At 38.2% G+C, this 72,089-nt stretch overlaps 1 protein-coding gene across 1 annotated transcript; it reads right to left on the bottom strand.

Annotated features, from left to right (window-relative positions):
* Positions 1–18,527: 18,527 nt before the first annotated feature.
* Positions 18,528–52,072, bottom strand: LOC132276627 (uncharacterized). Its single transcript, XM_059778145.1, has 3 exons — positions 50,690–52,072; positions 39,286–39,972; positions 18,528–19,532 (listed from the first exon to the last, which is right to left on the bottom strand). The coding sequence occupies exons 1-3, from the start codon at positions 51,893–51,895 to the stop codon at positions 18,948–18,950; spliced, it is 2,478 nt and encodes an 825-aa protein (XP_059634128.1). The 5' UTR covers positions 51,896–52,072; the 3' UTR covers positions 18,528–18,947.
* Positions 52,073–72,089: the final 20,017 nt, after the last annotated feature.

The raw sequence follows: 72,089 nt of genomic DNA, 5'->3' as shown, positions 1-72,089 counted from the left end.
AGCCACACAAAACTCTATCCTCTCCTTCTTTCTCTCTCCTCTAATCTTGCAAAAATATTATGAGATCCCTTTTTTATGGATCCCCCTTCCTTTTTGTAGACATGATGTCTACCAAACACACCCCCCCCCCCCCCCCCCAAAAAAACAAGGCTCAACTTTCTCCAAAAGAACAACTCCAACGAACTCATAAAAGAGGGAAATCAGAAATTGAGGGAATCAAGGCACAAGTATGTCTGCAATGTTCCTTCGAGCGCTCAAAGATTGCAGTATGAGCACTCGAAGATGCCTTGGAACAAAAACTTGTTGGCTTGAGAACATGGACGAGCGCTCGAAGAAGGGTCTTCGAGTGCTTGAAGAAGCCTTAAGTCCTTCTGCCTTCGTTTGGAGCACTCGAAGCTGAAGTAGGAGCACTCGAAGCTTCCTTGGACCATTTTGTTCTGATTTGGAGCGCTCAAAGCTTCTCCAAGCGCTCGTATGACATGGAATAGCTCACTTGGATTTCTCATATGTGTCACATGAGCGCTCGAAGGTGGTGTTTCGAGCGCTCGAAGAAGGGTCTTCGAGCGCTCAAAGAAGCCTTAAGTCCTTCTGCCTTGGTTTAGAGCACTCGAAGCTGAAGTAGGAGCACTCGAAGCTTCCTTGGACCATTCTGTTCTGATTTGGAGTGCTCAAAGCTTCTCCAAGCGCTCGTATAATATGGAATAGCTCACGTGGATTTCTCATATGTGTCGCACGAGCGCTCGAAGGTGGTGTTTCGAGCGCTCGAAGATGCCTCAGAATTCATTTTCTTCTTCTTTTGTTATGGACATCTTTTACTTGGATTTAGCATTGGCCTATTGAGAATCATTTACCCCTTTTTCATTGTAGAAGGACTTCATGGACCTATTTTAGTAGATTACTCTTGGAGATCTCCAGATGCAAACGCCTGGAATGATTTGCTCTTCAACAAGCCTTCGAAAACTTCCATTTAATTTCCTTTTTTGCAGACAAACCTGAAAATTACACAGAACAAAGAACTGGAGAAAATATATACAATTGAACTACAAATGGACTTAACTAATATAATTAAGGGCGCTTGAATATGCAATATTTGGCGCTTATCACACCCCCAAACTTACATTTTGCTAGTCCCATAGCAAAAATCAAAATGAAAAACACAACGAATGACAACCATTGGATTGCTTCCCAAAAATATCAACCATAGCAAAATGAAATACATGCATAGCTCAAATACAACTTGAAACAGATAAAGAACTGGAGACGGGGTCATTGTGTAGACTATCTTGCATATATGAAGCCTTTGATACAAAAATTGGCTAAACATGTTTCAACATGCATGCATCAACATCATAGTCTATATAAATAATTCAATTGTCATCTCTTGAATAGAAATCAACTCTAACTTCAGTGGAAGTGAACCGAATTCCCAACATGTGGCTTTTACTTTCTTTTTCCAATTTCAAGACACAAGTCTTCAAATCATTGAATTTCCCTTTTAAAATGAAGTCACTAAGGCATGAATTTATTCAAACTACAACTGTCTGTTTTCTACATAACATGGTTGTGCAATGTTGAAGTCCCTTAAGCGTTCTAACCAACCCATGTAGCAAGCGTTAGGCCAACAACTCCCAAACCAGATGGCTCTAGGGTGTTGAGTGTAGAGACACTCCTAGGGCTTAATAGCTCAAATTGGCAAGGCTACGAACTCCAACGGATCATGTTTATTATAAATTTTTTTTTTTTTTTTTTTGAATGACCGTGCAATGTCTAAGTCTTTTAAGCTTTCTAACTAACCCATGTAGCAAGCGTTAAGTCAACAACTCCCAAACCAGATGGGTCTAGGGTGTTAAGTGTAGAGACACTTCTTGGGCTTAATAACTCAAGTTGGAAAGGCTACAAACTCAAACTGGCCATTATCTTTTTTTTCTTTTTCTTTTTCTTTTTTTTCTTTATTTTTTTTTTTTACCATGCCAAAGGTGTCCATCTATTAGTTTCATCAAATTAGATTAACTAGGTCAAGATCAAGGTCAATCAAGTTGCATACCTCACAGTTAAGTTTCCGGTGTGCATCTGTGCATTATGAAGCATAAAAGAGTATAAAATCCAACGAGAATCTAATTGAAACATTTATACAGACTAAATTGCATCCACATGATCATTTCAAATTTTCTTTATTTCCAAAACTCAACAATTGCTTCTATACACAAGGTAGTAAACATATGCTTCATCTCTGATAAGTTTCAAATTACAATATCATTGTTTTTCAAAAATGTAATACCAAAAATGCTACCAAAAATGCAATATTGCACCCTTAAACTTGAATGGCACATTGTCCTCAATGTGGGACAACAACTAACATCTACTAAAAAGTAGAGAGGATAACAAGAACAAAAAATACCAAGAAAAGGAGGATAGTGCATGGCGAGGTGACAAAAAGCTCCCATGTGAAGTCCAACAAAAACAGGCCCCCAAACTTGAAATGTGCAACCTGTAAGGGAACACTGAGAGAAACAGCGGGGGAAAGATATAAAAGATAGAATTAACAATGAAACATTAAAAGAAAAGAATTAACAGACAATAAAAGAAAAAAAGGGAATTTTCATTCAAAAGTAGGTGGACATGATTACAAAAGGAACTGAAATTCTATCATGACTAACCAAATCAACTATTACATAAACAAATTCCCAAGTTCAAAAACTAAAACAGCAACAGAAAATAGAAACATAAACATGTGAAACAAAAGACGGGTCACGAACGGGCCACTAGCTAAGGGCCAGGGGGAAAACGGGTAAGGATTGCATTGAGGAGGGATTGAGTTTCACGCCTTTCATCCTGTGCCACACGACAGTCCTCAACTGTAACATGACAGTCCTCCTCCGCACGCAAGTAGTCCTTTCGGACTGTCCTATTGTAGTCCTCTAAGGTATACTCAAAATGATCCATCCGAGCATGGATACCTGCGATGCTAGCTCACAGAAAAGCATGGTCCTGTTGAGAGTCAATAGGGGGCTCCTCCCATTCAGCATCCTCAGCCATGGGATCATCCTCAGAAAAAGGAAGAGATGGATCCCGAGGGGAAGGAGGAGCAGCGGGCTGAACGGGCCTAGAATGGCCAAGAACATTATTCCAACGGCGGATGGTAAATGCCTGAACCTTTTTGACTTTTTCTTCACGAGGCGGGATGATGAAACCTTTGTGTTTTAGGAGCTTGGTAATGAAGAAGGGTAACGGTAAAGCCCAAGCTTGGGCTCGTTGATGCTAGGAGTTAAGGCAGTCGTCCCAAAACCGCATAAATTGGCTCCAAATGAGCTCCGGAATAGAGATCCATTGGCCTTGGTCCAGGGCATACAAAGCCTGTAACATCAGACCTTGGCGCTCGGTGCTGTGCACCAAGGGGCAGATATTGTGCTTAAGCACGGAGTCAAAGAACCACACGCGCTCAGGGAGGGTGGATTTTAGTGTATAGCTCCGGGGTCGATGAGGATCATCCACGTTGCAAATGGCGGCAACAACTTGCTCCACAGTTAGATTATTAGGCTCTTCATATAAAGTAAGATTCTCATGATTCACAATATCATCGGGGCAGTCCAGAGGATGGCCGGATACAGTCACAATGTCAGCAAGAGTGAATGAATAGAGAGTGCCATCAATTAAAGTGGTGAGAGTGTTAGGCTAGTCGTCCGGGCAATTGAGGTTTTGATAGAATAGTCGTACCACGCGGGGGTAGGCGATCTTTGCAACGGGCTTGCAAATGTGCTGAATACGCCGGTTAGCTAATTCTACGGCAGCCCACGAAGTGGTGGGAAGAGTGTCAAAGACATCCGTGAGCGGAAAGAGAAGCTCATAATTAATCTTTTTCATTAGCCAAGGATCTCGGGTTTGCTCACGATTAATAGCGGGGGCATCCGCAGATGGCCTAGGACGGCGAGAAGGTCCGGCACAAGACATTTGGAGAAGTGGACGTGGATGGGGAATTTCAGCAAGCACCTGGTGGGCACCAAAAGAGAGGGAAGGTGAGAGTGAGAGCAATGGATGATAAAACCCAAAATTTTTGAACAATAGAGCTCTCTAGCCTAGAGCAACAACATCAACAAACACCCAAACCTCCAAAAATGCAATGCCCACACTCCTCAAAATGAAAACAATAAAAAGCAAAAAGGAAAGGAAAAGAAGAGAGAAACGTACCTTGAGAGGAGAATGGAGAGAATGAAGGATGGGATGAGGAGGGAGGATGGAAGTTTTGGGTATTTATAGGGGATTGGTGCATGAATGGGGGAGAGGGAAGGCTAGGGGAGTAATGAAGGGGAAATGAAAGAGTGAGGTCGTGGGGGTAGGGGAGTGAAGGAGTTAACGGAAAATAAATGGGAGAGGGAAAGTCAATTTAAAGGGGGATGAATCAGCACAAGCGCTCGAAGAAGAGTCTTCGAGTGCTCGAAGACGAGCCAGAAGGTTTGGGCAAAATTGGTTTCAAGGCACGAGCGCTCGGAGAAGGGTCTTCGAGCGCTCGAGGATGATCCAGTGAGGATCTCGGTAATCATGAGCACTCGAAGATTGTTGTACGAGTGCTTGTATGGCTTTTGGGATGGCGAGGAAACCTGGATGTCAACACACGAGCGCTTAAAAATGGGACAGTAGCAGAATTCGTATCTCCAAGCGCTCGAACAAAAGGTTACGAGCGCTCGAAAACCCAGTAGTGAACATTTTGGAATATTCGAGCGCTCGAAGGAGACTCACGAGCACTTGAACTGCAGTGCAAAACTTCTCTAAGTCCCATGGATTTCAATCTTTGCTACATGGCATTGGCAACGAGGTTAGAGAGTGCCAATGTAGAACTTAAATATTCGGATGGACTTGGGAAACCTCGAACAACCAGTGTATTCTGGAAATAAAAGCTCATGCACAAGAGTACCATTTCGAAGTTCCGAGGAAAATGCCAGATATAGCTGAAAATTTCCGGGAATGAAAGCAAGAATTTCAGAAAGCCTAAGAAAACCTAGTCTAAATTTTTGGGAACATAATTTAAGAAAGTTCCAGACAAAGTTAAGTTTTTGGCTTTCCTTAGCCATTTCCCAGAAAATTTCAAGGCTCAGGCAATTGAAAATTAGGGAAGCATGGAAATAGAAAGAATTTCTTCCCTTGATTGCTAAATTTAAAGTCGATAGCTAGACGAAGCAAGATCATGCATTAGTCCTCGTAAATTGGGTCCGTCAAGAGGACTTTCTCAACTTTGCGGATTGGGACTATGCCGTCAATGTAAGGCTTAAGCCGTTGGCCATTAACCTTGAAGAGAGATCCATTGGTAGGATCTTGGAGTTCGACTGCACCATTAGGAAAGACGGCGGTGATGACATATGGACCATCCCACCGTGAACGTAGTTTACTGGGAAAGAGTCTCAATCTAGAATTGAAAAGCCAAGCTTTCTATCCAGGGGTGAAAGACTTTTTGACAATATGTTTCTCATGAAATGCTTTAGTCTTTGCCTTATAGATTTTTACGCTTTCATATGCATCATTTCGAATTTCCTCAAGTTCATTGAGTTGCAATTTGCCAGTCGAACCTGCTTGTTTGAGATCAAAGTTGAGCCTTTTTATAGCCCAATAAGCACGGTGCTCTAATTCGACTGGGAGATGACAAGCTTTTCCAAAGACAAGCCGATATGGTGACATGCCAATGGGCTTCTTGTAAGCTGTCTGGTAGGCCCAAAGCGCATCGTTTAGTCTCAAGGACCAATCTTTGCGGTCCGGTTGAACCATTTTTTCCAAGATATGCTTAATCTCCCGGTTAGATACCTCCACTTGACCACTCGTCTGAGGGTGATAAGGTGTGGCAACCTTGTGAATGACAGAGCATTTAGAGAGAACGGATTTAAGATAACGATTTCTGAAATGAGATCCACCGTCACTGATGACTACTCGGGGCGTACCAAAATGACTAAAAATGTTAGATTGAATGAACTGGATCATAATTATATAATCACCAGTTTTGGTAGCCTCGGCTTCAACCCATTTGGAAACATAGTCCACCACTACAAGGATATACTCATAGCCATAAGAAGATGGAAATGGTCCCATGAAGTCGATCCCCCACGCATCAAAAATTTCAATAATGAGGATAGGAGTGAGGGGCATCATGTCTCTCCTAGACATGGATCCGAGCTTTTGGCAACGCTTACAAGATTTACAGAATTTGTAAGTATCCCGAAACAAGGATGGCCAATAAAATCCGCTTTAAAGGACTTTATTAACAGTCTTTCTAGCACTAAAGTGTCCCCCACAAGCAAGAGTGTGGCAGAAATATAGGACGCTTGTGGTTTCATTTTCGGGAACGCATCTTCGGATGATTTGATCCGGGCAATACTTGAACAATTCCTGATCTTCCCAAAAGAAATGCTTGACTTAGGAGAAGAACCGGTCTTTCTCTTGTTTGGACCAATTGGGTGGAATTTTGCCTACCGCTAGATAGTTGACAATATCCGCAAACCAAGGGAGACTTGAATGGGAAATCTGAAATAGTTGCTCATCTAGAAAGAAGTCCCGGACCGCAGCAAATTCAGAGGATTTCTTAATGAGTAAGCAAGAGAGATGGTCTGCGACAGCATTGTCGGTCCCTTTTTTGTCCCCGATTTCAATGTCAAACTCTTGGAGTAAGAGTATCCATCGAATTAGGCAAGGTTTGGTCTCTTTTTTAGCGAGCAACTACCTAAGAGCAGTATGATCCGAAAAAAACAATGACCTTGGATGCAAGAAGATAGGAACGAAATTTATCCAAGGCATACACCACAGTTAGTAGTTCTTTCTCAGTGGTGGTGTAATTTAACTGAGCGTCGGAGAGTGTCTTGCTAGCATAATAGATGACATATGGAAGTTTATCCACACTTTGGCCCAAAATCGCACCTAATGCATAATCGGATGCATCACATATGATCTCAAACGGAAGAGACCAATTAGGCGGTTTCATGATTGGGGTGGATGAGAGAAGAGTGCGAAGTTTCACGAAAGCTTCCATACAAGCTTCATCAAAATTGAACGGAACATCCTTGGCAAGAAGATTACATAAAGGCCGAGAAATTTTGCTAAAGTCCTTGATGAAGCGACCATAGAAGCCGGCATGGCCAAGAAAGGAACGGATTTGACAGACAGAATTTGGAGGAGGGAGGTTGGAGATTAACTCAACTTTGGCTTTATCCACCTCAATTCCCCGTTTAGAAATGACATGTCCTAGAACAATGCCTTCTTGGACCATAAAATGGCTTTTCTCCCAACTTAGAATTAGATTTGTCTCCTTGTATCTTTGGAGTACAAGAGATAGATTGTGGAGACATGAGTCAAAAGAGGAGCCAAAGACGTAGAAATCATCCATGAAAACTTTCAAGAACTTTTCAACCATATCGGAAAATATAGACATCATGCATCTTTGGAACGTGGCCGGAGCATTGCATAGCCCAAAAAGCATGCGTCTATAAGCAAAGGTTCTGAAGGGGCATGTGAATGTGGTCTTCTCTTGATCTTGCGGATCAATTGCCACTTGGTTATAGCCGGAATAACCATCAAGGAAACAATAGAAGCTTTGGCCGGCTAACCTCTCTAGGATTTGATCAATGAATGGAAGTGGAAAATGATCCTTCCTAGTGGTAGAGTTAAGTTTCCGGTAGTCTATGCACACACGCCACCCGGTGGTGGTGCGTTGTGGCACGAGCTCTCCCGCGGAATTTTCGACGACGGTGAGGCCGGATTTCTTGGGAACAACTTGAGTGGGACTCACCCACTTGCTATCAGAGATGGGGTAGATGATTCTCGCATCCAATAGCTTAATCACTTCTCTCATGACCACTTCCTTCATGTTGGGATTCAACCGGCGCTGCACCTCTCTAGAAGGTTTTGCATCATCCTCCATATAAATACGATGCATACAAATAGAGAGGTCGATTCCTTTCAAATCAGCCACTGCCCAACCAATAGCTTCTTTATGCTCTTGAAGCACCGCTAAAAGGTTGGTTTCTTGGTCCTTAAGAAGGTCCGATGCAATGATGACCGAAAGAGTTTGATTTACACCAAGAAACACATACTTGAGGTGGGCCGGGAGTGGCTTTAACTCAAGTTGTGGTGGGGATTTTAAGGAAGGGACCAGAGGAGTATTGGAAAGTTGAGGAAGTGGTTCTCTCGGTATTTTCTAAGGAGGACAATCCATGATAGCATTAATGTCAAGCAAAGAATTTACTTCCTTGATGGATTGGTCAATGTCATAGCTTACAAAGTCAAAGTGAGACATGCAAGTTTCAAGAGGATCCTTGCTTAGAATGAAGGGGAGAGATTCCTCGACCACTTTGTCTATCACATCAATAAGAAAACAATCATACTCATTGGAAGGATGTTGAGTTGCATGGAAGATGTGGAGTTTAACTTGCATATTTCCAAAGGCGATGTCCATCACCCCGGTTCAGCAATTAATCGAAGCATTAGCTGTAGCTAAAAATGGCCTACCGAGGATCATGGGAATATGCTTCTTTGGGTCATGGATCAGTTCCGTGTCAAGAACCACAAAGTCTACCGGAAAGTAGAATTTGTCCACTTTGATGATGTCATCTTCAAGAATACCCCGTGGATGCTTGACCGATCTGTCGGCAAGCTGCAAGACCACGGAAGTTGGCCTTTAAATCCCCCAAACCTAGCTGTAAATAAACTGAATATGGAATCAAATTTACACTAGCTCCTAAGTCAATGAGGGCCCTTTCTATCTTATTGTCACCAATGACACACGAGATAGTTGGGGCACCCGGATCCTTATACTTTAGAGGAGCACTGTGTTAAATGATTGCACTTACATTTTCAGTTAATCTCACTTTTTTTGGCAAATGATTTTTAGAAGTGCGCTTTTAAGTGCACAAATCCTTGAGAAATTTTGCATAGGGAGGGATTTGCTTTATAGCATCCAAGAGAGGCAAATTGATCTTTACTTGCTTGAAAACTTCCCACATGTCTTGACTTTTGCAATTCTTGTTCCCAAAATGTGTCGACTCTTGGAGACGTTGAGGAAACGGAGCCTTAGACTCATAAGAAGTCTCCACATTTGGGTTGACAAACTTAGGATTTTCAGCATTAGACTTTGGATTTGCCAGAGTGAATTTTGGATTAGAAGAGAGAAGATTTGGTTTTTTGGAAGGAAAGGTTGTTTCATCTTTCTCTCCATCAACCTTATTGTCCACAACCCGACCACTCCTTAGGGTGGTGATTACTTGGACTTGTTCATGAGTAGGCCCACTAGGAGGAGGGGTTTCGTCAATCACATGAATCCCTCTAGGATTCTCAAATGGTTGAGCGGGAAGCTTCCCTTTATCTCTTTGAAAGAGTTAGTTCATTGAAGTGGCTATTTGCCCCACGTGATTCTCAAGTTTAGCAATAGACTGAGTGTGGGAATGAACCATTTGGAGAGTGGGTTGCAAAGATGACAAGAGTTACTTGTTGGATTCCATCATTTGCTTGTTTAGAGATTCCATCATTTGCTTGTTTAGAGATTCCATCATTTGCTTGTTTGCAGCCAAAATCTCATCAGTTGGCAACGCAGGAGGTTGATTAGAGACATTTGGATTATACGGAGGACAGTAGCTTGACGAAGCCTGAAATGGCCTATTTTGAAATTGAGAAGAGGCCTGATTTTGATGCCCTTGATTTTGAAATTGGGGATTTTGTGGGGCTTGTTGCCTCCACGAGAAATTCGGATGATCTCTCCATCCCGGATTGTAGGTATTGGAATATGGATTATTTCCGGGCCTTGAGAACATGGCGTTTGCTTTTTCTTGATTAGGATTGGAGAATTGCTTCGGTGTGGGGAAATCTTCCGAGAGATTGAATGGACTAGTGCATGATGCACACACTGTACTAGCTGAATTTTGAGACAAGGAAGGAGATAGATGTGGTGCCATCAATTGATAAAATTTATGAGCTATGGCATCCACTTGAGATGATTCTTCCCTCATTGTCTTCAGTTGACAAGGGTTGGTGTTCTTAGCATTGGTTGAGGATGGAACCCTAAGAGAATTGTGTTGCAATGAATTCTCACTCAGATTCTCTAGTAAGGTCCACGCCTCATCCACACTTTTGGACATGAACATCCCTCCACAAGAGGAGTCAAGCATGAATCTATGGGTGTCGGTCAAACCAGCATAGAAAGCTTGCACTAATTGCCATTTTGGAATTAGGTAGTGCGGACATTTCCTAAGGAGGTCTTGTAGTCTTTTCCAAGTCTCATGGAGTTGTTCCCCATCGTTTTGTGAAAAGCTAAGAATAGAACGCCTCATTAGACTGGTCTTACTCACTAGATAATATTTCTTTAAGAATTCTTGTTGCAATTGATCCCATGTAGTGATGAAATTTGCAATAAGGGAGTTCAACCAGTATTTTGCCCTATCTTTTAAGGAGAATGGGAAGAGATGCAAATGGAGAGCATTGTCAGGGAAGCCCCTCAGCTTGATGGTAGAGCATATTTCAAGGAATTCATCAAGGTGCTTATAAGGGTCCTCATTTTCAAAGCCATGAAAAGATGGAAGCATTTGGATGGTGCTAGATTTGATTTCATATTGAGCGGCCTCAATATTTGGCATCACTGTGCAAGAGGGAGAAGCATAAGTGATAGGGATGAAATGGTCCCTAAGAGTCATGGGAACCACATTTGGAATTTCGGCCCTATCATTATTAATTCCCTCATTTCTGACATTTCCTGCATTTTCAGCCATTGTATAAAATTCAGTTTCAAGTTCTCTTATGATAGTAGATTCCCTAAGGTTTCTCTTAAGAGTTCTTTCAAGTGAATTTATGTCAACTGGCGAGTCAAGAGTTGGTAAGGAAAGTAACCTACGGTCAAACATCAACAACATATAGCACAATCACGACAACAATTCATCACCATCAACTCCACATACGATGTTCCCTTTCTCTTCAATTATCAAGACAGAAATGTAAATGGCCACGATAAGGACCGATGCTTGCAATTGATAATAAATAAGAAAATAGCCTCAACAAGGGCTTCACAACTTAACTATTTCTAAATTTAACACATGCACGATATTAACAAATCCGAAACTAGAGCTTCGAAAACTTACCTGAAGTAGTCTAGACTTACAAATTTGCTAGCATTCCCTCAATAAGCCTTCGATCCCTAAAATCTCACAAAAACACTTCAAACACAGGTTATCAAAACCTACAAGAAAATATTCATAATCTCACAATATTAATAATCAAACCAAAGTTAATCCTAAAACCTCGTTTACAAAACCGTTTGCAGTCCCCGGCAACGGCGCTAAAAATTTATCGGTATGACAATTATACATCAACCTTTGCAATAGCACAAATCATTGTAAAATAGGGCTATTAGTCGGGTAGGTTGAACCACTGAGACTTCTAGTTTATGGCAAACAAGTGTCTAGAATCATTTTTAGAATGATAAAGGGGGTTATAGAGGATTTGTTGGATTATCACTAAGATTATGAATTGAAATGTGCATAAAACAAGAATGCTAGGAAATAAGAGGCAAAGACAATAAAAATGGGAACTAGGGAAGTGAATCCGCACTAAACCCTAAACACATGCTAGATCAAGACTAAATTGGGGATAGACAATATATATGTAATGGTCAAGAATTATGTAGCAACATATAGTTCCCTTATAATCATTAAAAAGTTCATTAAATCAACACAAGAATGATCCATCAAAAGCTAATACATTTAAACTACCTAACTAGGGTGTAGCATCAAATACACTATCTTAAGCAAAAGATCATCAAGCATTCAATCAAATGATGAAGCACATGAAGCTAAGAATTAAGCATAAACCATCAAAGGGATTACCTAAGCAATGGACTATCAAAGTTATCTATCAACATCCCATTAAACCATTTCATAACCTTATTTCCATTGTCACTATGAAAACATAAGCAATATGATTAATGTAAGACATCATCTAAAACAAGATAATCAACTTAAAAAAATCATTCATATACATTAACATCCATTACAACAAATGAAGTGCTCTAGATCATGAAATGACCATAGATTATACATTGCAATCCCCAAATTAGAACTAAGCTAGAACATGCTTACAAGGGAGGGCTTCATCACCTCCCTAGAGGAAGAGTTAGTTACCCATGGATGCCCTCGAAGAAGGAAGAAGCTTGGGGGAAACTCCCATTTTTTAGCTCAACCTTGTAGCCACACAAAACTCTATCTTCTTCTCCTTTCTCTCTCCTCTAATCTTGCAAAAATATTATGAGATCCCTTTTTTATGGATCCCCCTTCCTTTTTGTAGACATGATGTCTACCAAACCCCCCCACAAAACAAGGCTCAACTTTCTCCAAAAAAACAACTCCAACCAACTCATAAAAGAAGGAAATCAGAAATTGAGGGAATCAAGGCATAAGTGGGTCTGCAATGTTCCTTCGAGCGCTAAAAGATTGCAGTATGAGCGCTCGAAGATGCCTTGGAACAAAAACTTGTTGGCTCGAGAACATAGACAAGCACTCGAAGAAGGGTCTTCGAGCGCTTGAAGAAGCCTTAAGTCCTTCTGCCTTGGTTTGGAGCACTCGAAGCTGAAATAGGAGCACTCGAAGCTTCCTTGGACCATTCTGTTCTAATTTGGAGTGCTCGAAGCTTCTCCAAGCACTCATATGACATGGAATAGCTCACGTGGATTTCTCATATATGCCGTACGAGCGCTTAAAGGTGGTATTTCGAGCGCTCGAAGATGCCTCAGAATGCATTTTCTTCTCCTTTTGCTATGGACATCTTTTACTTGGATTTAGCATTGCCCTATTGAGAATCATTTACCCCTTTTTCATTATAGAAGGATTTCATGGACCTATTTTAGTAGATTCCTCTAGGAGATCTCCGGATGCAAACGCCCGGAATGATTTGCTCTTCAACAAGCCTTCGAAAACTTCCATTTAATTTCATTTTTTGTAGACAAACCTGAAAATTGCACAGAACAAAGAACTGGAGAAAATATATACAATTGAACTACAAATGGACTTAACTAATGCAATTAAGGGCGCAGCTTATCATTTTCCCATCATTTCTCTCTATTCTTTGCTTGTGTGATGTGAATCTGAAACCCTAGTTCTTCGCTTGAGACCATGGAAGGTTTTCTCTGCAAAATCATTGGTTTTCCTCTCGTTTCTGTCTGTTCTCTGCTTCTATAGCGTGAATTTGAAACCTTAGTTCTTTGCTCGCGACCACAAATCGAAGGTATTTCTCTACAAAATCATTGGTTTTGCTCTGTTCTCTGCTTCTATGACGCGAATCTAAAATCCTAGCTCGGTGGCGAGCACATCGAAGGTATTTCTTTGGAAAACTTGCAATAGTGACACCTATTCACAGTATGTGTTCTTATTCGCATGATTATGTGCACTATTTCCAAATCATATTCCAATTTCTATTGTTTTCCTTAACGGTAACCTACAAAACCATTATATGTGTTCTTCTTTAATTTTACATAATTAGTTGAGGATTTTTGCCTTTATGAGCCAAACCCTTCTATTTTATAAATCTTTTTTTTTTATTTTTAAATACTAAAAACGAATAAAATTTAAGTTAACTTCTGAAACAAAATATTCGTAATTTTTAAAATATATTTATAAACTACATCGCAGACCTTGAAATATATACACATACATATTAGCCATATATATTTTGCCTTCACTATATCAACCCATGCTAGTTTTGGTCTTTCCCCTAGCATTACCCTTGGTAAGGACTTCAATTGGGTATTCAAAAACTCTTAAATATAATTTTTTTCTTAATTTGGTTTAGTGACTTAGCGAATTCTTTTAATACAATCCTTATTGACAAATTTGAGTACTGATGTTTAATTTGTGTTTTACCCTTGATTGAGCTTGAGGTTATTGTCTGATTGTGTTTGTCTTTCTCTTTCACTCTCACTCTCACTCTCTTTTGTTCTAAATTTGTGTTTATGCAATCACTTTGTGCCAGTTCTTTTTTCTTTTTTTGCTATAATTATAAGTGGGTTTATTGTCAGTTTTTCGTTGCAAAAAAGCATAATAAGTTGTGAAGCATCAAAAATAAATAATAAGACCCTTCTTGGATTGGTTCCATGAAAACAGTTGACAAAAAACAGAAAACTTCATTTTATTTCTGCTTGGATCTATTTTGTGGAAATAGTTTTTGAAAAACTGAAAATTGATAGTTGCAATTTTTAGAGAACAATAAAAAGGTGTTCTCACAATTCACAATATTTGGGTTGTGCTCTACAACTACAAATAATTTTACACTTTGACATTTACAATTAAAATTATATTACATATAGTCCATGGTTTCTTTTTTCTTCATACTTCGAACTTCTTGTTGTTTCTTTTTCTTTTTTTCCAGGTAAGTTCATACTTAAAACTTTGATAGCACAACTGCATTTTTCTCCCCTTTTCCTGAACTTATTCAGATGAATTGTTAGGCTATGATGGTTGCTTCATTTCAACACTAAGAACAAATAAATATTTTTTTTCCTTGGCTAAGGAAGTTTGGAAGTGCTTCATGTCTTGCTGCAAATGGGAGGGTGTCCTTCAATATACTAATTTAAACTTTGATTCCAAAAAGGCATGTGGTTGATTTTTGAAACTTGAAATGGATTTTTGAAATATATAACTGTAGAAAAACTGTGAAATATATAACAATTTTTTGAACCTATGATTAGTGACAATTTTTTATTGATTTTCTTGGTGGAGTTGAATATAGTTCTCTTTGTTGTTTCAATGCTTAGTAGAATACAGCCTTTAAAGATTGACAACCTAACTCTGCTTTATATTTTGAAGGACATGGCAGTAAGTTGTGGGTAATGGCACTAGTGGGATTTATAGGAAGCATTCTCCAGTTGCTGCAACTCCAGGAAGCTAGTGATCTCTAAGTTAATCAAATGGAGACCTATGCAAGTCTAAAGAAGTGTGTGTACATTTTATGGAATGAATGTTAGTGATCTCCAGATGTGTGTACATGTTATGTAAGTATAATGAAGTGTGTGTGTGTGTACACACATATAATTTTTAAGGAATGTCTAGCTCCCTATATGTGCAAGTACATATGTGAATGGTGCAACAACAATTTATTAAGTTTGTGATGTACAAAAAAAACTTGTGGTTTGGTGTGTTATTTATAATTGATTAAAATCATACAAAATATTTTCAAGTACTTGTTTGGATGGCAATAATTTTTCTAGCAGGTTGTTTGATGGCATGCTTCTCTTTTTATTTTTGTCGGGGTGATTTATTGTTCAGTCTTGTAAGAGAGGGATCTTCCTTGATTGCTTGCTTTTAATCTTTCTTCATATTTATCAATTCTGGTTATGGTTGGAGATTGTATAAAATATTCAGAAGTTGGTTATCAAAATAAATACTCAAAACAAGGGGAAATGGTCTCATGAGTTAACAATAAAAATATTAGCACTTTGAAGGATCTCCAGTAAAAAATTTCCAACTAATCTCAGTGAAGTAAAACCATTCACAAGTTTCAATGTCCACAAAACCTCAACTCTGACTAATTCAAGAAGATCAATGTTTTGGCTTTGCTTCTTGTTAGTTTCAACTACAAGGATCTCTCTCTCTCTCATTCATATTGAATTTATATAATATATATATATATATGAAACAAAACAAAGTTAAATGGAGTGCAAGCCAAAAGAAAAAGATAAATGGAGTTCAAAGATCTCTCATTGAAAGATTATTACAAAGTTAGATTTGTAGTTTGGTTGCCACTAATCATGTTTATACCTCATAAACATCCGACATAATCTTATTTATACATGTAAATTTATTCATAATTTTTTTTCCCGAATCTTTAATGTAGAATATATATATATTTTTTTATTTTAACAAATTATCTCAAATCATAAAGAAAAATGAACTATTACATATAAACTTATAATTGTATTCATATATATAATTATTCAAAACAAAAACAAAACAGTCTTTTACCAAACAGGTATCATATTATTGATTCAAAATTTTTGACAACAAAACTAACTTCTCAAACGTGTTTTGTTTTCGAATTTCTTAAAACGCATAATATTACCAAATGCGTTTTCATGTTTTTGATATACAATTATCAAAAACAAAACAGTCATTACCAAACATGATTTCGATTTATACTAAAAACATATCAATATTAAAACGGTTGTTTTCATATCATATCAAACCATAACATATAGCGTTATCGCGATCCAAACGGGCCCTTAATGGCACAATTTACAGCACAAGGACACCTTCGGTGACTCTACAATGGTGGTGTCTCGAATGGTTCGGAACCAGAGACCCATTTTCCCAAAAACCCTCACAATAAAGTTCTTGCCAATGGTAGTAAATGAAAATTTAATGGAATGAGGTTCTTTTTTATTGCACTTTTCTCTACTCTGGTCGAGTGCTGGAATGAGAGACAGACACACACAGTGTTTGGTAAAAGTACTGAATGAGGGTAGTGAGAGAAAAGAGCGGTTGTTGTAGCTATTTTCGTTGTTATTACTTCCTCGGCTCTTTATTTCCAGTCATTTTGATAGTTGCAGTTCTTTGTTTTCATCTTTTCTCTTCACATTCTTCATATTTTTTTAGGTACTCCTTGCTTTAAGGTTTTTGGGCCTTTAGCTTTCCCTTTTTCTCTTTCTATTTGAATTGGTATTATGAAATATGGGTTTTCAAATGGGCTTGATTCTTGGCATCTTGTAAAATTCTTTTCATTTCTTGAATTCTTCTTGTGTTGAATTTTAAGAACCCATTTGTGGTTCTTCGCAACTTTAGCACGGGAAAGTGCAAAAAAATACCTATATAGTTTTAAAAGTGTGCAACTAACATTCCTAGTGTTCAAAAATACCCTGTAGTTTTAAAATTGTGCCAATAAGAGCTTCTAACCTCCTAAAGTGGCATGTGACTAAAAAATGCCCTTTAATGCCCAAACTACCCTTTTACACTACCTAAATTACCCCTTACTCATTTGTCTTTCATTTTCTATATATAATAATACCCTTATTTAATGATTTCTTTTTAATATAAATATATATTTTTTAATTCTCTCCTCTCCTCTCTCAAAATAATTTACATTTTCTCCCTCATTTCTATATATAATATATATAATACCCTATTGAATTAATATTCTTTCTATAAATATTCTATATATATACATATATATATATAAACACACACACACACACACACACATTTTTTCACCCCTTACTCATTTTCTCCCTAAATTTTATATATAATATATATAATACCCTTTTTGAATTAATATTCTTTCTATAAATACTCTCCTCCACCCCTTATCTATTTTCTCCCTCATTTCTCTATATAATAATATATATAATACCCTTATTTAATTAATATTCTTTCTATAAATACTTTATATATACACACATATTTTCTCTCTTAGTTCATTATTTTCTCCTTATAAATACTATATCTATATTTTTAATTGCCCTTCACTCTTATAATTAAATATATTTAGTATATTACATAAAACAAATACTATAAATGATTATATATATATAATCATTCTCAGTGTGACCCCAGTACGCCACCCACCTCCATTGACGCCAAACCCAGATAGCATAATTAGTTTGCAGAGGAGATTAGCATAATTGGTTTGCAGAGGAGATGAGAGGGAGAACGTAGAGAGAGGGAGATTTGACCATGGAAGATTCCTCGAGATCATCAACAGCAAATTGGGGGTTTTGCCTACCAATTCGAGTCTGGTGAAACCCAAATAATTCAGATCATACCAAATTGGGGGTATTCTCTTAACTTTTCCTTTCCTTCAGTTTCTGAGCAACCAAACATAAGCAAAATCCAAATCAAAATTAAACAAATTGAGATGTCCTCCAACAAGACGAGGTCCAAGAATCTCCAACAAGAACCCCCTTCCACTGGAGGGGTACGTAGCAGCTAGGAACATCAGATAATCATAGATGATGAGGAGGAAGAGATTGTCCAGTGTTGTGGTGGTGCAAGGCATGCAAGACTCTTTGGCAAAGAACCGATCAAGTCTCACTTGAACCAACCCCTTCCTCACTCGACAGCTCACTCGGCTTACACCCTTTCTTTAGTCCTCGCAAATAACACACCAATATATGTGGCCTAATGATATTTCTCCTCTTCAAGTCTCCCCCAACAGCATTCTGAAAATTATTTACCATGAAAATATAAATAATTAATTAAACAAACACAAATTCCTCTTATAGGAACTTGAACCACTGCAACCCTCACCGAATGTCATAGATGACTAACAGTACATACGTCAGTTCCAAATGCTGTGAATCAAAGGCAGTAATTCGATGGAAATATGTATAGCCTCCCAAACAGACAAGCATACCATCTCTCTCAATCGGGATAGAGGACGTATAAGCTAAATGAAGTGATAGTTTGAACAAAATAAGTCTGATCGTATGCCCAAAACCTTCACCCCACGTTTAAAATTGGATAATAACCTTCTATGGAGAAAATCCACTGGGCAAAAAATAGCAGGCCAACATGTACTGATAATACAGAGAATTATTCAGTGACAAATGTAACAAATCAATTAATCCAAAATCATCTTATCCCCCAAACAACCCCCAACCGAAGTGATATGACACAGGTATCCACAAAAAAAAATATAAAAAAAAATATATAAAAAAAAAACATGAAAAATGAAAAGAAAATGAATATCCAAAATCAAGATTGGCTCTCACTCGTAATGTACAAGATATACTCCTCTAAAATCAAAGGATTCAAAACTTGAACGGAAATGGATGAAAATTCCAATCCTCCAAATACTTTCACTTCCAACGTATGTTGCTTTAATAAAAGCCCCATACCTCGAATATTTCCTATATACCTATTTCACTGTGCAAAAGGCTCCAAAAATTAATTTTGAGACCATAAGTTCTTCAATAGGTCATCCCAAAATTAATAGCCTCACTTGTGCAGTTATCACATTGCAGAAATATGAGCAGATGCTGCCAATTCAACCAGCTGCTTCCCTCCAAGATTGGATATAAGTTCCATGGAGATGAAGTGTTTTGGTACAGTTGCGAACTCTTCCTCCACGAAATTGTAAACTGGCTGAAGTTTTCTTGCTTCAGAGTCTGCAGCTTCAGCCTCTGCAAGTAGAATGTCAGCTTCCTCAAGGTCACCTAATTCTAAAGCAGCTGATCTTTCGGCTGTTGCAGCACCGGCAATCAGAAGTAACCTCTGGAATCTAGCCATTGCAACATCTTTTTCCTTGGACAAAATCTGTTCCTCAGTTTCCTGCAGCCTGTTAACAGTGTCACAAATTTCTTCCTCAAGCTTCCCAAGCTCTAATATGGCCCTCTCCATTTTAATCTGTACAGTTTCCTTTTCAACAATCAATGTCTTTGCTTCAGCAGCTACTCGCGCAGCTTCCTTGAAATTTCTAGCAGCAGCAGCAACTTTCTTTTCTGCTTCCAGTTCTGGGACTCTTTTGTCTATGAAGAGAAGTCTCTGCTTCAAGGATTCAATATCTTGCTGGATGCTTGATTTTGTTGATGATAATTCCTAGAAGCAGGGACACGGAGAGAGTTCATAAATGAATGGTACGACATAACAATGGTGTGTCAAGCGAAAAACAAGTGATGTTCTAACAGGGGAGAATTATATTACAGCAAATGGGTGTTTGAGCATGAAAAGGTGTGACAGGACCTTAGTACACTTACATAATCAAAGAATATTATAAATTCATAGAATAAAAATGAGTAATTGATCACTGGAGACACCACAATCTTAGTTCTACAGACGAATAAAACAACAACAACAAACAGTCTTATTTAAATTAAAGTTTACAACTCAGACAAATGAGCATAAGTGTGAGTTAAAGTGCGCGAGTGATTTAAGGAGTTTCTCACTAACAAAATATAAATAAACATACTTTTACCAAAAATTATTTGATTCTTTGTAATTATTAAGAATTGATTTCAAAACTATATTTCCAATTTAATTCATAAATAAATATAAATAAACTAAATGACAATTACATATCTAATCACACAGTATTGATGCCTCTAGAAAATATGTTGTTTTTTACCCTTTATGCATGCTACCGTTGATGATCATCAAAGGTATGAGTTAAGTCATGCCAAGTAGGGTTTTAAGGGTAATACAAGGGTCAGATTAAGTAACAGGCTTTTAAAAGACTTAAAATCGCAGAAAATTAAAATACAAAGGAAGACAATGACGAAAACCTAAGGAATCACTCCTTAAATCCCGTAAGAATCATATCTAGAGTTGGAATGCATCAAACAATTCTCAAAGATATAATTGATGGAAAGTTTCTCTATCGAATTATAGACTTACTGACATTGAAAAAAACAACAAACTCAATGATCACTCCTAAAATCCTGTACGCATCGCATCTAGAGTTGGAATGCAGAAAACAATTTTCAAATATATAATTGATGGAATGTTTCTCTAAAACTTCTTCTCTATGGAATTATAAACATTACATAGCTATATATAGAATTATAGACTTGAAGGTATTTTTAACTCTAATAGGACTTGAACTTATTCTTTGGAAAATTTAGAAACTTTGACCATCAAAACTCATGTAAACCTACTAAAACTTAAAACCGTGGATACATAATTCATCACTTACTGGTGCATGAAACCTATAAAATTCTGTGAAACTAGAACATTTGGAGCAAAGGGGGGTACAGTTGAGCAAGTGTTTGCAGCTAGGGAGGAGCTTCTCCAAGTTCTGATTTTGCAAGATCCAGTTAATGCTGTTCTGATTGAGCAGGAGGAGGAGGCTAGTAGTAAGCTTCAACATATGTTGGACTTGGAAGAGATTATGTGGGCTCAGAAGTCTAGAGTTAATTGGCTCAAGGAGGGAGACAAATGTACAGCTTTTTTTCATAATGTGGTGAAGCAAAGAAGAAGTAACAATGCAATTACTGCTTTGGAAAACATTACAGGTGAAGTGTCTACTGACCCTACTAAAATTAAGGACTATTTAGTGAAGTTTTATGATGATTTATACAATCAGTCTGGGGCAGTGAATGATGAAGGGTTTATTTCCAGAAAGGTGTTATCTCAGGAAGACAGTTGTTCCATGGATCATTGTTTCTCTGCTGAGGAAATTAAAAATGTTGTGATGCAATTCAAGCCTGATAAAGAAGGGCAAAGCATCTTCTAAAAAGAAAGCCCCTGGGCCTGATGGCTTCCCTGCTAGGTTTTTCCAGAAATTTTGGGAGATTGTTGGACAGGATGTGGTCAGTGGTGTTATGCATTTTTTCAATAATGGGATCCTTCCAATGGGTGTTAATTCAACATTTCTTACTCTTATCCCTAACTGTAATCATGGAAACAAAATTGCAAATTATAGACCCATTTCTTTGTGTAACATTACTTACAAGATTATTTCCAAGCTTCTTGCTAATAGGTTGAGTAGTGTGCTCCCTAAGTGGATAGGGCTTGAACAGTCTGCCTTTATACAGAATAGGAGACTCCATGACAATTTTCTGTTTGTAACTGATTTGGTCAAGAGGTTTGGTAGGAAGAAAGGGGACCCATCTGTTGCTTTAAAGATTGACATAAAAAAGGCATATGATTCAGAGGACTGGAGGTTTATTCAGAATGCACTTCACAGTCATGGATTTAGTGAGAAGTGGATCACATGGATCAGGGGGTGTATTTCTTCAGCTAAATTTTCTGTGCTTTGCAATGGTGTGCCTACTGGTTTCTTTCAAGCTTCCAAAGGTCTCAGACAAGGGTGTCCTTTGTCTCCCTTGTTGTTTTCATTTGTGACAGAATATTTCTCTAATCTTATAACTAATGCTATTGAGGATGGAAGAATAAAGAGATGTGATGGGGTGGTCAAAACAGGTTTGAACATATCACATGCCATCTATGCTGATGATTTGCTTATGGTGGTGAAAGCTGAAGTGGCCTCTATCAAAGCTGTTGCAGACATTTTGGGTGTTTTCAAGAGGTTTGGTAGGAAGAAAGGGGACCCATCTGTTGCTTTAAAGATTGACATAAAAAAAGGCATATGATTCAGAGGACTGGAGGTTTATTCAGAATGCACTTCACAGTCATGGATTTAGTGAGAAATGGATCACATGGATCAGGGGGTGTATTTCTTCAGCTAAATTTTCTGTGCTTTGCAATGGTGTGCCTACAGGTTTCTTTCAAGCTTCCAAAGGTCTCAGACAAGGGTGTCCTTTGTCTCCCTTGTTGTTTTCATTTGTGACAGAATATTTCTCTAATCTTATAACTAATGCTATTGAGGATGGAAGAATAAAGAGATGTGATGGGGTGGTCAAAACAGGTTTGAACATATCACATGCCTTCAATGCTGATGATTTGCTTATGGTGGTGAAAGCTGAAGTGGCCTCTATCAAAGCTGTTGCAGACATTTTGGGTGTTTTCAAGAATGTAACTGGGCTGCAGGTTAATAAAGAGAAAAGTTCAATTATTTTCTCTAAGGCTGTGAGAGGTAGAAGAAGACTTACTAGAATTCTGAAATTTCAGGTGCAGAAGTTTCCTTTCAGGTACCTTGGTTTGCCTTTGTCAAATAATGTTTTAAGAAATGGAGATTACAGAATTTTGATTGATAAAGTTGATGCTAGATTGGGACACTGGAATACAATTTATCTTTCCTCGGCTGGGAGGCTGGAATTGATAAAATCAGTGTTATTTTCATATTTATATCACTGGAGTTTTTGGATTTAAGGTTCCTTGGGAAGTTAAAAATGTGCTAGAGAAGAGATGTAAACAGTTTTTATGGAATGGTAAAGTAAACACCAAGAAAATGGCTCAAATTAAATGGAGTCAAGTTACCTTACCTGCAAAAGAGGGTGGTTTTAATGTTAGAAGGATTAGGGATATTGACTATGCAGCAAAGTTAACTATGTGTTGGGATTATATTCAGCAGAAAGATAAACTTTGGATTCAATGGTTGAGGGCGGTGTACTTGAATAAGACTAGCTTCTGGCTTCTTGTCCCAAAGGTGAGTGATTCAGCTGTTTGGAAGTACCTGTTGGGGGCAAGAGAGATGCTTCTTGACAATGTGAAGTTTCAGGTTGGAGATGGCACACAGTTCAAATTGTTGACAGATCCTTGGGGTAAAGATCAGTCTCTTATTCAGTTATTTGGGGCTACTAGGTTCAGAGGTTTTGACAGACAAACTAATTTGTCTGTTATTTTGCAACATGGGAATTGGAATCTACCTGAAGAGTTTTCTGAAAATGTGAAAAATGCTATTCAGCATATACATATAAGTATTCAACCTGGTAGGGATCAAATTAAGTGGAATCATGGAAATTTTTCACTGAAAGCAGCATGGAATTGTTGCAGAGCTACTGGAAACAAGGTCAAATGGGCTAGATTGTGTTGGAAAAAATGTAGGCCTCGGATCAGTTTTAAGTGTTGTGATCATTTTACACAACAAAAATTTATCTTTTGTGAATTTACAGAAAAGAGGTCTGCAAGTTGCATCTGTTTGTCATAACTGTTTTGCTGGGGATGATTCGAATGATCATTTGTTCTGTTACTGTGATTTTGCTTCAGAGATTTGGAGTGGGGTTTTTGATTCGTTGCAGATTCAGGTCCCAAGATTTTCAAGTTTGAATCACATTGTGGATTGGTTTTTGCAGCACATTGTGTCCAAGACTTTCAAAGCTAAGATTTTAAATGGTATCTTCCCAGTTACTATTTGGAAGATTTGGTCCAATAGGAATTCCATGCTCCATACAGGGATTCAAGAACAGAGCTCCTATGTTGTGCAACCTACTATTTGGGATGTTATTACATATCTAAATATCAGCTTAGCAGATCTTTTGATTGTTTTTGGTCTGTAATTTTCATGTTTTGATATTGGTTGCTTTGCTGAAAGTGGAATTTCATTTCCTTTCCAGTTTTTGGAGATTTTTCTCCTTTTGTAATTGTACTACCTTTGAAATTTATAAAATTAACCCCATTCAGGAAAAAATAAAAATTAATAAAAAAAATAAAAATAAAAAACATACATTTGGAGCAAAATCTGCATAAATCCCACATTCAGATTTGCATCACATGTTTACTTAATGTGTTGTTTTTGTTTGACTGGGGATCAATGTTGCTTTCTTCCCCTGCTGCTATTTTGAGTGGCTTTTTAGGCCGACACATATCCCATACCAATATCCGAGGGATATGTGTACGACATGAGTACTTCACTATTTTTGAAGAGTCCATGTAACAGAGCCGTGCATCCATTTCATTCAAATCTTGGATTTAATTTTCCCTTTTTCTTCTTTTTTAAACAAGGCTTTGTCTTTTTTTTTTTTTTCAGACACAACATTTTGTTGGCATGTTTTAACCTTTGTGCTTTGTTTGGATGCTAAACACTTCCCTCCATTGCTTCGGCTTAAAGACTCGGGTACAAAAGGGAGTCAGACTCCAATAAATATCTCATGCATCACATGCAATCACCAAGCCATAGCTTATTATGCATAATGTATGCCATTACTCAATGCTGCCTTGACGGTTTCCCAAGCTATGTTACATGGACTCGGATACATGTCTCGGGCGTGGGATACGTATCTAAGTATTAGACGTGCCAAATCCCCAACTAAAGGACACAGGCATACTGCCTATATTTATTTTCTTTTCTTTTTTCTTTTCTTTTTTTTTTTTTTTTGATAAGTAAAATTGTATTAGAAAGCGTTCAAAAGGGGAATGCGTCCCAAGAGCTATACAAATACCGAAACCAAAAAGGGAGTCCTATGGACCCAAAGAACCCAAAAAGTCCACGATTTCATCTAAAGATATACAATTTCTCCCCATGACCCAACTAAAAAGAGAACAAATAATAGAAAACTTCAACCCCCCAATGGAGGATTCCTCCCAATCAAAAGATCTTTTATTCCGCTCTTTCCAAAAACTCCACCAAACTCAAAGAGGGGTCGCCCTCCAATAGTCACAAGCATGAACCCCCACCCTTTGGCCCCTCCACACGTCCATCAAATCCCTTGCAGTCCAGGGCATAACCCATTGGACGCCAAACAGACCCAAAATAGCCACGGGACAATGCAAAAGAAGGTGATCCATAGACTCTCCATCATTCTTATACATTTGTCCTCTCTTTCTCAAATTATCCATAGTCAAAATCTTGCCCCAAGCTACCGTCCAAACAAAAAAGGACACCCTAAGAGGAGCCTTCGAATGCCAAACCATTTTCCATGGGAAATAGGAACCATGAAACCCGAAGAGGCAGAGAAAAAAGGAACGGACCTGAAAAGTCCCCTACGAAGAAGGCACCCAAGTCAAAGAATCCGAACCAATACCATCCACCTCCTATCTATACAAAAGGTCTAGCAAGCCAGTCACGTTGTCCAACTCCCAATCGTGAAAGGATCGTCGGAACTGTACATCCCAAGACAACCTACCGCTATTGAGGTAACAATAAGCTACCAAAGCATATCTATCAATAGCAATCCTGAACAACCTTTGGAACAAACAAAATAATGGGCGATCCTCGCACCAAGTATCCTCCCAAAACCGGACGTCCCTTCCCTCCCGAACTCTGAATCTAATATGCTTAGAGAACTCATCCCATCCCTTCCCAATGGATTTCCACACCCCCACGCTGACAGCAGATCTGACTGGCCTAGATGACCATCCCCCTCTCTCCTCCCCAAAGCGACATGAAATAACCTTCCTCTATAACCTAAGTCTTTCGCTACCGAATCTCCATAACCACTTACCTAGGAGCGATCTATTTAGAAACCTCCTAATCCCAAGCCCGCCCAACTTAAAGAGCCTGCAGACCTGCTCCCACCGGACAAGATGAAATTTAAACTCCTCCCCCCGGCCGCGCCAAAGGAAGTTCCGTTGAAGCATCTCAAGTCTTCCCACAATAGAGGAGGGGATCTGGAAAAGCGAAAGAAAATAAGTTCGAAGACTGGACAATGTACTCTTCACCAAAGTGACTTTCCCTCCCTTTGAAAGATATTACTTTTTCCACCCAGCCAACCTTCTCTCGAAACGCTCTATCACCGGGTCCCAACTTCCCACCCTCCTTAACGAATCACTTAACAGCAAGCCCAAGTAAGAAATAGGGAAGGAGCTCGTCCCACACCCTAAAACCGCCGCAAGAGAAGCCACCTCCTGAACCTCCCCCACAAGAACAAGCACACTCTTACCCACATTGACTTTCAAACTTGAGATTGCCTGAAAGCAAACCAGGACACATCTCAAATATCTCAATTGGGACACATCTGCCTCACAGAAAACCAAAGTGTCATCCGCAAAAAGCAGGTGAGAGATCTCCAACTACTGAACTGAATCTAAACCCATCCTGAAACCTTGATAAATCCCAAATCCACAGCCCTTCTCATCAACCTACTAAGAGCTTCCATAACAATAATGAACAGGAAAGGGGAGAGTGGATCCCCTTGCCTCAAACCACGAGAACTGCCAAAAAAACCCGGATGGAGACCCATTCACCAGCACAGAAAATTAGACAAAGGAAACGCATGAGTCAATCCATCTCCTCCATCTCTCTCCGAGACCTATCCTCTCTAACAGATAATACAAGCTTTCTCAATATCAAGCTTACGACCAACAGGCCTGTGGCCTAGCGGTACTAGGCCCCTACTTCCCAAATGGAAGTCAGGGGTTCGAACCTCAGTGGAGGCATGTGTGTGTGAGTATCAACTATGAAAATACATATATATATATATATATATATCAACCTTACACAAAACTCCAAGAACACTACTACTGAGCCTAAAATCCACACATTCACTAGCAATAAGAGCGGAATCCATAATCTGTCTGCCCCCAATGAACGCATTTTGAGATTCAGAGATGACTCCGTCTAGAACCTCCCTCAATCTTAACGCAAGGACTTTAGCGATAAGCTTATAGATACACCCAATCAGACTAATTGGTCTAAAATCCTTAACGTCAGAAGCACCACCTTCTTAGGAATTAATAAAAGATGCATTCAGCGACTTTTCGAACCTCCCATTAGAATGGAACTCGTGAAAAGTGCTCATAACCTCCTATCTCACCACCTCCCAGCTCTCAAATAAAAACCTCATCGTGAAACCATCCGAACCTAGAGCTTTGTCACCATTACAACTCTTCAAAGCCTTCAAAACCTCCTCCTCTGTAAAAGGACTCTCTAACTCATCCCTATCCACAGCTGATATAGAGTCAAAATGAAGGCCATCAAGCCGTGGCCTCCAACGTAAAGGCTCAAAGTAGAGCCTCCAGTAGAAAGAAACGATCCCCCTATGCACCTCCACCTCCATACTCAACACCGTCCTGTCCACACAAATCCGCCCAATATGATTACCCCTCCTATGGGCATTAGCAATTCTATGAAAAAAAATTGAATTACGGTCTCCCTCTTTGAGCCATAAAGCCCGAGATTTCTGTCGCCACAAAATTTCCTCCATAACAGCAATCTCTGCCTGACAAGATGCTCTCCTATCACATTAAGACTCAGCAATACCACCCACCCCTTCCAATCTATCAATCTCAGAAATATTAGCGACAGCCCTATTTTCCTCCACTCTAGATTACCAAACATCTCCTTGTTCCATCTTTTGAGTTTGTTCTTCAGGAGTCGAAGCTTTCCTGTCAAAATAAAACTCGACGTTCCACCACCATGTCCTCCTCCCACCAAGACCACACTTTCCCCTAAAAATCAACCGCTCTAAGCCACATGTTCTCAAATCTGAATGGAATACGACTACTTCTCAATCCTCCACAATCCAATACCAAAGGAATGTGGTCCGACGTCACCCTAGCCAAAACAGCCTGAACTGCATCCGAAAACTTCTCATCCCATAACAGAACGGGATTGTCCATCAAACCTCTTGTGTCGATACACCACAACAGAACGGTGTAGCTAAAAGAAAACACCGTCATATTAGGGAGGTGACCCGTTCTCTTCTAATTGGGATAGGAGTGCCTAAAAGTTATTTTGTTGATGCAACCTTAACAAGTACATACCTTATCGATCGCATGCCTTCTAAGGTTCTTGGCTATCAATCCCCCTTCTCTGTCTTACACCATGACACTCCCTTGTTTACTGTCCCACCGAAAGTGTTTGGTTGTGTTTGTTATGTTCACATTCATCATCGCAAGGACACAATGGACCCCAAGGCAATCCGATGTGTCTTTCTTGGATACTCCACCACTCAGAAAGGGTATCGGTGTTATAACCCTACCACTCGTCGTCACTTTGTCTCCATAGATGTTACATTCTTTGATTCTGTTCCTTTTTTTTCCCCTGCTCGGGATTCTCTACAAGTGGAGACTATTATACAGGTAGAGAATCCGTTGTCCATTCAGAGGGAATGCCCCCTTCCTCTGCCTGTTCCCATTCAGAGGGAATGCCCCCTTCCTCTGCCTGTTCCATTCAGGGGGAGCTTCTTACTGAGGTGCCTATGTCTAGTCCTCCTAACACTAATGATTTGCAGCAGGGAAAGCAGCCAATTGTCTACACTAGGAGGGCAAAACAAGTTATTGACTCACCCCAGGACCAAAAAGTCTCCCTCAATCCAGGTAATTCCTTGGTTGACATTGATACTCCTGATTCTTTTCCCAATAGCATTCATGTTGATCTTGATGTCCCTATTGCCTATCGTAAGGGTGTTCGTAGTAGTACAAAACATCCCATATCTCAGTTTGTATCCTATGATGCCATATCTCCAACATATCGTACTTTCACTTCGTTTATCTCCTTTGTATATGTTCCTTCTAGTGTTTCAGATGCTCTCAGTCAAACTCCATGGAAGAAAGCTATGCTTGAAGAAATGAAGACCCTTGAGAAGAATGGTACTTGGGATATTGTTCCATTACCTAAGGGTAAGAAACCAGTAGGCTGCAAATGGGTCTATACAATAAAGTATCATGTAGACGGAACAATTGAGAGATATAAAGCTTGGTTAGTTGCAAAGGGTTTCACTCAGACCTATGGAATTGATAATCTAGAAATATTTGCTCCAGTTGCCAAGATGAACTCTATACGTGTTCTTTCTTTGGCAGCTAATTTGAAGTGGCCCTTACATCAGCTGGATGTAAAGAATGCTTTCCTTTATGGTGACTTAGAGGAAAGGTGTATGTAACTATGTGTTAGCATATATGATACCACGATTTATAGAATGACTTACCATAATAACAGAGATTTGACTATTCATATATTAGCATATATGATAACCACGATTTATGGAATGACTTACCATAATAGCAGAGAGTTGACTATGTTATAGAATATGCCATAGAATATGCTTTAGAATAGGTTGTGATTTGATTTAGATTTGATTTAGTTTCCTTTCTTGTAATATGAGCATGTACTCTTTTTATCTATAAATACTATAGCTGTGAATGAGTAATTCATCTCATTCAAGCCTTTACGTAATTCTCTCCTCTCTCTTCTTTTTATATTTCTGCTTGGTATCAGAGCCAACACCTTTCCACAACTTTCAGCAGCCTTGCTACTTGTGCGACAACCACCTTAGGCTATCGTGTGATGTTGCCTACACATGTTTTTCTGTTTTGCTATTTTGTGATCGAAAACAAGTATTTTTAAGTTTTACAATTTCTTTTTTACTCTTCTAGGGATGGGTATATTGGAATAGTTGGTCTCCAACACATAGAAGGGCTTCGGTAAAAAAAAAATTAGTCTACAAAGAGGTTCCGTATATTAAGAAGGAGGCTGTCTGGCTATATGTAAGAAGGCAGCACTCCTTAAAAAAAGTTATGTTTTTCAAGAATGGTCTGAGGAGACATTGTCATTGTTTATGTTTTGAGGAGACCCTTTGTTTTATTAACAGAATTTGTAGTGTTTTTTGAGTTTTATATTGTCGTGTGACAGATTATGGCAGATTTAGGATCCTCGACTGTTAATTCTCTTGGGTCAAATTCTGTGGGTGGTGGTGCCATTTTTTCCCCTAACTCATCAGAAAATCCAGGACTTCAAATCACCACAGTGAAGTTGGATGGTTCCAACTATTTGATTTGGGCACAGTCTGCCATGTTCATTGGTGGCAAAGGCAAGATTGGCTATGTTACTGGTTTTGAGAAAAAGCCAGCTGAGTCAGAGAAGGCATATCCACAGTGGTTTGCAGATAATGCTATGGTTATGTCTTAGCTAGTCAATTCGATGCAACCAAGCATAGTTGTTGCCCATATGTTTATGAAGACTGCTAAGCAGATTTGGGATTCAGTTCAACGCACTTATTCTCAAAGGCAGAATAATGCACGAATTTTCCAACTGGTGTGAGATATCACAAGGATTTCTCAGGGTGACTTGACAGTTTCAGGTTACATCGCCAAGCTTCATGCTACTGGGAAGGAGATTTCATATTATGATTCCTTCCACTCTTGGAAGGATCCAAATGATGCAGTTTTATATGCAGGGATTGTGGAGAAGAATCGTGTGTTTCAGTTTCTTGCCGGGTTGAACGACAAGTTTGAGTATGCTCGTGTTCATTTATTGGGCTTATCTTCATTCCCTACTCTTGAGGATGCATACGCCTATGTGTTGTCAGATGAGAGCCGTCAGACTCATCCATTAGGTGTTGCTTCTGTTGATCGTTCTGCTATGGCAATTCGGGTTCCCAACCTTTCAGGAACTACACCATCCCAATCAGTTCAGAGCTCTACCACCGGTCCCCCTTTGGGACGACAACGCAGACAGTGTGACCATTGCGAAAAAATTGGTCACATCAAATCTCGTTGTTATACTCTACATGGCCGCCCACTGCAACAAAAACAACAACCTCGATCCTCTGTACATTCTATTACACAACCAATCTCGTTATCAACTCCTGACAACTCTGACTCTACATCTTCTGCTACAGTTACCTTGACTCAAGCTGATTTGGACAAGTTCAAGCAATTCTTCAACCAAATGGAGGCATCATCTCAGCCAATCTCCACTTTTGCCCACTCAGGTACTATTGCGTCTGCATATAGCGTATCTACATCTTGGACACCATGGATCATTGATTCTGGTGCTTCAGACAATATAACTGGTATGTCCTCACTCTTCCAATCTTATAGCATCTGCTCTGGCCATCGCGAGGTTCGCCTTGCGGATATCTCTCCATCTTCCATTGCTGTGAAGGGTCACATATCAATTACTCCTTCATTAACTTTGTCAGATTCACTTCATGTTCCAAAGTTGGCTACAAATCTTATTTCTGTTAGTAGTGTTACCAAACAATTAAATTGTAGTGTAACGTTCTTTCCCTCTCATTGTATTTTTCAGGATCTGGTGTCGAAACGGACGATTGGCAGTGGGCGTGAAGTGGACAGTTTATACCTGTTAGATGCTCCTTTGTCACCTCAGGCACATTCAGCTTTATTTTCTAATATTGTTTCATCTAATAAAGCCCAGCTTATGCGTTGGTACATGCGTTTAGGACATATATCTTTCGATTATTTAAAACATTTATTTCCTTCCTTATTTTGTAACGTGGCAATGTCAAATTTATCCTGTGAGACATGTTATATGGCTAAACATGTTCGTTCCAATTATCCTGCTAGTAGTAATAAATCTGTTTTAACACCTTTTGATCTTGTTCATTCAAATGTGTGGGGTCCTTGCCCAGTTACTTTTAGTCTTGGATTTCAATATTTCATGTTGTTCATTGATGATCATAGTCGTGTTACATGGGTTTATCTTATGAAAACCAAAAATGAGGTATACACCATTTTAAAAAAATTTATGACAATGGTTCAGACTTAATATGGTCGTACCATTAAAAAATTCAAAACTGACCAAGGTACAGAGTACACTTATGGGGAGGTACAACGGTTATGTGTAGAATTTGGGATTGAGCATCAGATGGCTAATGTTAAAACTCCTCAACAAAATGGTCGTTCTGAGAGAAAGAATCGCCACATCCTTGAGTTAGCCAGAGCAATCTGCATTGGCATGAATGTTCCCCAGTCATTTTGGGGAGATGCAATTCTTACAGCTGTTTACATCATTAATAGGACTCCTTTGAGGGTTCTTAACTTTGCAGCCCCACTCTCAATCTTACATCCCAATTCATCTCTTTTTTTTATTCCTCCGCAAGTCTTCGGGTGTGTGTGCTTTGTTCAGCAGTTGGGGCAGACTCATTCAAAGCTTGACCCCAAGGCTTTGAAGTGTGTGTTTTTGGGCTATTCTCACTCTCAAAAAGGTTATAGGTGTTACCATCAACCCAGTCGTCGGCGGTTTATATCCATGGATGTTTCTTTCTTTGAGCATACACCATATTATAGTGGTTCAGTTGGTTCTCAAAGTGAATGGTTCCCTGAATACAATGGATGATCACCTTCTTCCATCTTCAACTCCTCTACCGTTACTTGTTTCGTCTTCTATGATTCCTCCTCGTGATACCCCTCCAGCTAGGGGAATTGTTCCTTTTTCACAGGTTTATGGTCAGAGGCAACAGGTACAAGCTTTTACTCCCATGACCGACTGCCCTGTTTCTTCGGCACCAGCTCCGCCTTCTCAAGCTATTGTTTCGCTTAATGATCGCCCCATTGCTCTTCAACGTTCTTGTACATACCCTATTTCTAATTTTGTTTCTGATTCTGCTCTCTCACCCTCCTATCGGAGTTTTCTTGTTTCTGTTGCCTCGGTTCCTGTTCCTTCTAGTGTTACAGCTGCACTAGCACAACCTCAATGGCGTGATGCTATGACAAAAGAACTACAAGCACTTAAGAAAAATCAGACTTGGGACATGGTTCCGCTTCCTATTGGACGAAAGGATGTGGGTTGTCGTTGGGTGTTTACAGTTAAGCATAATCCAGATGGGTCAGTTGCTCGTTACAAGGCCCGGTTGGTTGCCAAGGGTCATGCTCAAACTTATGGCATAGATTATCAGGAGACTTTTGCCCCTGTTGCCAAGATGAATACCATCCGTGTATTACTTTCCGTTGCTGCTATTCGATCTTGGCCTCTATTTCAGTTAGATGTCAAGAATGTCTTTCTCAATAGTGATTTGCAGGAGGAGGTGTACATGGTTCCTCCTCCGGGCTTTCGTTCTCCTACTCATTCTGGTATGGTATGTCGTCTTCGTCGTTCTCTGTATGGCCTCAAGCAATCTCCTCGAGCTTGGTCTAATCGCTTTGGCACTGCCATGCTCAAGTTTGGTTTCCATCAAAGTGCAGCTGATCATACCTTGTTTTTACGTCATTCAGGCGGATGATATTGTACTTACCGGCGATGATACTACCGGAATTGCCGAGGTTAAGAGCTATCTTGGCCGTCAGTTTGAGATTAAGAATCTTGGTCCCCTACAGTACTTCTTGGGCATTGAGGTGGCTCACTCCAAGGCTGGCATTTTCATCTCTCAACGCAAGTATGTTATTAACTTGCTTTCTGCTTCTGGTCAGCTTGGTGCTTGTCCTGCTGATACTCCGATTGAGCAGAATCATCAGTTGGCTGATTCTGAGGGGGAGTTGTTGTAAGATGTTGGTCAATATCAACGACTTGTAGGGAAGCTCATCTATTTATCCAGACTCAACCTGACATTGCTTATGCCGTGAGTGTCGTGAGTCAATTCATGCACTCTCCTCGTGCCCCTCACCTTAATGCAGCTATTCGGATCCTTCGCTACTTAAAAGGGTGTCCAGGCCGTGGTGTTTTGTTTGTCAATCATGGTCACTTACATGTTGAGGCTTGGATAGATGCTGATGATGCAGGATCAATTTCAGATAGGAGGTCAACTTCAGGTTGTAGTACCACTATTGGTGGTAACTTGGTTACTTGGCGCAGTAAGAAGCAAGATGTTGTCTCTCGATCTAGTGCAGAGGCAGAGTATAGGGCTACAGCTCTTGGGGTATGTGAGTTGCTATGGCTAAAAACCTTGATGACAGATTTGTGCCTTCCAGTGTCGCTTCCATTCTCACTCTACTGCGACAACAAGTCTGCCATTAGCATAGCAGCAAATCCCGTTCAATATGACAAGACTAAGCATGTAGAGATGGACCGTCACTTCATTCGAGAGAAGATCATCTCTAGTCAAATTTGCACTCCATTTGTCACAAGCTCTCAGCAGCTTGCCGACATTCTTATAAAGGGCGTCAGCAAGATTGTGTTTGAGAATGCATTGTCCAAGTTAGGCGTTTCAGATATCCACGCACCAACTTGAGGGGGAGTGTTAGCATATATGATACCACGATTTATGAAATGACTTACCGTAATAGCAGAGATTTGACTATGCATATGTTGGCATATATGATAGCCACGATTTATGAAATGACTTACCCTAATAGCAGAGAGTTGACTATGCTACAGAATATGCCATAGAATATACTTTAGAATAGGTTGTGATTTGATTTAGATTTGATTTAGTTTCCTTTCTTGTAATATAAGCATGTGCTCTTTTTATCTATAAATACTACAGTTGTGAATGAGTAATTCATCTCATTCAAGCCTTTACGCAATTCTCTCATTTCTCTTCTTTTTATATTTTTACTCTATGCCACCAGGGTTTAAGCTTGCCAATGGTCAGAATTTAGTGTGCAAACTAAATAAAGCCTTATATGGGTTAAAGCAGTCGTCACGTGCTTGGTTTGAGAGGTTTAGCACTGCTGTGAAAAGAGTATGGTACACACAGAGTCAGGCAGATCATACTCTCTTCATCAAGAAGTACCAAGGCTACACCACTGCCCTTATTGTATGTGTTGATGATATTGTTATCACTGGAAATGATCCAGAAGAGATTCGTCGAATGAAGTCATTCTTGGGGACAGAGTTTGAGGTTAAAGACCTCGGATCATTGAGATACTTTCTTGGCATCGAGGTGTGCAAATCGAAGAAAGGGGTGTTCATTTCTCAACGGAAGTATGTGTTAGGTTTGTTGGCTGAAACAGGCAGGCTTGGAGCTAGACCTATTAATATTCCCATTAAGCAGAACCATAGGCTTAATGATGTAGATGGAGACCTATTAGATGATGTGGGAAGATTTCAGCGATTGGTTAGGAGAGTGATTTACTTATCTCTCACGCGCCCGGATATTGCCTACGTTGTTAGTGTGATTAGTCAGTTTATGCATGCTCCATGTACACCTCACCTTGAGGCAGCTCATCATGTTCTTCGCTACCTCAAGGGTTCACTTAGTAAGGGGATATTGTTTGGCAGTCATGACCACTTGCGTGTTGAAGACTCTACCGATGCTAATTGGGTAGGATCTGTGACAGATCGACGATTTATTTCAGGATATTGCACATTTGTTGGAGGTAATCTTTTTTCATGGCGAAGCAAGAAATAGTCTATAGTAGCTAGATCTTGTGCAGAGGCTGAGTTCAGATCCATGGCATATGGAGTTTGTGAGTTGTTATGGCTACGTACGCTGTTGGGTGAGTTAGGTTATCCTGTTCGTGAGTTGTATTGTGACAACAAGGCTGCTATTAACATTGCCCACACATTTAAGTCGATCGACACTTCATCAAGGAAAGCTTCATCTTGGGCTGATTTGTACTCCATATGTCAACACACGTGATCAGGTTGCTGATGTTTTGACTAAGGGTGCGAGCAAGACTTCCTTGCAAAATATGTTAGTCAAGTTGGGCATGATAGATATCTTTGCACCAGCTTGAGGGGGAGTGTTGTCAGGGGCTTATTTGTTATTTACTTATATAATGTTGGGGCTTATGTGTAATTTTTGAAACTTGTTACTATAAATAGAATGTGGTGGAAGGATGAAAGTATTCTTTCATTCTTTCTCTCTTTCCCCATCTCTCTCTCTTTTTCTCTCATCCGCTTTCTTCTCTTTTTCTTCTGCTTCTTTATCACTTACTCTTAATTTGATTATATCTTAAAGTCTACAATTGTCTCCAACACCTCGGTTGCTATTGGGATTACCACGACTTTTGGAAACCTAAGGGGTGACAGAAGGAATAATCATAGCTGAATTTTCTTTCCCAGGTGACGTTACATGTGATGATTCAGAAACCCGAAGTAATCGAGCATAAATATTACCCAAGGATGGGAGTCCTCCATTACCAACAAGTATTTGATTCCGAAAACTCTTAAAGTTAGGGTCTAATCCAGCAAGAAAAATAGTAACATAAAATTCCTCACGTTGGTGCTTGAAGACTTCAAGATTAGTAGTCAAGGGGTGGTACTGATTCAACTCACCTATGCCTGGGACTGACGAGAATGAAACATCTTTTCATACAAGGAATAGATGCGAGAAACATTCATGTCCATAGAGTAGGTTTCTGTAACTGTATCCCAAATTTCCTTTGCAGTGTTCACAACTATAAAAGTAGCTGCAATAGAAGACTCCATACTATTCCACAGCCATGACATAATCATGTAGTTATGGGTTTCCCAATCATCATACCCTGTTGAGTTTTAGATGGAGGATCTTGTAGAACAAATTTTAATTTTCGTTGGGCTCCCAAAGATACCTTCACAGCTTAAGCCCACAGTAAGTAATTTGAATTACTTAATTTCAGTGTTGTAATTTGCAGTCCAACATGATCAGAAGGCATGACAGGGGACTTAATTCCAGTAGGTTCAGTGACAGCAGTTGAAGAGTCTGACATGGATGAACACTGAACCAAAGAGAATACACTTCAAAAAAAAAACTTACTGTCCCAAGAAGAAAGAGGATGCACAAAGGAACGAGTCTTCTTCACCAGAGAAGGCAAGAAAATTCTGATCAGAACCAGGTCTGTTGGATCCAAAATCGGGTCAAGCCTGAACTGGTTTGGGACAACCACACACTAGTAGCCAAACACCCCCTTTCTTCCTCACAAGCTCACTGGAAGCCAACAAATCCCAGAGACGGCAACAGCGAGCACTTGTAACGGAGATGATGACGGCACAGACAAAATGGTGAAGCTTCGACCAACAACCAAAACAAACGGCGAAGCTCTCGGCAACTATGGCACACCGACGGGCCACAATAAGGTAGGGCGACCGCAACCACAACACAATGCGACAAGATCGAGCACAACTCCAACCAACCAACACAAGGAAGATGACGAAAGACTCCGGCAACAGCGAATAATTGGTTCGCGACAATGCTGGTTCGCAATGATGAAGCCTCTGCAGATGGCGACAGGTTACTTTGACCACAAAACTAGATCTTCGCGATGCTGGTTTGCACCTCAGCCAATGATTACAGAACTCGTGGCGGCAACGTCAGCTTGGATCGGCCTCTTTGATACCATGTAGAAGAAAGAGGAAAAAAATATAGAGGCTGCTCTTTCTTATTACAATAAACCCTAAACAAAAGGGGTATATGCAAATGTGAAAAAGGAGAGAGGCCTAATTACAGAATGGCCACTAACTTCAAGTAATTACAATTTGGCCCAACATATATATATATATATAGATATACATATAAATGTTCTAACAGAAACAAAAGAAGACACTGAACATATTTTGTCAAATATATTTTATTATATCTATTTTTTGAAAAAAATAGTAGTAGTAAATTTTAAGGCCATCTTACACGGGGCCGGGTGAGGGGGAAGTTGGGGTGGAATGAAAGTGTTGAAGGATTTATATATTTAAGTTACACCCTCTTTAATAGCTTAAGGCTTAAGCTTTTGGAGTAGATGGTAGTTAACATAGTATAAGAGCTAAAGGTCTCGAGTTCAAATCTCACTGTCACCCTAATTAAAAATTGAAAAACATGTGTTGGACCAAAAGAAGGCCACACTTGAGGGGGTGTGTTGAAGGATTTATATATTTAAGTTACACCATCTTTAACAACTTAAGCTTTTGGAGTAGATGGTTGTTAACAGAAAGCAACTGTAATTGGTTAAAGTTGTAGATCAGAATAATTACAGATGTGGAGAAAATGGATTACAACTGTAGTTGAAAGAGCACATGGCTCAAAATTACCATTTACTGCTGGTTAAAATAAAAGTGTGGTTGTAGAAGCTAAGAAGTGCCCATCAATCTAAGAGGAAGCATGGTATTTATATGGCCAATCAAATAAATTGATGAAACCCTTTTCACTCGTTCGAAAAGACGCAAATGGAATGACTTCTTGGCCAACAAAGAAAAGTGTGCTAAGCCAGAGTGTGGGGCAACCATCATTTTCAACAGAGGCCATTTTTGAACCAGAGATCTTCTGAGCACGATTTATGGAAGCAGATCTAACAAGGAAACATGAAAATTTTCTCCAATCCTTCACCAACATCAGATCATGCATCATTAACTCATATCCAGTGCCTGTATTCGAGCGGTGGTATCGACACACTCACCTTGGGTTACAATGGCGAGTCCTAGTAGCACAGATTTTATATATTTTAATTAGTTTTATGGTCTAGAGGGCCACTAGAGAGGGTAGATATGAGTATCTGTAACATGTATGATTCATTAAAATAAGTTTAGATTACTCGAAGCCTTTTCAATAGGCCGTGCTACTCAAAGGCTCTAAATAGCACAAAAGCATTTAGAAATGGAAGACTAGCGGATAGTGGTTCTTGGGTATATCATCTCAGTCTCCACATGTGGGTTTAAGTCCATCCTTACGAAGTCTTGTGTTTTCTATTTAAAACTTGGCCAGACGAGTATACTTTACCGTTAACTGCCTTCCTTACCACATTTTCGTATTTAGTGACTCCTTCCTTAAACTTACCCTGTTTGGTGCCCTTCGATGGCTTATTCCTTCCCCGAGCAAAGACCGCTGCTCTCTCAAATGCCTTCATTAATATTCCTTGCGTCTTATTCAAAATAAAATTAATAAAATAAAAAATCAGTCAGGTTCTTTCTTGAACGTTTTAGATCTTACCCAAGTATGAGACTGCGTTAAGCCTTCACCCTAAAGAATACTGGAAGTTCGTCTTGTTACCTTATTAACAAAGTAGATGGAAATTCGAATAATTAAAATAAAATATTTGACGACGTCAATGTGGGATAGAAAGAAAATGGAACTGTCAAATTTTTGACTTGTGAAGTCAAATCTGCATGCAGATTTTATCTAGTCTGAAAATACAGCAGATTTAGTGTGAATCCCTCAAATCAGCAGAGCAGAGGGAATCCACTTCGTATATAATGGTTTACCAAACCTAGATTAGATTATGTCATCCTTTCAAATCACCCAAGAAAGTGCACCCAAATTGTCCTCCATAACTTTCTAAAATTCTTTGGTCGAGATATAAAAATACATGACCAACAAACTTACTTGGCAGAGACTAACAAAACCTGATCAGTTCCTAAATGTAAAAAATAGGCACTCCAAATAATAAAAAGAAATAGGAACAAGAACAAAGAGAGGTCCTTTCTTACTGGCATGCCAATGTTGGAAGAAACTAAATAAAAACACATTACGAGGTTGTGAAGCTAAAATACCTGAAGAGAAGCTCTTGCAGCAGTAACATCATGTCTGAGCATCTGGACGTCGTCTGAAAGATTTTCCTCAGTTTTGGCAAGCCTTGCTCTATCTTCCCTGGACTTCAAAACAAACAGCACCAGACTCTTTCGAAGCCCAACAACTTCTTGGTACATCTTTGCTTCATCTGCGGAGATCTGGGCAAGTTTTCTAAGATTTGCTCCCCTGTCTTCTTCCTGAGACATGAATTCATCAATTTCCTTCTTTTTTCTAGCTAAAGCTTCATTGTCCAGCCCCACCTGACAAAGCCCTGACTGCAGATTATCATACTTTGCATTTATATTTGACTGCACGTCCTGAAAACCAGATACCGCATCAGCAATCCTTTTCTCAACAATTTCAATGTTGAAATTATTTTCTGCTATTTCTGCTTCTTTCTCTTTCACTAAAGCAAGTAGTTTCTCCAGTTCCTCTGTCAATGTTTCTTTTCTCTTAGAAAGAAGTTCTCTTTCTCTCCTATCATCCTCGACTGAATGTTCAATTGAATCATTCAACACCAATCGTGCTTCATTTATTAAGTGTGATTCAATCTCCAGTTCCATCTTCTTGACCTCTAATGCTTCAGTCGTTAAAAGCCATTTGTCCATTTCTTTTGAAGAAACAACTTCTGCATCCTTAAAAACCAAATCTGCGTTGTTTGCAGCATCCTGGTAAAGAAGACACAAGTTGAGATAATTCTTCGAACCATATTAAGGAGTTAACAAAGGAGAATCTGCAGTGTAGAAAGTTATTTGTGAATGAGGTCTTATAGTTACGGATAGATCTCAATAGGTTTAGATGGCAACCAACGCCAAAATGCAAAGCACAGTAGATGAAAGGTTTTCGTTGATAATTTTCAAGAATGAACACAAGAACGAGCTTCATCAGAAATTTTTAACATTACTTTCTATATGCATGACATCAATCAAATATTAAAAAAGAGAGTTTAATTTCCAAAACTTCCCTATACTTTCATTTTTGACGCTTTACCCCCTTCTACTATTAGAGACATCACAGAGCCTCCATCCCATTAGATTCCTGTTAAAAGTTAACGGTGAATAAACTATGCGTATGTCACATGATTGCGGGTCCACTTTCTAATGATTTTAATAACCTTGAAGCAACCCTTGCAACCAAAATGACTAAAATACCCCTTTAACACCAATAAGAAAAAACCCAACTGAACAACTACTGTCATCTTCTTCATCCTCTAAAAATCAAAACCATAGCTCTGCAAATCAGGCCCCAAAAAGGGTATGAAGCTTTCAATTATAAATTTATAATAAACAATTTTGCGATCTCTTGTTTGCTCGATGCTAGTGAATGCAACAAAAATAATCAAACACCATTACTAGTACAGTAGTACTTTCTTTTTTTTTAATAAGTAAGATTTCAATAGAAAGCATTCAAACGGGGAATGCAGCCCACAAAAGCTATACAAGGACCAAATAGGGCCCCTAAACTCTCAATATATCCAAAAAAATTAACTCTCTCCCCCATAAGATTTACAACTTTTCTCATAGAGAATTTCAGCTCCCCACTATTATAATGATATTTCAAAATAAATGCGATCGTGTAAAACACTCAAATTGGTTCCTTCTTCCCCATGTAATTGTTACAATGACTATTCTATTAGCAATTGAATCCCCAATAGGACTCTCCTCCCCATCAAAGGATCTCCTATTCTGTTCCTTCCACAAACACACAAGGGTGCAATCCTCCAGAAACTACGGACTTGGAACCCACCGAACAACCTCTCCAAGCCTTTATCATGCCTCTCGAGGACAGAGGCATAACCCACTGAATCCCAAACAAACTCAATAGCAAAACCCAGTTGTCCCGGGCCACTGGACAATGCAAAAGAAGGCCATGCAACAATAATTTCAATAACTTGTCTCCTCCTCAAGTTATGCAATGTCAAAATCTTCCCCAGAATTGTTGTCCAAGCAAATAAGGCCACCTTAAGAGAAGCCTTAGTGCGCCAAATTGCCTTCCATGGAAAGGAAGCCCTCGAAGCATCTGAAAGAGTCCTATATAAAGAGCGCACCTGAAACCTCCCCTGAGAAGAAAGCGCCCAATCCCAAGAGTCAGTCCCTCTACCCTCCACCTCCTCCTAGTACAACAGCTCCAAAAAAAACCCAAGGCATCCTCCACCTCTTTCTAGTACAACAGCTACAAAAATGTCTCACGAAGCACACATCCCAAGTCAACCTCTCGCTATCAAGTCGTTAACAGTCGACAACCAGGGCTTGTCTATCCGAAGCAATCCTGAAGAGCCTTAGGAAAGAGGAGGCTAGCGAACGGTCTCCACACCAAACATCCTCCCAAAAGAGAATGTATCTGCCATCCCGGATCTTAAATCTGAGGCGTTTAAAAAATTAATCCCACCCATTCCTGATTAATTTCCAAACACCTACCCCTCCTGGGCTCCTCACTACTAAAGAAAACCACCCGCCCCTCTCCTCCCCAAATTTGCAGGAGATAACCCTTCTCCATAATCTTTGCCTCTCTAATCCAAATCTCCACAACCACTTCCCCAAGCAGAGCATTATTAAAAGGCACCAATCTCCTGATTCCCAGACTACCTGACTAACAAGGTCCCCTGCCTCAATCCTCAAGAACCATTCACTAAACAGAGAATCGTGCTGTTGAAATACTGAAAAAAAATCCACTCCCTCCACTTTTGACCAAAGCCCATTCTTCTCATCATATACATCAAAATATCCCAGCAAACATAGTCATAAACCTTTTCAATATCCAATTTGCACACCACCCCTGGAATTCCACTCCTCACCCTGGCCTCAATACATTTACTCGCGATCAACACTGAATCCAAAATTTGACGCCCTCCAACAAAAGCATTTTGAGAATCCGAGATTACCCCATCAAGCACTCTCCTCAGTCGTAAGGCTAGCACTTTCGCAATAATTTTATACACAGCCCCAACAAGACTAATGGGTCTGAAGTCCTGAGCCTCAATAGCTCCACTCTTTTTGGGACCAAAGTAATAAAGGAAGCATTGAGACTCTTCTCAAATGATCCATGCAAGAAAAAGTAACCAATAGCCCCCATCACCTCAACCTTCACCACCTCCCAATTATGCTGAAAGAAAGCTAAAGAAAAATCATCCGGTCCAGGGGCTTTATCCCCATCACAGCTCCTCAAAGCTACCAACACCCCCTCCTCCCCAAACGGCATCTCAAGCCAGTCTCTATCACCATCCGAGATAACCGCAAACTCAAGCCCATCAAGCAAAGGCCTCCATGAAGCATTCTCTGCAAAGAGCTGCTTGAAAAAAGACACAAACCCATTTCGGATGTCATCATCTGCAGTTAGCCATACGATGAAAAAACTTCATGTTTCGATCACCTTCCTTAAGCCAAAGGGATCTAGACTTCTGTCTCCAAGAGATTTCCTCCATCTCCACAATCTCTCCAAACTTAACCTTACACTCCTCACTTCTGCTCACATCCCTGCTACTAAGCCCTTCCTCACCCTTCTTCCTATCTAGAACTGAGATTTCCTGGAGGATTCTGTTCTTTCTCCATACAAGGTTACCAAACACTTCTTTGTTCCAAGTCTTAATATCGCTCTTCAACAACCTTAATTTGGATGCCAACGAGAAACTTGGACTGCCCCTAACCTCATAGCCCGTCCACCAAATCCGAACCCTATCTTTGAAATCAACATCACGGAGCCACATATTTTCAAACCAAAAAGGCGATCTCCCTCTCCTCACCCCTCCACAATCAAGAAGAATCGAAATATGGTCCGAAATAGCCCGGGCCAAAGCCACCTGAGACATATCAGGGAACTTCTCCTCCAAATCCCCCGACACCAAGAATCTGTCCAACAGTGACAATGTAGGTGAATCCCTTCCACTAAACCACGTGAAGTGGCTTCCTTCCATCGGAAGATCAATAAGGTGGTGGGTGCCAATAAAGTCTGAAAAATCAATCATGGCCTGCGACCAAATACCTCATGTGGATCTCTCACTAGGCGTACGGACATCATTAAAATCTCCCCCAATGCACCACGGGATTGCCCACCTTTTTTTTTTTTTTTTGGTAAGTAATAATTGAATTAAAAGGGCGTTCAAAAGGGAAACGCATCCCTTATACAAAAGTGAAACCGGGGTTTAAAGCCCCAAAGAAGCCAAAATATAATTAAATCTTCGGAAGAGGAACAGGACTTCCTCTTCACATAACTGAAAAGAGAGCGTATGATATGAAGTTTCAGAATCGCCGTGGACGATTCTTTCCCATCAAACATTCTACTATTCCTCTCCTTCCAAATGCACCACCAGACACAATGTGGTACAACTCTCCAATAATCGCGAACAGCACTACACACAGGGCATCCTCTCCAAATACGAATCAAATCCTTAGGATAACAAGGCATAACCCAACGCATACCAAACAAACAAAAGATAAGATTCCAACAATCCCTCGCCATAGGATAATGCATGAGAATATGAGCAACTGACTCACCATCTTGTTTGCAAAGGCAACACCAGTTAACAAGATAATTACCCCTTTTCCTTAAATTATCAATCGTCGAGATCTTACCCCATACAGCGGTCCAAACAAAGAATGCAACCCTAGTTGGAGCCATAGAGCGCCATATAGTCTTCCACGGAAAATCAACAATATCAAAATCACAAAGACATAAAAATAATGATCGTACTTCGAAGCGACCATGGAAAGAGGGAATCCATGTCATGTCATCACAACCTCTGCCAACTGCCTCCTGTCGATACAGCAAATCCAGAAAGACACATACCTTGTCCACCTCCCAATCCTGAAAAGAGCGTCGAAAGTACACGGGACTGCCCACCTTAATCTAGCAAACCCCAGCTCCTCCCACAAACCGCTTCTTTCTACATCCCCTCCTTGCCCATACACACCAGAAAACGCCCATTGTGAACCATCTTCCTCCAACGGCACAGAAATAGAGTATCTCCATTTCCACACGTCAGCTTTCGATACCCATCTTTTATCCCAAAGCACCACAATACCTCCGGCAGTCCCCTCGGCATCAACCACCTCCCAATCCACAAACCTACCCCCCCACACAGACTTTTAATAACATGATCAAAAGCCGAATCCAATTTAGATTCCTACAAACAGACCACATGCACCCCCCATTTACGTAGAAGAACCTTCACCACCCTTCTTTTGTTCGGGTCATTCAATCCCCGAACATTCCAAGACACAATCTTGAGCTTCGTAGACACAATATCCCTCCCCCCCCCCCCCCCCCCCCCCCCCCTCTTTTTCTCCTTCCCCCACTCCTCCCTTCATAGTTAACACTAGAAAACAAACTTTTCAACTCTCTCCCCCCCTTCCACCCAGGATTCTTCATAGAATTCACCATCGCCCACTCATCCTCAATCACTTGAAACATATCATGAGTTCTCTCCTCCTCCTCAGCACATGATAATCCCAACAAACTACTTGTCCCTCCTATACTTTCCATAAACCAATCATCCTTACTATCTTCCAAGTTAGCAGCCCTTTGCACGTCTCTAATAATTGCCAATGGAGTATCTATTCCAACTGTATCCCCAATCTCCCAAACTGGTGGTGGAATGTCCAGTACAGAGGAACCATCTGCCACAGTCAAAGAGAGCAGAGCCCCTCCATCAGGATCCCAGCCATCAGAAGTACACATAACACTACCCTGTTCAAAACTCCCAGCAGTCAGCAAAACACAACTCAACAGTACCCAATTTCGTCCCATCCCAATGTAGCTTCAAATCAGCTCTTAACGCCTCAGCCGTCCCCCCATCGATCAATAACTGAGTTCCTCGCCCAACACACAGCACAACACTGCCGTCGTCCTTCCCACTTAGGTGGAGCATCAACGGACAGTCCTTGATCTTCAAACAGCACGTCTCAGAGCCTGACATCGTCCCTGTAAATTCTGTGGAAATAGACGCCGCACCATCATCCTCAATTCTGCCTTCATTACTCACCTCAGCAACTAGGGACAGCCTATGAGCTCCCATAAACAATTCCCCATCCACCAAACCATCATCCCTCCTCAACACCCCACAAGGAGGAGTAGAAGCAGAAGAAGGGGTAGAGAAGGAAGAGAAATTCAGCGAGAGATCAGAGCACTTACCCGGTTTTTGGACTCCACTAGTGGACTTTACCTACTTTTCCTTTTGCTTCCGAGACCATCTTCGCCCTTTTCCACTAACTTGTGTGTTGCTCGAGATCTGATTCAGATAATCGTGAAAGCTTGAATCAATACCCATTAATCACGGTCTCACATGCATCATATCCTCAGCTCCTCCAGATGAACTGACTTCCTCACCTCCTGAAGCAGACCCAACTTGAAGAGGTTCAAATGCATTATGAAGTCCAGGCCCAAATGATTGAGCCTTTAACGGCCCAACAGATTGCCCAGACCCTAAAGAGTTAACATTAGTCTTCCTTTGTGTGTGGAAAGGATGGGCCTTAGCCCTCCTCTCTGTCCCTGAAACATTATGTCTCAGCCCATGGACAATCTGGCCTGATCTGCTTCGACCAAAACTTCTTGACCCAGAAACATTTTGGCCCAACCTACCTCAACCATTACTTTTCACATGTCCGTTATGTGTCCCGACTGCATTTGGCCCAACCCTTTTATCCCCTTCCCCAATGGGCTTGTGAAACTGCCCGCTAGGCCCAGCCCATGAACATGATCCACCCCACTCCCCTTTACTTGGTCTGTCACGTGCCCTCTCTTTAAAATTCATACCCCTTATCTTATCTGGATAAGTGCAATCCTGGGAATCCCTTGCATGCCAACCATGTGTCCCTTCTTCTTTACCCTTGGATCCACGCTCTGCCCGCGCGTGAAAACCACTCCATCTTCTTCTTCGTTTAGGACCCAGCAACTCCAGTGCTTGCCATTTCTTCCCACCCATAGTTATTAAAGGCGTTAGGCGCACTGAGGCGCTAGAGTTCCCTTGGAGCCTAGGCGCGAGGCGCACGGCGAGGCGCACGCCCGAGTGATGTGAGGCGCACAAGTAAAAATTTAAAACAATAATTCTCAGCAAAAAGAACACAATTAAACAATAAACATCCAGTAATAAAAATACTAAATATATCACAATTAAATCAATAAAGCAACCAGCAAAATAGCACAATTAAAACAATAAAGCTCCATTAAGAAAAACAGCAAATAGAAGAGACTTAGTTTCAGTTTTGAGTCATAAAACCAAACAATCTTAAGGGAAGAAGAAAAAAACAGAATAGAATAAAAAATAAAAAAAAATAAAAAAAATAAAAAGCAGGAATAGTAAATTTATTTTATTCTTTTATTGCACAAGAAGACAAAGTTCATTGCAACAAACTACTCCCCTTTCTTTCTTTCTCTTTTTGGTCTTTCTTTATTTGTTCCACTCTCTCACGTTTCTTTGTATCCATTTTTATTTGATCATTGCATTTCTTTTCTTTATTTTATTCTTTTATTGCACAAGAAGACAAATTTACAAAAGCTTATTTTTATTCCAGCACATGTGTGCTGAACAGAATTCTTTTATTGCACAAGAAGACAAAGTTGACTACTACAACAAACTGCACCCTTTTTCTTTCTTTCTCTGCTTTTGGTCTTCCTTTACTTGTTCCACTGTCTCACGTTTCTATATTGCTTTTCTTTATTTTATTCTTTTATTGCACAAGACAAATTTACAGCACATAGAAAAAGCTAAACAACACATGGAAAAATGAACAGCACATGAAAAAAGCTGAATAACACATGGATAAGTGATCAGGCGCGCCTAATAAAAGCATGAGGCGCATCCCAGGCGCGCGCCTAATGAAGGTTGTTGCGCCTGGGCTATTATGAGGCGCCTTTCATGCGCCTGTAGGCGCCTGGAGCCTAGGAGCGCGCCTAGGCGCGCCTTTAATAACCATGTTCCCACCTCCTCTCTGCAACCTCAACCATTCATCTTCCGGAAGAACAGTACTCTCATCCCTTCCATCAAGTCCCTCAGTAGTTGGGACAAGCTCTGGATACCAAATACACCTTGTAACAGAGTCGTTTGTCGTTCACAAGAATTCACTCCAGGACGACGCCATCAGCATCAACATAGATGATGACCTTGCTCGCATCATTCCTTTCGTCTGCTTCTACCTTTCTGAAACCCCCACAGGTGTTTCCAATAGCTTCAAATAAACCATAAGACCACAAATGCAGTGGTAAGGCAAACACCATCACTCTCTTCACCTTCTTTCCCTTGAGAATACCACGACACCCCACATGAAAGGACCACACATCCAAACATAAAATTATGCTTGGGACTCTGATCCATTGATATAGTTAAGCAAGGAGTAAAATCTACGAACTAACTAAAGTTCTTATGGAAATGCATTTAAAACTAACACACAATTCCATATTTTCTACAAATAACAGTGAAACAATATGAGTACTCAAGAGATTATATATATTCCAAACTGGTAGATGGCAGGATCTTATAGCAGGCATCCACTCTACACCATGAGAACTCAAGAAATTTGGAAAAGAAACCTAAATAAGAAGGGAAAAAAAATGGAACCGAAATTAAGGAATCAATCTTTGCAGCTTGCTCATTCTATTTATGTTCCATCTACTACAAGCTATCCTTTGTGTGTCTTAGCAATTGAAAATCATAAAATTTCAAAATAGAATATTTTGGAACTTGGATTGTAATGTATATGCCAGCTAGACTTCTGCTGGTAAATTCTCTGGAGATTGTAGCATAGCCCTGGAATAATTCTTCCTTCAACATAGTTTGGGACAGAATTATGGTTATGGAAGAGGACTAGAGAGGTCATCCATTATGAAAAGACCTTCCTTTGAGTGGATTGTAGACGGTAACCATTGTGTAATATAAATTTTTCGCCCTAGGGCCACTTGACACACATGAACTTTCCATTGTACTGGCAACAACACCACGCTTGTTTAAAGCACCTTTACTGCCCCGCAGGGCGGGTGACGTAAAAACGATGCCAAACAACAAAGCCAGCAGCCAAGGGATCAAAGGACAGAATTCGAACTTGGGGGGAGACACAGTTTTCATCTACTACTTTGGATGCATATGTTGATGTTGAGGGCAGCTAATTTTGCTTAAACATGTTCTCTCCTCGATGCCTATACACTTTTTTGCAGGGATTTCCCTTTACTAGATTGGGCAAGCTTTGACGCCCCTACTCCCACCAAGTTGCTGTTCGGGATCCAAAAATGGGAGTCGGAAGCTATTTGTCTCAGGACAGTCTCTCTCTTTGTGACCCCATGGTAGCCCATTACCATATTCTGACCATAAATTAAAACAAGTCATTTATACATTAAGCATCACCAACAACATCAATGACACCCAGAAAATTACAAAACAAAAAACTGACTTGATTCAATAAAAAAATTAGGTCCTATACGCTCGAGATCTACTTGCAAATTGAAACCCATGAATCTATTAAATGTCCATAAAAAGCTTCATTATATTTTTACTTGGAAGTCCATCCATCAAGAATCGTTTACATAAATCTAGAACTCAAAACTGCACATGAGGAATCTGATCATGTCAGATCACCATAAGATTTGGAGGAAATCAGGGGGCATCGACTTTTTTCTATATGTGATTCTTATGCTACTTGTAACTCTTGAAGTAGAACTACCAGCTGGTTCCTTTCATAGAATGAACAGAATCATTTTCACTTCAGCTCAGAATATAGATCAAGGAATTTTGAAACATCAAAGAACAGCAAAAGAAGAAAAGAAGAGTTCCACCAACTGGCTAAAATTTATATTCATTCTAGATTACTGCTTTCAATGTCACAACAACAGCAACTCTATAAAAAAAACTTAAACCATAACCACACAATTTAAAAGTACAAAAGAGCATAGGAAACAATCGCAACCACACACAAAGCAACTGTCAACAGTTTTATTAAAAAAATTAAAAAAGTAAAAATAAAAAAATAAAAACCAATCTCAGCAACAAATTTTTCAAACCACTTATTGTATAATTTGAATTTGAAACCATCGATTTTGAAGGAATTTGTTTTGCTGCTAAGAATATTTAAAAGTAAATAAATAAGAATGAATTTTGTATCAAGAAGAAAATAGGGTAATCTTTAATGCAGAAAAAGTTGGATGTAACATGCAATTTCCAGTATAACTTTCAACATCAAAACTTTTACATAATGATTTTGTTTCACCTCCCTCCAGTAAGTCAATGCACCCTATTTGTAAAGCCCTTCGGGAATGTGTTCAGCTAGGAAGGATCTATTAGTACAAGAAATCCTTTGCTTTTCACATGGTACCACATGAAAATGGCATGGTTTTGGGACGATTCTTTAATTGAATATTGCTTTGATATTGGTCATTTGGAGGAGGAGGAGACAGATCATTGTGAACTGGTGCTGTACGTGCAAGAGGGATGAGTAATCGGTGAATCGTCATCTCCTACACTGTTTAGTGGTTCGGGACAGTTGGACAATGCTTTTGGCCTTGTTTGGGGTTCATTGGGTCATGCCACGTTCTGCAAGGAGCATGATCGAGGCTTGGAGAGGTTGTATGGCTGGGATTATGGAGAAAGCAGAATAGGAGATCCTTTGACGGAGAGGAGACTTCTATTGGGGTGCTTAAGTTTTCTATTATTAGCTCGTTATTTTGTCGGGATTTTGGGAGAAATTATAAATCTATGGTGGAGAAAGTGAATGTTTTGGACATGTTGAGAAATTAGGGGCCCCTATTTGGCCATTGTGTAGCTGTTTTGCTGGATGCGTTCCCTGTTCGAACTTCGAACGCATGTTTCTAATGAAACTTATCAAAAGAGTAAAAACATTAGAAATGATTTGCTCTCTCTCAGAAAATATGGATTGCAAAGAAATGAAATTGATGACCTAAGTTCCTGTCCCAATATCCCCATCCTTCCAGGATCTTTTAGGTAGATGCCCCTTTCTAGCACAAATCCTACACTATTAAGTTGGTCAAGAAATGACTAGCCATCTTACCAGGCAACTTGCATTTTTGCGTGAAGAGAACCCTGGCCATGTGACATCATGCACGATGATTAAATTATAGTGGTGACTATTCTTTTCTAAACTTCATTCACAAGTGAATTAACATCATAAATAATTGTCAATATATCAGGTAGTCAAGTGAAAGACTGATCCATCAGATTAGCAAGTTTAAGAGAATTATAACATCCTATTAGATCCTTTTAAATATATCTTGACGGAACCCTGTAAATATCCTAATTATCATAAATTCAAGTAAACTGAAGAAATTGGAATGATATTCATACAAACAAAAAAACTAGATTAAATGATCGCGTAGCTATATTGAAATCTAAAGCCACAAAACCACTCAGTAACCAGAATTCAGCATAAGACGAAAGGATTTTGTACTTACTTTTGCAAAAATTTCCAGCAAAGATGCACACTCCTCCTCAGCTGCAATTTGTAGCTCCAGGACCTCCTGCATTTTGGTATCAACAGCATCACAATCGGCTTCTGCATCTCGCAATGCAATCGCCAAGCGTTCCTTTTCCTTCTCCGCAGTTGCAAGATTCTCACTAACCCTTTCAGCAGTCTCGAACTCTTCAGCCTCGCAGGCTTCCTCCAGTTCCTTCTCCAGTTCCCTGTGTTTGGTTGATGCCAGAATTACATTCTCGGCAGCTTTCCTTCTCCTTCTGGTGGAATCCTTCCGTGCTGCAGTCACACAAGACACCAGTTCCCGAGCAAGCTTGAGCTTCTCAGAGATCTGGGTCTTAATTTTCTCGAATTTCAACTCAATTGAACCGCCAGTGCTCGCTGGTTCATCTTCTTTCTCAAGATCCTCGGATAAAACCACAGAAGGCTCTGCAATTGACATCGAATTATCATCTGGGTTAGTATTGGAAGAGTCAGTAACGCCTTTGGAATTATAGTCCTCCTCCACTGCTGTTGGTGGTGGTGGTGGTTCTTCTTCATCATCTTCTTCTACATTTTGTTTGTCTGCAGCTTCAGTTGATTTGTTTTCAACAAATTGAGAACTGACATCCAAAGTATGATGATGACGATGGGGAATTGGGGAAGTAACTTCTTGTCTACCATATCCGATTCTCAAACCAGCTCTCTTTTTCTTTCTTAAGGTGGAAGAAGAGGACTGCCGAGATAACAATGATGATGATGGTGAGAGCGAAACTTCTTGTTGTTTTTCTTCTTCTCTAGTCGTACTTGTAGTGGTAAGGGTTATACTGATGGAGGGATCGGAAGAAGAATCAACTTCAACTCCAACTCCAACTCCAACTAGGGTTTGTGGAGTATCATCAATAGGAGTAGTAGGAGTGATGAGGGTAAGATCAGAGAATAGGCTCTCATCTAGGGGCTGAGATGTGAACGACACTGGATCATCATCATCCTCGGCTGGAGGAGGAGGAGAGAAAATCATAGGTGGTGGTGGTGGCGGTGGTGGTGGTGGTTGTTCTTGGTGGTGATGATGACCATCATGATCTGGCATATGATTAGAAGGGTCAAATAGGACCATCCCTTCGAACAAAGAATCGACCACTTCATCTTTATCCTCCACCACCACCACCACATCCTCCTTTTTCGAAGAAGAAGGAGAAGAAGCCATTGTTATTTGTTATTCTGCTATGATGATGATGGTCACAAAACTTAACATTACTCCTTCCTACAGGTAGCAAAAGGTCAGTTCAATTCAAGAAATTACGGAGTACTAGGCAAGCTAAAGACTTGCAAGTGCGCCCGCTATAATCTACAGTATAATCCATTTGTTTAGATTTCGTATTAATAAATAGGAGAGAAAAGAAAGAAATTAATAAAGTTGTTCATATATTTGGATATACTCCTCTGTCGCATTTTAAATGGCGCCACAAATGTGAGTCACAAATTTTTTTAGGCATCCTTTAAAATGGGACGAAAATAGTATTCAGAATAAAAAGATAGAAAATGATACTCCATCCCAAATTATGGTGTGTTTGGTTCTTACTTTGTTTTTCAATTTTTTATTTTCTTTTACTTGAAACAAAATAAGTGTTTGTAATAGTAATTAAAAATATATTTAGTATCATCTATTTATTGCAAGATTTTTGAAAGCAAAAATATGAAAACGTTTGATAAAAAATGTTGTAAGTTTAAAAAATATAATAGTTAGTTTTAAAAAATATTATTTATCGCATACACAAACATATAAAAATACCAAATGGGTGTTTCGATTTTTTGCCACATTTTAGCTCTATGAAAACAAAACAGTTTTTACCAAACATGTTTTTTTCACTATTCACTGGTACTCAACAAAATAAAAACACCAAACAGGCCCAATGTCCACTTTTCTATTTTTTTCTCTCACAAAATAAGTGTTTCATTTGAAAAGTCAATGTACTATTTTTTATAATATTACCACTGGGGATAAATTTGGTAATTCATTCACTATTAATACAATACATAAATAATAAAAATGATTCTCTTAAAAAGTTAGATTTTCCAAAAAGGACATTTATTTTGGGAAGAGGGGAGTAGCATTTGATGTGTGTTTTTATTTATCAATAATAAAATACCACTCGCAATAGAAGATAGGGCTATGTTGAGGGTGTCGAACCTCAAGGACTGTGGTGGTTTATCAAGTCTTCAATTAATACTATTTTAATTTAGAAAGAGATTTGATTTGTTGTGTTGTGCTGCAATTCAACAACATAAAAGAAAATAATTGGAATAAAAAGGATTGAGATCAAGAGAAGAAATACTTAGGGATTGACTTCACCACAAACCTCATATTATAGTCAACTGTTCAACCTTGGGATTTCAATAATTATGTATCATATGGAATTAAACTCAATAACATTCGTTTAATTCAGATTTAAAGAGAGATGTTTCATGAATTTCAATTCATAATAACCTATCTTCGGTTGGCACGAATTATTTACCTACCTACTTCTAACTAATTTTGCAGTATAACTCGTCTTCCTTAGGCATAGATTATGAAAACATTCATTCATGAAAAAGTTTGAACACCATTGCATGATCTCCATTCTTATGTCCGATAAAGCTCCACCAGATATCGTCCAATAATAATGGATTGAATATAATTTAAGAATAATTAAATCTAAGACAAGGTATTAATCATTCAAAAACTATTTAATAATTAAAATACCAATTGAATTAAGCAATTGTCTAAAATCATGCGATCAAAATACATAATATATTAAACTCCCAAAGTACAAAACAATCAAACCATAGTATTCAGATTCGGGCTACATCGATGCCCTAAGAGAGGAATTAGCTACTCATGACGACGCAAGGTATCATCTGTATTGTTGTGGTCTTCATCGTCATGGATTGCCAAAACTCCTTTTGGATCTTCTTCTTCAAAACCCCAAAAGCCGTCGTGAGAGAGAGATATCAAAGACCTCAATATGATGGCCTTGTGCCTCCTTTTATAGAAGGAATTAATTTAGAATAAGGGTTGGATGGGCTTTTAGGTCTTCTGGGGTAATCTGGACCCATTTGGGATAAATTATGACTAAATTAGAACAAATCCTGCAACTTGAAAATTCTTACTTAACAGCAAAGCTCGAGCTTTGGGTACCAGGCTCGAGCTTTTTGGTACAGTGCTCGAGTTTTTTGTACAGTGCTTGATCCCTTTTTCAATACTTAGCCAATTTTCTTCAAATCTTTTTCGAAGCGTCTTTTTCTTCAACACTTAGAATATTTTTGGGTTTTTCCTTTAAATAGTGCTCGATCCCCCTTTCATGGTGCTCGATTCATGATTTTTGGGTCAAGGCTCGAGCCTTTAGTACATAAGGCTTGAGCTTTTGGTACAGGCTCGAGCTTTCAAGAACATACCTCGAGCCTAAGCGATTTTGACCCATTTAGAGTACGAATTTGGATATAGCTATTTAGAGACAAAAACATCGGACTTCAAGTCTTCTTTCTAGAGCCGCTGAGTTTGCTCAATTTGGAGTTTTCGAGTGAAAAGTTATGCCCAAAATACTAAAGTAGGTTCAGAATTCTCATCATTTTTACTTCAAGCTTGCTTTAGATGGCCGGCAACAACTCGGTAAATTTCTTTATCTTTTCATCATAAAAGCCCAATTTTAACCGTTTCTTCGGAAAAGTACCTACAAACACAAAATACATATAAATCAGTCTAACAATGGATAGAAGTATCACTTTAGGTTTTAACATACGTATATTTAGGGGCTAGAATGTGCAATATTCAGCACTTATCAACATTCTTGTTTGAAAAGGGAAGAGCAGAAAAATAAATAAATAAACCATTTTAACCAATTTACAATGATACCCTTTTGTATGTAGGGCTAAATAAATTTATTGCTCATGTACACCATCTTGATTTCTTTTCATTATTTGTATATATATTCTTTAGGTTTCTTGATCTGCAATATTTCTATTAGGGCTCCTCTTTAAATAAAAGAAATATTTCAATTAGTGTTGCACTAGTTAATGTATTAGTGAAGTATAATAAGAATCAGCGTGTATAGGGTTTTATTACATCTATGTGACATATTAATTCATCTTAAATTTATATTCCTTTTTTCTTTATACTTTTATGCTTACCTGATCATGTATAAGGCTGCAAACGAGCTGAGCCGAGTAGTGGGATGCTCGAGCTCAAATCAAGTCACATTCTTAGTGTTTGAACTTGGCTCGAATGTGTTCACTTAAAACTCAAGCTCAGCTCGAAGGTTGTGATGTGTTCTAAAACTTGATATTCTTTTTAGTTAAAAATCACTTGCAATAGTATGTGTCCTTGTAGGATACGGCTATGTAAAGGGTGTCGAACCACGAGGATTGTAAAGTTTATGGCCGTTAATTTTTAAAAATTAATTTCGGCTTAATTTGAGAATGATTGAATGATGATTGTTATGTAAACTAAATTGCTTGATAGTAAATATTAGACTTGAAATTAAATGATTAAGTTTACAAATGGAGAAAAGACTAGGGAATTGACTTCACCACCCCCGTTGTAACTATGTCCAATTATATTTGCTTTAGGGAAAACAATATTAAGTATAACAATGAATTATGTGGCTTGCACTCACAACAAATTCTTCAAGAGGATGAATGCACATATAATTCAAGAACTAAGCATAGTTTATCTTCGGTTGGTACAACTCGTCTACCTATCTAAATTACTCTAATGTGTAGCACGAATTGTCTTCCCTATGTATGATATATCAAAGTTCTTGCCTTGTATGCCATGTAAACATGTGTATAACTTATCATTTCCATTATCACTATGAAGATAATTTTGGTTCAAGCATAATAAAATATTTCTAAGATAAGAAAAGGGTCTTATCATGAAAGAACATTAATATTGAAATTCGTTACAAGATATATAATACTTGCAAAATCAAAGTTATATAACAAAGCTATGCATTAACATAATTTCTCCCAAAAATACAAACAAATCAAAACATATTTACTTGAAGATGGCTACATCAACTCCCTAGGTGGAGGTTTAGTTCCTCACAATCAAGATGGAGGCCTCCTTAGGGGAAGAAGACATTATATCCATGCTAGACTTCATGGATGAGCTTCAAGCTTCAAGGACCAAGTTTTCTCTCTCTAGAACTCTCCCTTGTCTCTCTCTATATTTTAAGATATATCCTTCAAAATGAAAGGCTTCCCCTTTTCTATAGCCCCAAAATCTGGTCAAAATAGCTAAAATTCGAGCTCCCACATAAAGCTACCATCAGATCCACAAAAAAGGGAAAAGTAAGTCACTTTTCAACCACTAAAGTTAAGTCTACGTCCGGTCATAGCTTGTCTTGGTGAGGGCCGTGGTTATTTTGTGCGTACGTGAGGGGTCGTCAGCATGCTGGAGGCTACGTCCAGTTGTAGTTTTACAAACTTTTTGTGACAGTCCTGATTTTTAGGCCAGTGCGTCAGTGATGAACCAAAAGGATGATCCGATAACGGATCCGAATATGGAAGCGAAAACAGAAAACAAGACTTTAAGAAGTCAAAGTGACCTTCCATGAGGTCGTGGAACTCAACAAAAACTGATGCGGAAGCAAAATATCAAAAATATGACAAATAAATCCACAGGGGCAAAATAGTCATTTTTAAAAACTGTAGATTCAGGTGCCACCGAGCACACCGCTGGAAGGACAACGAAAAACTAATCAAGATGGACTTAAGAATCGCATGATTCGGAGTCTGGACGAAGGAGAAACGACATGACGAAGAAAAACGAGTACTTAAGGCAAAAAGGGTAAACTGGTAATTATCCACGAAGAACTGGGTGCAACCGAGCACGCCGTTGGAAAGACAGCGAAAAAATAGTCAAGTTAAAAAAAAAAATTTCACTTGAATCGGAGTCCGGACGAAGGAGAAAAGCCTAAAAGAAGAATTGATGTCGCGGCGGCTCGACGAGGGGCCATGACAGCCCCATGCGCACGGCTATGCTCGCGCCCATGCATGCCGCGCGCGCGCTGGGTGCACACATGGCTAGCAGCAGCTCATAAAGCTGCTGTGTGGTTTTTTTTTTTTTTTCAGAAAAATCCAGAACAGAAGCTGAATTTGGAGGCCTAAATGAATTTTTTTGCAAAAACACAAAGAAGAAACCCCCCTCAAAATTGAGTTTTCTACGTGACTTGCCAAAGAATTCAAAAAAAACTCACTGCAAAATGGCCAAAATTCCCTCCCAAGAAATCTGGTCAAAAGAGCTAAAAAGCTGCTAAAATGAAAATTGGAAGCTGAAACTTCACGAGGGATTTCCGGTGCCAAGACGATGTTTTCTGGAAAAATACGAAGAAAAAAACCTCCCTAAAATTACATTTTCTAATCGACCATGTTAAAAGAAGAAAATAAACTGATGTGAAAGGTCTAAAATACCTCTAGATTAGATTATACAATAAAACCTCAAAATGAGTTCATAAGAGGCTCAAATTGCCAAGGAAGAGGTTTTTCTTGAAAACGATCATGCACATAAACGTAACTTACCTATTTAGACGCGATACAATGGTCCATGGCTTAAAAATACCGCCGATGCAAAATCCGACCCCCCAACGGCCGAAAGGCAAAAATGGACTTGAAATGGAAAACATGAAAACCAAAATTGATAAATGATTTCAAATTACCATTTGGCCCTTGGCCACACTTCAAACATGATTTATGAGACCCTATGAAAGAATGAAAATGGAATTCCCACACCCGATGCAAAAGTTATGACATTATATCTCATGAATTTTCAACATTTCCATAACGAAGTTTGTAAGTAAAAGTGCATAACATACATAATATATGATATTGGCCTCCGGCCTCATTACATACACATCAAAAGAGTGTCAAAAGGTGTACTTAAGTGCACATTACATGGCTTAAACAATAAGTACAAGTTTTGTCAAAATAAACAAAAGTAAACATGATATGCTACCATGTGCATATTTAATTCATCAAAAATATTTCAAGACTTCTAGCATGTCTAAGAGTGTTATGTATCCCACAACAAAGCTTCTTTACCTGTAAAACACCCAGTAACTTCGGAGTGAATAAACAAGTCTAACAAGTTTATTCGTAGGGGACGAGCATGCATGACTCAATTTCTTTAAGATTTTTAGACAACATGAATCATTTCAAAAAGGGATCATGTCACCATGGCCTAACGTCTATGTCAAAGATTAGACTCAGGGATCATCCTAAGCTATCTTAGGTCATTTCTAGCATAAATCACATCATCTATGTAATTCAAACAATATGGAAGCACGTTATACAAAGCAACAAGATAAAGGTTCTTAAAGGTATCAACTTGCAATCTAGAATACAGAAACAACTAAAGTGATCATGCCACCTAACATCTATGTTCTAAATAAGTCTAAGGAATCATTCTAAATCATGTTGAACAATCAAAACACAAATTACAATTTCAATGCAATCTAGCCACATAAAAGCATGTTATATAAGGCAACAAAATACAAATTCTTAAAGCTATTAGCTTGAAATCTAAAGCACGAAAACAATAGAAGTGGGTCATGCCACCTAACGTCTATGTTCCAATTGAATCTATATGATCATTCCTAAACTACATTAGAACATCAAAACTTAAATCACAATATCGATGCCATCTAACCAACATTAGAACTTCTTATACAACGCGTAAAGCATGGTTTCTCAAAGTAAACATCCTGAAACTTAAAACAAGAAAACAAGTACGAAACAACAAGTCATAACATCATTTAGTTATCAACTTGAAATGAAATGCGAAATCAAATAAAGTGGATACTTGGACGTCACGCCGGATCAAACCGACAATGTGGTTACTTTAGGGTTACTAACCCATGGGTAACCTCCCTATGTGCGCACTAGACTATATAAAGGGACTATCCTCCGTACTAGAACCACGTCCTAACCGTAACTAAACAACGACATCCCCAAGTTTCCAAAATCAACAAGTTGTATAACAACGTATATATCAGCATATATATACAAGATAATTAACTGTCTACCATGCACAACCAAATTTGGAAACCTATACAATACATGCTCTAAGTCCACAACTAATATGATATGATGAATGTCGAATCTTCAGTGTGCGATTCGTTACACGCTATGCATGAAAGATGTTAAATACGAAATGTGCAAATCATTACACAAGGTAACGATATATTCAATAAGGAAAACATATTCTCATGAGTATAAACATAGCAATTATGTTATCCAATGCTCAAAACATAACCAAATGAATATACAACAAGTCCATGTCCAAGATTTTGATATAGAAACGACTTTCAAACATAATTAAATCCATGGCTTAATTAGATAGAATTTAATTAAATAAAAATAATTAAATTCCCTAGATTCTAATTCAATTCCAAATAACCTCAAATTAATACATATTAAAGAACATGGCATGGTCATCACCTATATCTATTCTAAAACTCAATTAGGTTATTGGAACAACAAAGTAGAACTCTAATTAAATCATACTAATTTAATTACCAAAGTTCTAAAGTAACTTCAAATGGTCCACAATTAATATATATTAGTAAACAAGTCATGGCCAATACAAATATCAAGTTAAAATCTTAATTAAGCTAATGGGACCACAAAATAGATTTTAATTAATTATTTTAATTAAAATCTCTAGATTTTCAAACTTAACCAAATGCTCTCAATTTAACATATCTTAGAGAACATGCCAATGACTAATGTAATATCACATTATAAGCTTATTTCATGCAAGTTATACCTATGTAGATTAAACTTTCACTAAAGTTAAATATAAAATAAAGGTTGCAATTCTCATGCAATTAATCCCAATTTAATATATATGAACAATCATACCAAAGCTTAATTTTCTAGCATGCCACAATTCAATTCCAAGTTGTATATCACCATGAGGATTAAATCTTAAACAAGGAAATTAATTGAATGAAGGTTTCAAAACCTAACCGAATATTCTAAATCAAATATATGTGAAACTATATGGCATGTAAATCAAGAATATCAAGTCGGAATTCAAATAGAGTGAATAGTGCACTCGGGGTAAATTAATTAATTAAATTAATTAATAATTACTAATTTTCAAAACACCTCCAATTACTTTCAAAATCAACTATGTTGAAGAGTATGCTAAGGCCAAATATAATATACTATCACACATTGATTTCAAGCTAGTTAAGGTCACACGAATTAATATTTTATTCAAGATAAATATTAAATAAAATCTTCATTTCTTATCCAAATGCTCTAATTTTTATATATGTTAATCAACATATCAAGGTGTAATATAATGTCAAGCCATAAGTTTAAAACATGCTATAACTTACCGGAAAAATTAAATTCATACTAGAAAATAAATAATAAAAAATTCTAGATTTAATATCCAAGCATGCAATTGAGTTGAATAAGCATCACAAGCATGTAATAGAGCAAGAAAGTAAATTATAACACCCCCTACCTTAATTTGAGATGAAAATCCCAAATCCCTACCGAATTGAAACAGCTCCGAATCCGACGAAACTCCTAGGTTTTGTCCGGGATAACACGATCTATATGAATCCTCAAGAAGCCCCATGAAAATCCAAACTTGGACTCAAACCCAAACTCAAAATTTGGTCAGAAATGGGTTCTAATAAGGGGTAATGGTAGAGCACGACGAGGGGAATAACAAATACTAAGGCCGAAGGATTTCTACCAAGGAAAAGTGGTCCAAAGGAGGAGAGAGAAAGTGGTAGCTCAAGGGGCTCCCATGGCTGCTGGCCAAAGAGGAAGAAGAAGGCTAAAAATCTGATTTTAAAGATTAGGGCAACCTATTTATAGAAATCTCAAAAAGTGCTTCGAAAGGGCCTCGCCGGGTCCGAAAAAGTCGACTTTGAGCAAACGAGCTCAAATGGAAAAACTCTGTGAACAAAAAAGATTCAAAATGAGAAAATATGAACAACGGAATAAACGGCGTCAAAAACTGAGTCTTGAGTAGAAAGTTATGTCCCGAACAAGTTCGGCGACAACCGGGTCCAGAAACTCTAAAACTGGAGAAAAATGACCAGAACGGAATTCTAAGAGTCCATGACTCGATGAAGTGTGAAAATGAATCCCATACAAGAATCCAAGCTCCAGACGAGATATTTTGCAATAACTTTCGTTAATTGCACAATGGCCTCTACAAAAAGGGTTAACCGCAAAACTGCTCCAGAATGAAAATATCTTCCAAAAGATATTTTCTTAGATACCCCTGAAATAAAATATCTTCAAAAGATATTTATGAAATACACCCCAAGAAATGAAAAAGATTATGAAGAATTGTGCATCCACGCCCCTATGGACACTAGGAGCAACCAGAGTACTTTCTTGCAAAAGTAAAGATACGTATTTCGAGAAAACCACTCAGGATGAAGGCACGTGAAGTCAAAAACCAACTCCGAGCATGAGAAATAAGTTTGTGCCAACAATGTGACAAATGGGGAAAAGACAGAATAGGGAAAATGAGGAAATAGAGAAAATGACGAAAGACGCATAATGTCCGAAAAGTGAAAATGCGAAAATGACTCGGTCCTCAAAGGAAGTTGTCAATTCATATGAAAGAGTCTCAGAAACCAATTTCGAGCACTCGAGATGACAATAAGCGACATGAAACAGAGCTCAGAAAAAAAAAATTTAAACGAAAAAAATTCATTCGTAAAATTTCAGAAAAAAGGAAAGGGAAGCAAATAACCGGGTCGTTACACTTTCTGGAGTGGAACTGCAATTGATTAGCAACCCATCTTAACACTGACAACCGGTCATAATGATCATGCCTTGGAGCTATGATCAGTTGTAGGCCTTATGTGACAACCCGGATTTTTAAGATTTTAAATTTAATTATTTTATGATTATTAGTTGTCAAGATTGACTGTTTAATTTTAAATTGAAGTTTACTCGATTGAGATATTAAATAGGTAACTGATTATGCTATTTGGAAGTTTAGTTCATATTATATATATATATATATATATATATATATATATATATATATCATCCATATATACAACAATTCAAAACTCATTTATCATTTCCAGTGGGACTTGCAAACCATTTCAACTTCAATCCCTTCTCTTGCAAACCATTTCAACTTCAATCCCTTCTCTCTTAATTCGGCAGCCACCCAACAGTCCACGCAATATATATATATATATATATATCATCAGATGGAGGAATGAGGAGCAGCCTAGCCAAAATGGTGATAGAAAGAAAAATAGGAAATTGTGATAAAGTGCGGGTCCCACTTGAAGAATGAATAATAAGTTTGATTTGGTTATTATGCACTTGTGTATATATATATATATATATATAATACATATATATATAGTAGTTGATGCATGAATGAAAAGGGGGACCAGCCGAGATTAGAAAGAAAAGAGAAAGGAAAGAATGATTTTTTAGCGGGACTCACAAGGACTTTTATTGCCAGAATTATTTGTGCTTTGGTTTTGTGCACGTGGGCTTGTCTGATGTTGGTATATGAAATGAAAAGATAAGAATTGGTAAAGGTAAGGATAAGGAAAAAGCAAGAAAGGAAAAGGCGGTGATGGCGGGCCCCATTTGTAATGATTATGTTTGATATTTTGATATTGCAATGATGAGCAGTGCTAATATTTATATAAGTGTCGATGGAATTGCCTTTATATACTTAGTATCAGTTTTGTGACTTTGAAAGATGATATATACATAAGAGAAAAATAGAGGAACACACAGAGAGTGAGGGCCGAGATTTTTGAGCACATATGCTGTGAGAGAGCCGAGAGTTTGTGGCTCCAATGATCCAAATATTGTTGTACAGTATAGGGTTCATCATACCTTGAATGGCTTGGATGATTTTATTTTAATTATTTTATTGACTATTGTTTTACTCAAATTGCATATATGTATTTTGCTTAAAAACATATATATATTTTTGTGAAACTAATTTTCATGAAACTCCTTGAAATCCTTGTTATGATTTTTCCTACTGGGACTTCCCCTGTCTTACCCCCTTCCAATTTTAGGTACCATGGATTACTAGTTGCGGGCTTAGGTGGAAGAGTTGGTGTTGAGGAATTATTTAATTTATTTATTTAAAGATTTTGTGCATTTATTTGAGGAATTAAATTTGTATCATTAAATGATAGTATTTCTTTTGAGATCGTGGGTGTAATACTGATGTATTTGGATTTGAATAAATCAAGAAATTTTATTTAAAAAATTCGGGGTGTTATAAGAATGGTATCAGAGCCTGTACCCAGCCGGAAGTGTGAGTGTAGTGATGATGTTGTTGACAGGTGTGAGTGGGCGAGTGTTTAGTACTGACTAGCTACCACTCATAACCGGTTGTTTGTGGGCGGATGTCGTTCACTAGCAGCTACTAGGCTAGTTGATTATTGTGAGTGGGCATGTTGCATGCCTGGTTTATAATCGACCTTATATTATTTTGTGTGGGCGGGTGACGGCATTGACTATCTACCATAACGGTTACGGAGTGTGTGGGCGGGTAACTAGTACTGTCAACTACCACAACTTTTCACATTTCACGGTATCTCACATTGCCTGCGATAAGGATTTTTGGATTTTATTTTGCCACTTTTGATGTTTTCGAGTATGCGAAGACTGTTGGATCTGAATTTTGGGACGGAATTCTTTTTAAGTGGTGGAGAATGTGACAACCCGAATTTTTAAGATTTTAAATTTAATTATTTCATGATTATTAGTTGTCAAGATTTGACTGTTTAATTTTAAATTGAAGTTTTACCCGATTGAGATATTAAATGGGTAACTGATTATGCTATTTAGAAGTTTAGTCCATATTATATATATTGTTGACATTAAGGATTTCATCTAAGGACAATTTAGATGTTTTGATGATAACAAACCATTAATGGTGTTTAAGGACTAATGTTTACATTGAGTGTTATAGATTATTTACATTCAAAGAATGACCTCAATTGTAACGACCCGAGTTTTATTCAACCTGGTGCGTCAATGATGACCCGAAAGTTGACCCGGTAAAGGATCCAAAATGTCGAAGCGAAAGCTAAACCAAGGTCTCTAGGGATATGAATCATCCCTAAGACACCAATGTGACCTTCCATGAAGTCACGGAGCTTAATGAGAACGAAAGAGTAAACGAGAATCAAAACGGGCAAAATTCGTCAGTTAAAGGGCAAAATGGTCAATTAACAAATAAGAAGGAAAATTTGACTCCAATCAAGTCAAATTAGGTCTAATCAACCTAAATGAATCATTTCACAACATTACAAGAGATTCTAAGAACTTTAGATAAGAATCCCACAAAATGTCCTTTCCCGGTTTAAGCGAAAACTGACACCATCTCACTAAAACATGAATAACTCCCACTGTGATTTGAATCTGAGAATGGCATTAGTACCATTGGAAAGTGGATTCAAAATACTTGAGTTTAGGCTCAAGAATAAACCCTATTTGGATTAGAAATGAAGGAGTTATGACTGTTTGAAATCGGAACAACAATGTTGAAACAAAATCTAGAAGACTAGTGTATGAGAGCTATTTCGGTCGACCGAAATGGAGTTTCAGACGACCAAAATAGACAGAAACTTTCCCGAAGGCTGGTTTTTGAGGGAAGGTCACTTCGGTAGACTGAATTAAGGCATCAGTCGACCGAAATAGTGTTTCGGTACATGTACAGAACAAAAACTGATTATTTTTAAAGAAGATTGAGCATGTGAACATGTCAACAAGCATAATATGAAAATTTGAATATAAAACAATGGCTCACGGCCTCATACACATCAATTACAAGAATCTTATATGTCAAACCTTCAAAGTTGGTTAAAATACATTTTTAAAGGAAAATATCATACCAAATGAGTAGAAGTGCTAAGTTAAATATGCTTGGCCCTTGGCCTCATTACACACACGTCCTAAGAGTAACAAAAGGCGCACTTAAGTGCACATTACATGGCTTGAACAATAAATACAAGTTTTTATACAATACACCAAAAAGGATCATGATATGCTAACAAATGCATATTTAATGTCACCAAAAATACTCCAAGAAATCTAGCAAGTCTAAGAGTGTTGTACATCCCACAACAATGCTTGTTTACCTGAAAAACACCAGGTAACTTTGGGGTGAGTAAATAAGTTTACTCGTAGGGAATGAGCATGCATAAGCTTAACTTAATATAACTTGCAATCCAATACAATTTAATCAAAAGTGTTTAACCGATATTGAAACTTCCAACACAACGAAACAAAATGCAAACTCACAAGGTTATCAACTTGGAATTTAAATGTGAAATCAAACCAAAGTGGATACTTGGATATTGCCCAGATTAAAACCGTACTCTTGGGATCACTTTAGGGCTATCAACCCATGGGTACCTTCCCCTAGTGCGCACTATAGTGTAATGAGCTCTCTATCTCCCGTACTAGAACCAAGTCCTAGCTAAGTCAAGTTCTTGATAATATCTCAAGTTTCCGAAATCAACAAGTTGAGCAACAAGTCATGATATATGTTATAAACACAAAAGCTCCATGAATTAAATGACTACATCATTAGAACAATGAAATAGAAACTAATTAAACTAATTAATTAATTTTCTCTAGATTTCAAGAGTTATTCAAATAATCCCAAATGAATATATAACAAGAACTAAGTCATGACCATGCCATATATCAAGTCTAAAATGGAATACAAGCATGGTACAATTAATTAAAATTTAAATCAATTTAAATTAATTAATTCTCTAGATTTAAAAGCTCATTTAAATCATGTCAATTCAATATACAACAAAGATCAAATCATAGCCATGTCATATACCAAGTCTAAAGTGTGTTATATGCAAACTACTATTAATCATAATTTCTCAAATTGGTAAGAGTCATGCTACAACTTGAATATCATTACAAAAGTAATTTATTCACTTAAATAATAAACTAGAATACCTCATACCTCAATAGAGAATTGTATCTCTATAATCCAAGGTAACCAAGCTTAAAAATAAAAAATTAATCAAGGGTTTTATAGAGGAGAGTGAGAGGAAGCTAAAGTATTCTAAGCTTAAAGGTCTAAGGTGAGTAGAAGGAAACCAAAAATGAAGTCAAAGCTCTAAGTCAAGCTTTGCTCCAATGGTGGCTAAGTTAGGGCTTAAGAGGAAAGAGATAAAGTGAAAAATAAAGTGTAAACCCTAAGCTAAATGTGATGGGATCCTCCACTCACTAGGTGCTCTTGCACTATCTCTCACACACATACAATGCAAGACTAAGTATGGTGCCTACACTTGTCACCATCCTAGTAAACTCCCAAGATTTAATATTAAGCCTATACTTGTCAACCATCCATGCCAACAAGTGCTCCAATCCTAGGGCAACAAATACGTGAATCTCCACCCTCTATGTGTCAAGAGATTAAGCCTCAAAGTGGTTCCATCACAATGTCAACAAGTGGCTCCATGAGAGTGTGACACTTGTCACATTTTTATAAATTGCAAAAAGGTCATTTTTAAAAATATCTTCCAAATTAAATTACAAAATGGTCCCTAAGACGAAAAATAATTACTTTATTTAATTACACTAAAATCCCAAAAGTCAAGAATATTTCCAAGAAGTTATGCATCCATGCCCTTTACAAGAAAAATAAACATCTAGCATGCTTTTCTACAAAAGTAAAGATGTAAATATCATGAAAATTAAATATCATGGATGTATGCAAAGCCGGAATCAAATCCGAGCACAAAAAGTAAGGTTATGCAAGGAAAATGATAAACGAGAAAAAGACGAAAAAAAAAATTACCGAAAAAAGAAAAGAAGGAAAATGACTGGGTCATTACATCAATGAAGCTATAAAGATCATTCCAAGTATTCCATTATTCAAGATCACATCAATGAAAGAAATGGATACAAAGAAGAGTTGAAGTTGTAAAGTCCATCCAAAGATAGCTTAGACTACAATGAGCAGGTAAACAACTCAAAGAAAAGAAGAAAGCAAGATTTCCTCAATGCTTAAACAATCATGGACAAAGCATGAAGAAAGGGGTAGATAGGTCGGTGACTGTTTAGGGTTCAATGTCAAGATATTTATGAATCCATTTGAAGGTTATCTCTATAGGATCATGCATATCATCATTATCATTCATATGTTCCTGTATTCATTAGTAATAGACTATGCACTTCATCTATATATTTTTATATGAAGTCATTGCTAAAAATGAGTTAGTTCAAGCATGCTTAAGCCTTAAAAGAACTCATCACTTGTGCTAAAAATGCTAAAACCATGCACATCAATCACATGATTCATAGTGGTCAACAGTTAAGGCATATGGAGCTTTCATTACCATGAGTTGGTAACGGACATTAGAACCCAGAATGTCTGTCATGAAAAATTATGTTTTTGGCTAAGTGTGAAAAATGGAATTTTGAAATAATGATTATTTCAAAATAATTTTTCCCGGTAATAACTCCTTATACTTCAAATAGCCTAAACTGATTTTATCAGAATTTATGACCAAGTCTACATTGGTCTACATAAGGATTCATTTTTACCAAAACTGTCAGAAATCCAAATTTGTACTAAAATTGAATTTTTACATTTTGATTTAGTTGGATTTCAATTTTCTTATATTTTTTATTGAATCCAAAATAATTATCTTTGTGAAAGTTTAATTCTCATGGACGTGTCTTGCATGAAATTAACTTGTGATATGCTATTAAATTAAGTTTTGGCATGTTCTTTAACATAGATTAATTTAAGAGCGTTTGGATTAGTTTAAAAATCTAGAGACTTTAATTAAGAGAATTAATTAAAAGTTATTTTTATGGTTCCGTTGGTCTAATTAGGATTTTGAATGAATATATGTAATAACCATGCTATGTCCTTTAGTATATATTAAATTGAGGCCATTTGGAAATGATTTAAAATCTAAAGAATTTAGTTATTTTTATTTAATTAAATTCGATCTTGTTGTTCCATGGATTTAATTTTGTTGTAGAAGTTGTTTCTATGTATAAATCATGGATTTGGACTTTTGTGTATTCACATAGTTGTACTTTGAGCATTGGATAGCATTATTGTTATATTTATATTCATGAGAACATGTTTTCTTTATGAAATATATTATTGCCTTGTGTAATGATTTGCATACTTTGTAATTGACATTATGTATGTCATTTTAGAATTGAAACTCTAAGGCATGGATTGTGTGGTTTCAACCTACTTGTGCATGGAAGGTGTTTTCGTGCATTATATAAGTTACGTATAAGTTGTAAACTTATTTGGTTTATTTTGGAGTCTTGGGACATTGTTGTTACAAGTGACATGGCTAGAGTTTGGCTTTAGTGCGGGAGGTATGAGTTCTCCCCAATTGAGATAGTGCGCACTAGGGTGGTCTTCCCAGCGGGTTAATGCCCGGAATAACCATTGAGGTCTTAGCAGAATTTCGAGCTTGATGTCCAAGTCTTCCACTATTTGTTTTCGCATTCAATTCCAAGTTAACAATCATATTTAATTGTGACTTGTGGTTTTGGCTATTGGCGATTTAATGTTGTTAAGTACATCCATACTAAATTGTTATATTTAGTTGTTTTCACACTTTTAGATTTCAAGTTGATAACTTAGAGAATCTATGTATTGATGTGTGATTTTAGAAATTTTAATTGTACTAAATTGTTATATTTAGTTGTTATTACATTTTAGATTTCAAGATGGTAACCTTGAGAATCTATGTCTTGATGCTTAGTATAGCATGCACCTATGTTTTTGAAATTGCATAAAGAATGTGTTTTATGCTAGAAATGATTTAAGGTAGCTTAGGATGCTCCCTGAGTCTCACCTTTGACATAGACGTTAGGTGACATGACCCTTTTGAACTGTTTCATGATAGTCTAAAAATCTGTAAGAAATCGAGTCGATACATGCTCATTCTCTACGAGTAAACTTAATTACTCACCCCGAAGTTACTGGGGGATTTGTTCAGGTACAGGATTCAAGATTTGGAGATTGCACTTGCCTTGGGTGATTTAGAGATTTGAAGTTTCTTTTAAAGCATTCATGTTCACATGCAAGTGTTATCATGTTTAAGTTTCACTTTTAACGTTGTAATACTTAGTTAGGTGCAATTATGTCATTTTTGTCTTATAATATGTAAAGTGTACTTGGATACACTATTTGGAACCTAACTGATATGTATGACATGAGGCCAAGGGCCACAAGTTTCTAAGTTCAAGTGTATGCATTTAAATTCTAAGTTGTGCATTTGAAATGTAATTTTTCTAACTTTGAGGTTTGGCATGTCAAATCTTATAAATTTGATATAATGAGGCCGTAGGCCATTGTAATATGTTTAAAATGTCATATTACATTTGCGTGTATGTTCACATCATCACACGATAGCAAATTATTAAATTTGATCATACCATGAGGGATTCAAATAAACCTTAGGGGCTTCTTCTTCATTTTGGTGCATAACAGGTTCACAGGTACTTTCTCGAGGCATTTCGGTCGACTGAAATGCTAGTTTGGTCGACCGATTCCCTTTTTGGTTTCATTTGAACAGTAAAACATGCATTCCAGTAGCCAAATTCGAGTTTCAGGTACATTTCGGTCGACCGATGGTTCATTTCGGTCGACCAAAGTGATTTTTCTTCACCTTCAGGATTTTAGGAGAGTTTTTGGTCATTTCAGTCGACCGAAATGGCTATTTCGGTTGACCTAAATAGCTTCCATACATAGCACTTTTCAGTTTTGTTTCAGCACCGTTGTTCCGACTTCAAATGGACATATCTCCTTCATTTCTAACTCAAATGGGGTGTTTCTTGAGCCCAAACTCAAGGATTTTGAGTCATCTTTCTAATGGTACCTATGCCATTCTCATAATCCAATCAAAGTGGGAGTTATTCATATTTTAGTAAAGTAGGGTTAGTTTTCGCTTAAACCGGGAAAGGGCATTTTGTGGAATTTTTGTCCAATGTTCTTGGAAGCTCTTAGAATGTTGTGAAATGACTAGATTAGGTTGTATTCACCTTGTTTGACTTGTTTAGAGTTATGTTTCTCTTCTTAAGTGTGAATTGACCATTTTGCCCCTTGGTTAATGGATTTTGCCCGTTTTGACCTTTGTTTCCGCTTTCGTTTCATTTGAGTTCCGTGACTTCATGGAAGGTCACATTGGTGTCTTGGGGATGATTTATATCTCTGTAGACTTTGATTTTATCTTTTGCTTCTGCATTTCGGATCCGTTATCGGATCAACTTTCAATTCATCACTGACGCACCGGGTTGAAAAACTTAGGCCGTCACAAATTCGATCTAAACAACTTTGGAACACCCCAAACATTAAAACAGAACCAAAAACTGAATCTGACCAATTTCCTAGTAAGGGAGTCGGCTTTTCAACCTGAAAGCCGTGAAAACAATACAAAGGAAGCCGGCTCCTTTTCCTAGGGAGCTAGCTCTCCCTGCTGTCCTCCTTCTTCTTCGTCTCCAGCGACCTTTGAATGCTCCGATCACCACTATTATAGGTTTTAAACGTCCCTACTAAGTCCCAGATGACTCCAATTATTTATTTAAAGCCATTATGCATAATTTAGACAATTTAAAACAAGAAATCATGCATCAAGATTCAAAATAAAATAAACATGAATACTTAAACATACTCTCTTTTTTTAATCTAATTAAGCATGCAAACATAGTCGATTTTACTGTTTAATCATCCTAGAATTAACCTAGGCATGTATAGAACACGTGATCAAAGGGGAAGTGTTAGAAGAAGAATTCGCCTTATGGTTTCAGATTGAAAACCTTAACATTCCTCCTCTGTTTTCCAGTGACCTTTGAGTTGCATTCAAACCTCCTTGTCGCTCCTGGTCTCACCCACAAGCAAGCCTCCGAACCTCTCCTTGGTTCGGCCTTGCTTCCTTGGCCAACCTCTCTTTCCACTCTCATGTTCACCTCTCTGTTATTTTCTCTTTGTCTACGTATAGGGTTTTTGCCAACCCTTAATAGACCCAATATATATATATATATATATATATATATATATATATATATATATATATACACTACTACTACTACTACTAAATCCCATTCCCTTCCCAATTCTAATTCCCTTTTCCTTTTCTAAATCATTAAGGAAATTAGAATTGGGAAGGGAATGGGATTTAGTAGTATATATATATATATATATATATTACTGCCTATACATGTGTACTACTACTACTACTACTACTAATAATAATAATAATACTATTCTTTTATATATATATAACCATATATACATATATACAATTATTCATACCCATCAAGACTCCTATCTAAGTAGTCCACGTGACCCATAGGGTTGGTCCATTACTACTATCCAAATCTAACACCTTTAACTTAAATAAAATAAAATAAAATAAACATTTAAACTTAACTAATAATTACAAATAATATCACACAATTAATAAACAAATATCACACTATCAATTAATTAAAACACATAATGAGATCACATATTTCAAATAAACAAATAATCTAATAAACACATAATCACATAGCCACATAATATATATATATATATATATATATATATATATATATATATATATATATATTTTCCCCCTAAATGAAGGATTTTATAAAATATAAACAATATAGCACATGGAGAATTAGTAAGGGCATACCCTTACTTTACAAAACAACACCTATCATAGTTATAGGCCAAAGAAACCACAAAGCTAGCAAAATAAGGTTACAAAACATCCTGGAGGCTAACCTCCATTACATTAAGAACCTTCAAAATAATACACTTAGCTAATTTTAATGCATCTCTACATAGATCATTATACATCCTCTCATTCCTTTCTTTCCAAATAAAATATAACATAACTGTGAAAACAATACGACTCAGTTTATTCTTCTTTCCATTAAAGCTTTGAGTAAACACATTAACTAGCTTTTGCACTTCATATATCTTCTGTAATTCCCAACCAAGAATTCTAGAAATAATGGACCACACCTCCCAAGAATAACTACAACTACAAAACAGATGGTCTAAGGTTTCAACATTTTGATAATACATATAGCAATTAGAAACAAAAGAGAAACCTTTGTAATTTAAATAATAATGTGTGAGAATAGCTTTCTATAGCACAAGCACTGAGTGTGTTGACCATCTCGGCCTCCCTCTACTCCAACACAAATCTGCCCAACCAACAACTTGTCCTGGGGTTCTACAAGCCTCCCAAGCTGCTTTGAAACTGAAAGGAACCTTCCATCTAAGTTGATCTTCTCCACCAATAATTCTGTGATTATAAAATACCTGTATCAGCTCTGGATTTGTGTTAAACAGCTGGTCAACATCCCAATAGCCATCAATAATG

The sequence above is a fragment of the Cornus florida genome, unplaced genomic scaffold (genome assembly GCF_030987335.1).
Source record: "Cornus florida cultivar Cherokee Brave unplaced genomic scaffold, ASM3098733v1 CherokeeBrave_3.0.0_Hap2_Chr10, whole genome shotgun sequence".
NCBI classification, from domain to species: domain Eukaryota; kingdom Viridiplantae; phylum Streptophyta; class Magnoliopsida; order Cornales; family Cornaceae; genus Cornus; species Cornus florida.
This window is presented reverse-complemented; position numbering and strand designations above follow the sequence as displayed.

Coding starts and splice junctions, on each gene's coding strand:
- LOC132276627 (XM_059778145.1), bottom strand. CDS start 51,895: ATGGCTTCTTCTCCTTCTTCTTCGAAAAAGGAGGATGTGGTGGTGGTG. Junction 39,973..50,689: donor TGCTGGAAATTTTTGCAAAA/GTAAGTACAAAA, acceptor CTTCTTTACCAG/GATGCTGCAAACAACGCAGA. Junction 19,533..39,285: donor CTGCAAGAGCTTCTCTTCAG/GTATTTTAGCTT, acceptor CCCTGCTTCTAG/GAATTATCATCAACAAAATC.